This window comes from Nerophis lumbriciformis, linkage group LG30 (assembly GCF_033978685.3).
Source record: "Nerophis lumbriciformis linkage group LG30, RoL_Nlum_v2.1, whole genome shotgun sequence".
Lineage (NCBI taxonomy): Eukaryota > Metazoa > Chordata > Actinopteri > Syngnathiformes > Syngnathidae > Nerophis > Nerophis lumbriciformis.
The window spans coordinates 3,494,096-3,566,184 of record NC_084577.2 but is presented as its reverse complement, the minus strand read 5'-3'; the positions used below and the strand labels follow the sequence as shown (position 1 = coordinate 3,566,184).

The 72,089-nt window shown below is 42.3% G+C and overlaps 1 protein-coding gene across 1 annotated transcript; it reads right to left on the bottom strand.

Annotated features, from left to right (window-relative positions):
• Positions 1 to 50,941: 50,941 nt before the first annotated feature.
• On the bottom strand, positions 50,942 to 65,690 carry LOC140676720 (uncharacterized). Its single transcript, XM_072911951.1, has 4 exons — positions 65,595 to 65,690; positions 64,574 to 64,716; positions 64,321 to 64,423; positions 50,942 to 51,615 (listed from the first exon to the last, which is right to left on the bottom strand). Exons 1-4 carry the CDS (start codon positions 65,688 to 65,690, stop codon positions 50,968 to 50,970), a joined length of 990 nt encoding a protein of 329 aa, XP_072768052.1. The 3' UTR covers positions 50,942 to 50,967.
• Between the last annotated feature and the right edge of the window lie 6,399 nt (positions 65,691 to 72,089).

Below are 72,089 nucleotides of genomic sequence, written 5' to 3'. Positions count from 1 at the left end.
TTGTTGTCATTACCCTGCTAAAATGTCTAGTTTGACCACACGGACCACCATCAAAATAATTATATATAATAATATATTATATATCGCATAGGCCTACTTTGATGGAAACCGAAGGCCAACGTAAAATTACCGCCACATTTCGTTCAGCATAACTCCATGTTGCATCCAACCTGACGCACTGCCTTCTCTTCCATGTACGCACATCACCATCTTTCAGTGGAGAGTGCAATTCTATGAGTCAACCCACGTTACGCATAAACCAAGTTACGCATAAATCATATTGCCTACTACCATATAGTAGTAGGCTATATGTTTTTCCAAAGTAGAAAATCATTACATGTAATGCATTATATTGTGCCAAGCAAATACCACCCCATATGTGTACCAGAAATCGCAATTAATCGTGTTAATGTTGAAACGCAATTCCTCAGCGTATCAGCATATTGAGAAGGAAATAGGCACTGACACTACCCATATACACATAGGTTTTATTTGTCGAAAATATATGTCGCCCTTTCAGTTGGATGACACATCGACATACAGGCTAACGGAAATATATTTCCCCCGTTATCCTATATGTCGATGTGTCATTGACCGGTGCTAGCATGCCAAGTAAGCATTACATTAGTGTGATGGTGCTTCACACAAACATACTAGCTTTGTTAGACAAGATCATAGACTGCATTAGACAATATAGTTTACATATAAAATGTCCATTTTCATCAGAGGTGGGTCGAGTAGCCAGAAATTGTACTCAAGTAAGAGTACTGTTACTTTAGAGATGTATTACTCAAGTAAAAGTAAGGAGTAGTCACCCAAATATTTACTTGAGTAAAAGTAAAAAGTATGTTGTGAAAAAACTACTCAAGTACTGAGTAACTGATGAGTAACATACATACACATATCATATATATATATATATATATATACATATATATATATATATATATATATATATATACACACACACATATACATATATATATATATATATATATATATATATATATATATATATATATATATATATACACACACACATATATTTATATACACATATATATATATATATATATATATATATATATATATATATATATATATATATATATATATATATATACACACACACACACATATATATATATATATATATATATACACACACACACATATATATATATACCTATATATATATACACACATATATATACATACATTGATATATACAGTATATAATTTAAATTTATTTATTTTGCCGTTTTTGTTTACATGTTAAAGGTGTTTTAATGAATATGCATGCATGTTTAACACATAAATATTCCTTTCTTTCATGAAGACAAGAATATAAGTTGGTGTATTACCTGATTCTGATGACTTGCATTGATTGTAATCAGACAGTAGTGATGATAAAGTCCACGTTTTCAAATGGAGGACAAAAAAAGTTCCTCCTTTCTGTCTAATACCACATGAAAGTGGTTGGTTTTTGGCATCTTATTTGTCCAGCTTCCATATGCGTTTTTATACACTTTACAAGAAATACATTGGGGGCAAACTCCATAGCTTGCTAGCTTGTTTGCGCTGGCTTTTGGAGACTCTTATTTTGAAAGCGCAGGCGCGATGGAGAGGTACTTTTATTGTGAAGACAGGAACTGTCCAGTCAGTCTTTAGGCTTTTGACAGGATGTACGGTTGAAATAAAAAAAAGGGTCTTTTTTCCTTCACACTTTTGATTGATTGATTGGAACTTTTATTAGTAGATTATATTATATTATATTCTGTACAATTGACCACTAAAAGGTAACACCCCAATAAGTTTTTCAACTTGTTTAAGTCAGGTCATGTGACCCCTGGCTCTATTTGATTGGTCCAACGTCACCAGTGACTGCATCTGATTGGTGGAACGGAGTGAACGTCACCAGTGACTGTATTTGTTGAAACGCAGGCACTATGAAGGTCTGTCTGACAGACCAAAACAAACAAAGCGTGCATTAACAGATCGATAAAAATTAGTAGCGAGTAGCGAGCTGAATGTAGATAAAAGTAGCGGAGTAAAAGTAGCGTTTCTTCTCTATAAATATACTCAAGTAAAAGTAAAAGTATGTTGCATTAAAACTACTCTTAGAAGTACGATTTATCCCAAAAGTTACTCAAGTAGATGTAACGGAGTAAATGTAGCGCGTTACTACCTACCTCTGATTTTCATTCATTACAAGTAATAAGAAAACGTAAATGCTTGACCTCCCTATCAAGGAGAAAATTAGCAAGTTTGTCGTCCGATGAAAAAATCTTCTCCGCCTTCAATCATCTTCATCTTTCAAAGGCATCCCCCGATACAAATCCTTGTTTGGTTCCTGGCTTTGTCATGAATAAGTTGAGAATCGTAACAATGCCGTTTAGATTTACTAAGGTCTGACATGTTTAGTAACTTTACCAGTGGCAGGAGCTAGAGGAAAGTGGCGGTGTGTAACTGGCAACCTGATTGTAACACTCACGGACTTTCAAATCGATCAAACGGTGGAGGGCGGGGCATCAAAATGAAAACAATAAAAAAAAAATTTGGGCTGTAAATAAAATTTTGAAATGAGCATATCCCAGCTGAACTACCGTTTTTAGCTATAAAGGTATTCGAAAAGAACATGATTTATTCATGCCTTTTGACATATCAGGGCCATTTAATGATGACTTGACATGAAATTATTACATATGGCACCTTTAAAAAATTATATATATATATATATATATATATATATATATATATATATATATATATATATATATATATATATATATATATATATATATATATATATAATTATATAATTATTAGTTTGAAATGTATAGCTTTTTCTCATGACAATTAGATTTTTTGCTGTTTTTTTTACATTTTTACTGTTGTTGTTGTTTTTTTAGATAGAAATGGTATTATTTGAAAAGACACAAATTTCGGTATCTGCTCGGTATCGCCGATACCAGCCTAAATTTTAAATCAGTGGTATTGCACAGCACTAATCTACAGTATCCTGCCCTTTTATTATATTCACTTTATTGTCGTGGGAGGGGAATTATTTATTGTGGTTATTTGAGCATTGCATTTTGGAATAGCATGAGGCGCCTGGTTCTTGTTTTGAAAAATTCAAAAACAATAAAACATACAAGATAGTTTGCATGGCAGGAGAGACGCATTGTGAAATGTCAGCCAGGAACCCAAACATGAAGACAACACAGCTGGAAAGCAAAAGGTGAGAGAAGAATGGATGGAAAAATGACAAGAGAGAAGGGCAGAGCACAAGTGGACAGGAAAGATTAGCACCAGCTGAGGAAAGACTGGGGGCGGATGAATGACAGATGACAAAATAAAGTTTTAAGAAGAAAAACGAGAAGTTGAGAGAGGCTTCATATCGCAAAGCGGTGGCCGTGTGGGGGGTTCAGCGACACGAGTCCATTGTTTATAATGGCAACCGCCAATGTTCATTATCATGCTGATGAATATTTATTTTCATTTACTCTCAGATTGTGTCCTTCTTGACTGTTTGAGCTGGCCAACCTCCAACTGGACCATATGGTCGTCCTTGAACTGGTTCTGAAGAAGCAGACAGAATCCAGAACATTGACAGACTCTTAAAAACAGCACCAGAAATATTTCACATATCAATAAGTCATATGACCCTGTGGCTATGCGAGCCAATGTGAGGCAAGAATCAACTCAAGTTGTGCTGGCTTTATTGATGCAACTGGAAGAAGGCGATCACGAAACACTGTTGAGATTGTTTTGCTCTGTGTGAGCATACGTTTTAGTTCCAAACCTCCCTACCACTAGTTGGTCCAGCGTATGTCATAGCTATGTTGACACTGCAGGTCAATTATTTTATGTGTTTTTTATCTATTTTTTTTATGCCATTGTGAACAGTACAATTCCGATTTTTTTAAATCCAACCCAATGCGATATGTAGCCGATGTGACTGCAATCTGAACGATCGGGTCCCATTCATCCGACCCATATGCCATCAAAAAGCAACAAACCTCATAATTATTAATAAATATACATTTCAGGGTTTGTGCGTTCCAGTTGTAACGGGGAGTCGGAATTTCCGAGTTCCTCGTTGAAAATTTCAACCGCAACTCCCATCGAGGTTAGATTTTCTACTCTGTGAATTGGCGAGTCCTCACTAACCCTGATTTGGCTTCAAAGATGGCTGCTCTGAATGTGAACAATAATAGAAGCTTTTGTCATATCAGTTATAAGCAATTCTGACAATTTGTTGTCGCACTAAATCAGCCATCAACGATGCATGAGTGGACGTTTATACATTACCATAAATAAAAGTTTTTTGTAAGAATAGAATATCGTTAAAGGGGAACATTATCACAATTTCAGAAGGGTTAAAACCATTAAAAATCAGTTCCCAGTGGCTTATTTTATTTTTCGACGTTTTTTTCAAAATTTTACCCATCACGCAATATCCCTAAAAAAAGCTTCAAAGTGCCTGATTTTAACCATCGTTATATACACCCGTCCATTTTCCTGTGACGTCACATAGTGATGCCAACACAAACAAACATGGCGCACAGAACAGCAAGCTATAGCGACATTAGCTCGGATTCAGACTCGGATTTCAGCGGTTTAAGCGATTCAACAGATTACGCATGTATTGAAACGGATGGTTGTAGTGTGGAGGCAGGTAGCGAAAACAAAATTAAAGAAGAAACTGAAGCTATTGAGCCAAATCGGTTTGAACCGTATGCAAGCAAAACCGACGAAAACGACACGACAGCCAGCGACACGGGAGAAAGCGAGGACGAATTCGGCGATCGCCTTCTAACCAACGATTGGTATGTGTTTGTTTGGCATTAAAGGAAACTAACAACTATGAACTAGGTTTACAGCATATGAAATACATTTGGCAACAACATGCACTTTGAGAGTGCAGACAGCCCAATTTTCATCAATTAATATATTCTGTAGACATACCCTCATCCGCTGATCTGTCCAGTTTTGGAGTTGATGTCAGCAGGCCAGGGAAGCTAGGGTCGATATTCTTCTCTTGATCATCTTCAGTGGCATAAAGGACGGTGTGAGCCAAGACATCCAGGGGGTTTAACTCGCTCGTCTGCGGGAACAAACTGCCGCCATTGCTTGCTGTGCTACCGAGCACCTTTGTCCCTGAATTGCTCGCGGCAGATTTCTTTGACTTTATTGTTGGAAATGCATCTGCTTTGAGTGTCGCAGGATATCCACACATTCTTGCCATCTCTGTCGTAGCATAGCTTTCATCGGTAAAGTGTGCGGAACAATCGTCCAATTTCTTGCGACTTTCGCATCTTTGGGCCACTGGTGCAACTGTGTTGTTACACCCTCCGACAACACACCGACAAGGCATGATGTATCCAAGTTACGGAAAACAGTCGAAAAAACGGAAAATAACAGAGCTGATTTGACTCGGTGTTTGAGAAAATGGCGGATTGCTTCCCGATGTGACGCTCCGAGAGCGAATAATAGAAAGGCGTTTAATTCGCCAAAATTCACCCATTTAGAGTTCGGAAATCGGTTAAAAAAATATATGGTCTTTTTTCTGCAACATCAAGGTATATATTGACGCTTACATAGGTCTGGTGATAATGTTCCCCTTTAATAATAGTACGATTGTGTAACTGCATAACTTAGTGCCGGGATCGGCGACCAAAAACGTTGAAAGAGCCATATTGGACCAAAAATACAAAAAACAAATCTGTCTGGAGCCGAAAAAAATGAATAGCCTATATAGAAATCAGACTATATTAGTACCTGGAAAGGTATTGACTGTAAGTGTGTCCTTTATGCTTTCCCAGGTTTTTGTTGGACTTAGCTCCAATATATTTCAAACAGCAACAGACAGAACCGGAAACTACTCATGACACCAGTAAATCAAAGATTTGTAACTTTAACATCTGTTCAAATAAAGTAGATATTCTCAATGCAGCTTGAACTTTGGGACTTATTCTATTTCCAAATGTCATCATTTTCTTGCACACAAGGAACCTGAGTTGATCTATTTATTGATCGGGTACTCCCTACTATAACATGTAAAGAAATTATGTGAGAGAAAATCTTTATTACCCCTTGCAAATACAAAAAAAGTCAACGTTCAGTTGATATACATTTGAAATGTATTTAACAGCAGGATACACTACGTCCAAGTCTGACAACAGATCAAAAAAACCCACATTTGATAGAGGGGATAAAATTGTAATGGTTCGTTTATGAGCCAATCAAGTTTCCCTTTGAGTCTTAAAGTTATCTAAAGAGCTGGTAATTTCACAGATGAAGAGTGCAGTGAAAGCAAAGAGTGTTTTAAGATCATAAAGTATGATCAGACGGAGACGAGCAAGGCCAAGCTAAGTTTAGGGAGCATAAGAAAATGGTGAAACGCTCATATTGATGTTAAATTGAGTTCAGCTATGCCTTGAAAAATAAACCAGATAAAGAAGAGACCTTATTTTGAATTCCTCTTTCCTTTGGGTCAACGCTCAGTCCGTCTGACGCTGTCTAACTTTTACCAAAGTCGCTCACGGCAAAACTACAAGGACGTGAGAGAGAGGAGGGATTTCAATTTTTAATACTCACAAAAAGTTCGACAAGTTTCAGGATAAGCTCAAAATTTGACCTTGTCTAATATTTGGAATGTGACGTCCAACTGTTCAATGTTTTCTCTACTGTGGTTTTTCCATAATTCAGTTATCGACAAAATTGTATCCATAGGTTTGCCGTGGTTTTCATTCCGCAGAACAGACCAGTCAATCTTCCGTCTCTTTTTTGCTATGCCCCCATCTCCTGCGTGGAGAGGTTATTAGGTGACCACGGATGAGACGCTAGCTGTTCAAAGTCGGAACCCGAGGTGGACCACTCATCTGTGCATCAGTTGGGGACGTCTCTGCGCTGCTGACCTGTCTCCACTCAAGATGATCCTCTGCTGGCCCCACTATGGACTGGACTCTCACATTGTTATCTAGATCCACTCGACGTCCATTTCACCGGTCGCCCAGGGGGTCTGGGGGTCCCCACATCTGCGGTCCCCTCCAAGGTTTCTCATTGTATCCCATTGGGTTGAGTTTTTTCTTGCCCTGATGTGGGATCTGAGCCGAGGATGTGTTGTGGCTTGTGCAGCCCTTTGAGACACTTGTGATAAAGGGCTATATAAATAAACTTTGATTGATTGATTGAGAATAGAGTACCCAAACAAAGAATCCGGGGAGTTGATGATTCAGTTTTTTTATTGCATACAACTGCAAAATAGCCAGCCATGGGGCAAAAGAAAGTTATCGGTCGTATGCTGCGGGGTTGTGGAGTCACGACAGTGTGACTGTTACGTGCGGGGGGTCGTAGCTTGCTGCGAGGTTCGTTCACCCGGGATGCAAACGGACCACTCCGGACAGGACGTGCAGGTAGGAACATGCTTTATTCTTTGAACAATCAAAGAAGCACCAAAAACAGAAAACAAGTCGAAGGAAACACGTGCCAATCGCACTCGAAGCTAACACTTAGTATAGGCTAGGACAGTGGTTCTCAAATGGGGGTACGCGTACCCCTGGGGGTACTTGAAGGTATGCCAAGGGGTACGTGAGATTTTTTTTAAATATTCTAAAAATAGCAAAAATTCAATATATTATATAAATATATATATAATATATTTATTGAATAATACTTCAACAAAATATGAATGTAAGTTCATAAACTGAACATTAAATTAAGTAGGCTATTCCATTCATTATGCACCAATGCAATATTCAGTGTTGACAGCTAGATTTTTTGTGGACATGTTCCATAAATATTGATGTTAAAGATTTCTTTTTTTGTGAAGAAATGTTTAGAATTAAGTTCATGAATCCAGATGGATCTCTATTACAATCCCCAAAAAGGGCACTTTAAGTTGATGATTACTTCTATGTGTAGAAATCTTTATTTATAATTAAATCACTTGTTTATTTTTCCACAAGTTTTTAGTTATTTTTAAATCTTTTTTTCCAAATAGTTCAAGAAAGACCACTGCAAATGAGCAATATTTTGCACTGTTATACAAATTAATAAATCAGAAACTGATGACATAGTACTGTATTTTACTTCTTTATGTCTTTTTTTCAACCAAAAATGCTTTGCTCTGATTAAGGGGTACTTGAATTAAAAAAAAATTCACATGGGGTACATCACTGAAAAAAGGTTGAGAACCACTGGGCTAGGAGACAAGCCAAACTTACGTAACCGGTTGCGTGTAGCAAACAAAGAAGCCGGGCCGACTGACCGGCAAAGACAGTCTTAAACAATGCCTCTGATTAGTGCTCGGGGAACAGGTGAGTGTCCCGAACACCAATCAGAGGCAGGAGAAAATAATAAGTAGCCAAGGTAACGAAAGAAACTCAAGGGTGCACAACAACAGGAACTAAGGGAGTCCAAAACTAACAGAAAATAATAAAAACATGATCCGGGCCACGGATCATGACAGTGACGTGTTGTGTCGTATAGCATTGTATTGTGCATACGTGCGATTTTAGTCATTTGACGAAAAAAGGAATGTGAGCAAAAAAATTGTTGTCTGTGCTTTATAGGACATACAGGGGTCCCTCAACTTGAGAGTGCCCCAACTTAAGAGTGTTTTGAGATAAAAGCCGTCTTTCTGCCAATTGTTATGCTTTAAATTGCAAGCAAAAATTTGATATTCAAGCATCCCCGCCATTGGTTGGCGGTATAGCTCGGTTGGTAGAGTGGCTGTGCCAGCAACTTGAGGGTTGCAGGTTCGATACCCACTTCCGCCATCCTAGTCACTGCCGTTGTGTCCTTGGGCAAGACACTTTACCCACCTTCTCCCAGTGCCACCCACACTGGTTTTAATGTAACGTAGATATTGGGTTTCACTATGTGAAGCGCTTTGAGTCACTAGAGAAAAAGCGCTATATAAATATAATTCACTTCACTTCACTACCGAATGCCACAGAGAACCCTGTAAGATCCGCCCAAAACATCTGGTCTTACTCGCTAGCATTAGCTTATAGCTAAAGATAAACACAACTTTGTTTTCAAACCGTGGGAAGGAAGAAAGTCGGTGTGAAGGACAGTGCTGAGAAGAAGCAAATGATATTCATTGAATTAAAAAAGAAAATCCACAATAACATAACCAAGCATGTCACCAAGTTGGCGAAGCTATTCGAGCATGTCCCTGCTCGTCTGTGCCATTCCGAAGCAGAATGAGTCTAATGTCAGCCAAGAACGTTAAAATGATATCGAAACGGCGGACATTTATCCATAAAAATATGGAGGAGCTGCTGATGTTATGTTTGACAGCGAAGCAGCTTGAAGGAGATACCTTTGATTGTAAATGTTGTTCATTATTATTATATAACTTCATAAAACTACTGTAGTTGTTAGTAATAACAAAAAGCCACTGCCTGACCAGGGCTCAGAAAATCTGTAGAGACTCATCCCACCCCCACCAAGGACTGTTTTCACTGCTGGACTCTAGAAAGAGGTTCCGCAGCCTCCGTAGCAGAACCTCCAGGTTCTGTAACATAAGACTCTTGAACGCATCATAATAAGCCCCTCAATTCCCCCCCAAAAACGGGTTAACTCGCTGGAATATAAAGACAATATAACATACATCCATAAACGTGGATGCATATGCAAAAGTGCAATGTATTTATCTGTACAGTAAATGTATTTATATCTGCACATTATTGCTCTTTTATCCTGCACTACAACGAGCTAATGCAACAAAATGTTGTTCTTATCTGTACTGAAAAGTTCAAATTTGAATGACAATAAAAGTAAGTCTAAGTCTAATACATAATATTGTAACGTTTTTGTATACCGTATTTTCCGCACTATAAGGCGCACCGGATTATTAGCCGCACCTTCAATGAATTACATATTTCATAACTTTGTCCACCAATAAGCCGCCCCGGATTATAAGCCGCGCCTACGCTGCGCTAAAGGGAATGTCAAAAAAACAGTCAGATAGTTCAGTCAAACTTTAATAATATATTGAAAACCAGCGTTCTAACAACTCTGTCCCAAAATATACGCAAATGTGCAATCACAAACATAGTAAAATTCAAAATGGTGTAGAGCAATAGCAACATAATGTTGCTCGAACGTTAATGTCACAACACACAAAATAAACATAGCGCTCACCTTCTGAAGTTATTCTTCATTCGTAAATCCTTCGAATTCTTCGTCTTCGGTGTCCGAATTGAAAAGTTGCGCAAGCGTGGTATCCAAAATGGCCGGTTCCGTCTCGTCGAAGTCATCGGAGTCAGTGTCGCTGTTGTTCTGTGAATCCTGCCTTCCGGAAAGCTCGGACCACAGTTGTGACCGAAATATCTGCCCAGGCATTTACGATCCACTGGCAAATGTTGGCGTATGTCGTCCGGCGCTGTCTGCCCGTCTTAGTGAAGGTGTGTTCGCCTTCGGAGCTGTGTGAAAAAAGCCACCCGGCCTCTTCGCGTAAACTTCCCTTAACCACTCGCTCATCTTTTCTTCATCCATCCATCCCTTCGAGTTAGCTTTTATGATGACGCCGGCTGGAAAGGTCTCTTTTGGCAAGGTCTTCCTTTTGAATATCACCATGGGTGGAAGTTAGCATGGCAAGCTAGAACCACAGTGAAGGATGACTTCTCATTCCCTGTGGTGCGAATATTCACCGTACGTGCTCCCGTTCCACAGTGCGGTTCACAGGAATATCAGTTGCTGTGAAATACGGTAGTAATCCGTGTGCGGATGGAGAGATTGCGTCTTTTTATGAACCGGATCCTTTTCGCTTAGTAGGAGCCATTTTGTGGTCTTTACAGATGTAAACAGGAAATGAAACGTACGGTGATATCCGCGCGTTTTTTCTTCTTCTTCCGGGGGCGGGCGGTAGCTTACAGTAGAAGAAGAAGCGCTTCCTGTTCTATGGGGGCGGGTGCTTACCTTGGCGGTTGCTTGCGTAGAAGAAGAAGCGCTTCCTGTTCTACCGGGAAAAAAGATGGCGGCTGTTTACCGAAGTTGCGAGATCGAAACTTTATGAAAATGAATCGTAATAAAGCGCACCGGGTTATAAGGCGCACTGTTAGCTTTTGAGAAAATGTGTGGTTTTTAGGTGCGCCTTATAGTGCGGAAAATACGGTAATATTTTTTATGTAAAAGGCTGATAATCTTTTTAAAAGGCATGTTAGATGTTAAAATTGTGTTGATTTGGGAGGGCCAAGCACCAATTAAATTGATTTCAATTAATTTCAATGGGAGACATTGATTTGAGATACACATGCTTTGAGTTAAGAGCTAGACATAAAACCAGTAAAGCTCGTAAGTTGAGGTTCTACTGTAATGGTGAAGGTGGGAAACGCTTGAATTCAGGAGAAAAAGTATCAATAACTGACACACAGAAAATTGATTACTGACGGGATAGGCTCCAACTCTCCCGGGACCGCGGGAGGGAAAAGCAGAAAAAAAAATGGATGAATGGATGATTAATAGTATTGCTGTTCTAGTTTGTATGCATTTTCCTGCAAATGTAGAAATGATCACAAGATGTATCAGATTTGTTGTTGTGTAATTACTGTGGAAGGTCAATGCTCGGGGTCACGTGTGCCAACAAGTCAATCAATGTTTATCGCAGGCTGAGAGATCGATACATTTGAGTGAGAGCAGCATTAGTCAGAGCCTTGTGGGTTCCTGGCAACAGTGAGCCGTACGCTATGAGGGTTCTATGTGTCAGCCATCAATTCAATTGATTAGACGGTTGGCTGGCGTGATGTGTGGCAATAGCACTTTACCATTAACCTTAATTGAGTCCCTACTTGATTTAGTAGTGTTGCAGCTATATTATAATCAAGTAAATGAATATTTTTAAATTCTGATGAGGGAGTGAAATTTGAGGGAGGGCTTTGCATAGTCATACGGAAAGAGTGCGAGGGGGAAGGGAGGAAAGGTAACCTGATGCCCTGTCTTGTCTGGCCGTGATTCATCATAGATTTATAACAATAAAATACCGTATTTTCCGGACCATTATCTATTTTTGATCTTTTTTCATATATTAGCATACTTGCCAACCTTGAGACCTCCGAATTCGGGAGATGGGGGGGGGGGGGGGGGGGGTGTATATTGTAGTGTCCCAGAAGAGTTAGTGCTGCAAGGGGTTGTGGGTATTTGTTCTGTTGTGTTTATGTTGTGTTATGGTGCGGATGTTCTCCCGAAATGTGTTTGTCATTCTTTTTTAGTGTGGGTTCACAGCGTGGCGCATATTTGTAACAGTGTTAAAGTTGTTGATACGGCCACCCTCAGTGTGACCTGTATGGCTGTTGATCAAGTATGCTTGCATTAACTTATGTGTGTGTAAAAGCCGCATATATTATGTGACTGGGCCGGCACGCTGTTTGTATGGAGGAAAAGCGGACGTGACGAGAGGTTGTAGAGGACGTTAAAGGCAGTGCCTTTAAGGCACGCCCCCAATATTGTTGTCCGGGTGGAAATCGGGAGAAATTCGGGAGAATGGTTGTCCCGGGAGATTTTCGGGAGTGGGCACTGAAATTCGTGAGTCCCCCAGGAAAATCGGGAGGGTTGGCAAGTATGTATAATAGGCGCACCGGATTATAGGGCGGATTAAAGGAGTCATATTATTTATTTTTTTTCTGAATTGAAAACACTTCCTTGGGGTCTACATAACATATAATGGTGGTTCTTTGGTCAAAATGTTGCATGGATTATGTTTTACAGACCATCTTCAAGACGCTTCCGGACACAACCACACCGGAAATGTGTCCCCGTGAAAAAAAGTCTGACCGGAACTCTAATAACTAAAGTTCCTTGGGTGAATAATGTAAAGTCATGGCGAGTTTTCTGACAGATATAAGTAAGAACTTTACACTTTTATATTAGAAATGACACTAAAACGATTACTACTAAAACATTTTGATAGATTTTTTGAGCGCTGTGTGCAGTGTTGGGACTAACGCCGTTAGTTTCGGCGGTAACTAGTAATCTAGTAATTTATTTTTTATATTCAGTAACTCAGTTATCGTTACTACATAATGCGTTACTGCGTTATTTTACGTTATTTTTTATGTAGCATCGGCTAGAAACAGAAGATCTGAGTGTGTTTTATTGGAGCGCTGCAGTGTCGTCCTTCTGAATCTCTTGTGTCACAAGCCGGAGGAGCGCTCTGTGTGTGTCTGGGTGTGGGTGTGGGTGTGGGGAGGGGAGGAGAGGGGAGGCGAGGGGGAAGTGCGCAATACAACGTAAACCAACCAAAAAGTAACCACAGAACACTATACGGTATAGTGTTCTGTGGTTTCTTTTTGGTTGGCCAAGCGGACGTGACGACAGGCTGTCCTCACTCAGGTCCGCACGGACCTGGAGGGGGCGTGCCTTAATTCCGGCTGGAAATCGGGAGAAATTCGGGAGAATGGTTGTCCCGGGGAGACGCACTGAAATTCGGGAAGGTTGGCAAGTATGAGATATTCTCACTTCTTTTCTTTTGTCGAGCACAAAGAAAAGAACATTTTAGTTAAATGTAAGTTGTGTTTTGGATCAAAGATCCCATCTACTGCCCAAAACAACAATTCAAATCTGCCTGGTTAGGCTTTGTGTATGTCACGTGCGCCTTCCTTAGGTGAAGCCAGGTTTACAGCTATGTTGTTATTATGCTGTTTGTTACTTATGTATGTTATTTTGCAGCTATTTAAAATAGTTTTGTCAATTTGTTCTGGCCTGAAATAAATTGGCCCTTTGAAACATATCTTTGTCTTTGTGTGTTGTATGTAGACCACATTGCTTAGTAGAGTTCAGTGATGCAAATGCATGTCAAGTTGATCAACAGGTTGTATTATTCTCCAGTGCAGTAACAGTACTGAAATGAAGGCAAAAAGGGCATTAATGGGAGCTTTTCAAAAAAAGAAGAAGAAAAATAGTAACTAAATAGTTACTTTTCACAGTAACGCATTACTTTTTGGTGTAAGTAACTGAGTTAGTAACTGAGTTACTTTTGAAATAAAGTAACTAGTAACTGTAACTAGTTGCTGGTTTTCAGTAACTAACCCAACACTAGGCGTGTGTAATGTTCTATATTTTAAATGGAATTTTTTTTTAAATGTTGGTGTTGTTTACTTGAGACTTACCTCTTATGTTTGACTGCCATCTACTGGTCACACTTATCATTACACCATTGCCAAATAAAATAGTGTAGCGTTGGTGCTGCAGGGGATTCTGGGTATTTGTTCAGTTGTGTTTATGTTGTGTTGCAGTGCAAATATTCTCCCGGAATGTGTTTGTCAGTGTTGTTTAGTGTGGTTTCACAATATGGCACATGTTTATGACAGTGTTGGTGTTTTTTATATAGCCACCCTTAGTGTGACATGTATGGCTGTTGACTAAGAATTCCCTTCTATCCACTTGTACATGGGTTGTACTAAATCTACATGATCATTGAAATCGGCTATGATCATACAGAGAGACAGCTTGTCTTCACTGTTTCAACTTAAGATGATGTTTTCCTCGTCCAACTCTATAAGAGCAATGAAGTGGGTAAGCTCAACTAAATGTATTCCTTACATTAGGTCAGTGGTTCTTAACCCGGGTTCGGTGAGTCGGCCTCAGGGGTTCGGTGGAGCCTCCGCCGCGGAGGTCAAGACACACCCGACTCATCGTATAAATATATTATAATATATTATATTATGGATACCCCCAAACAATGTTACCTCTACCCTGACATCAGATGTGCACATGCACTGTGGCTACACCAGCAGCACACCTGTCCCAAACCTGACTAAATAACAAGTTAAATGTTTTATTATTATAATCAAATGACAGCAGTCATTTACATGAGATGATTTTCTAATATAAGTGTTTTGGCCCACTTAGAATGACAATAACAAAAAATATTGTTTTTCTTGGGCTGTGCTCTAGTATTGTATGTCTGGGTGGAGATCCTGCGTTGGAAATAATTTGTACCCCTTTCAGATATCGCATTTAGTTCCCACTAAAACATTCACATGTTGCACAATGAGATGTAAACATGGGATCATGTGTACATTCCTGTAACTTTCTGTTTGTAAACTATATCTTTATTAGTATTTCGTTAATATAATAACATAATTTCATGATTAATATTTATAAATTAAGATTACATTAAGAAAAAAACATTTTATTTTTCACTAAAGAAGGGTTCGGTGAATGCGCATATGAAACTGGTGGGGTTCGGTACCTTCAACAAGGTTAAGAACCACTGCATTAGGTGCACCGGGTTATGAGGGAAAAACGGAATTTGAAGTACGGAAAATACGGTATAGGTTTTGACAGATGTACACTAGAGATCTCTTTCCTCTAAGTAATCATTTACAACATCTCTGTTTACATGCAAGATTGTATTAACATTATGACCAGCTAATTGTCATATGCACATTTTAGATACTTCATGTGTAGAGGTGGGTCGTACTCCATTACATTTATTTAAGTAACTTTTCGGATAAATTGTACTTGCCAAAGTTGTTTGAATGCAACACACTTGTTACTTTTACTTGTGTATTTTTGTGAAGAAGTAACACTACTTTTACTCAGTTATATTGAGTTTCATTACAATGGTTACGTTATAAATAATTGTGAGAAACAACAACAAGCACAAAGTGCAGCTATAGAAGCTGATATAAGTAAATAATTTAAAAGTATATGATAAACTAAAAACCTGCTTGTTTAATAGTGGTAGAATGTTTTGAAAGAAGATACGTTAATTACGTGACATGACACCAGGTGGAGAAAACCAGTGGACAGAAACCTCTTATCGTATTTTGACACTAAAACTTTTTCATGTGCACAATTAAATTAACACCACGTAAAAAATATTGTGTATGTTAGTCAGTAGACAAAAATAATAATAGTAGATCACATGACTTCAAGACAGCATTGATCTTATTCATTTAAATCATCCACAACATCGTTGTTCTTACTATTTTGTGAAGAATAAAACTTCCAAATTACAACAATTTAGACAACGTTATTGACATGTGAACCAGCCATTAAAAATAATACACTACGTACTGTAGTTTGTATTAACTTTTTTTTTTTTTTTTTTTGCCTTTTGGTTTGGGATCCTTTGGGACTGTGTGACAAGAGGTGGCACTTTTGTGACTCCTGCGGTGATTTTTTTGTGAACTTCTGGCTCTGCTTCCCGGGAGCCTTTTGGCCATGGAGAACAGCTGCTGGATCTCTGCCACACCAGAGTCCGTTTGGAGAGACTGGAGGAGATCCGGATGAAGAGACAGGGCTGCGGAGCTAGCGCTGAGCGCCAGGACGGACAAGCTTCACAGTGTCTTGGCTGAAGGAGCAGGTATCGAACACCTCGGTCTCCTTAGACGTATCTTCGCTCATCCATGCAGACTGGACACTGGCCCAGAGTTGGTGGGCGGCCGAGGGTGGAGTCGGCTCTCTTGGTTGCTTTGTTGGGTCTGCTCCTGTCTCTGGCCATGCTTTTTTTGTCATTGTTGTTGTCTTACTTTTGTACCTGTATGTAGAAATGGCTGGTTGCATCAACTCTGCTATGTTAATGTCTTTAATGTCCTTTGTGTTCTTTGATGTTTAATGCTTCACTCTTACACACATGTTTATGTGTGCAATGGCTATGAGTTTTGTTTCCCCCTTGGCCTGAGTCTGGCAGTGCCCTGTACTTTGCAGTGTTTTTTTGGCCGGAGCAGCACCAGCAAAAGGGACTTAAACCGGATTGACAAACTGATCCGGAAAGCCTAGCCAAACTATTGGCACGCAGTTGGAAGCATTTGTGTCAGTGAGGGACAGGAGGACACTGGACAAACTGCTCGCCATCATGGACAATCCTGCCCACCCACTGCACCAAACAATTGAGGGACAGCGGAGTTCATACTCCAACAGGCTCCTTCAGCTTCGTTCCCACAGTGTTCAATTCAAGAACTCCTTCATTCCGCACTCCATCCAGCTGTATAATCACTCGCCATACAGCAATAGATGATATCTGTCTATTACCTGACCGCTTCTATGTTAGCTACCTCTCTTTGTTTATAATATATTGTTTCTGCTGCATCTACTCTTTGTTTTATGCTGCCCTTTTTTTTTTTGCCTCAGCTGTTACATATACTGTAATATTGTACATGGTAATTGGGATTTGTTATATATTGTATATATTATATAAAAATATAATATACCGTATTTTCCGCACTATAAGGCGCACCTAAAAACCACACATTTTCTCAAAATCTGACAGTGCGCCTTATAACCCGGTGCGCTTTATTACGATTCATTTTCATAAAGTTTCGATCTCGCAACTTCGGTAAACAGCCGCCATCTTTTTTCCCGGTAGAACAGGAAGCGCTTCTTCTTCTACGCAAGCAACCGCCAAGGAAAGCACCCGCCCTCATAGAACAGGAAGCGCTTCTTCTTCTACTGTAAGCAACCACCCGCCCCCGGAAGAAGAAGAAAAAACGCGCGGATATCACCGTACGTTTCATTTCCTGTTTACATCTGTAAAGACCACAAAATGGCTCCTACTAAGCGACAAGGATCCGGTTCATAAAAAGACGCAATCTCTCCATCCGCACACGGATTACTACCGTATTTCACAGCAACTGATATTCCTGTGAACCGCACTGTGGAACGGGAGCACGTACGGTGAATATTCGCACCACAGGGAATGAGAAGTCATCCTTCACTGTGGTTCTAGCTTGCCATGCTAACTTCCACCCATGGTGATATTCAAAAGGAAGACCTTGCCAAAAGAGACCTTTCCAGCCGGCGTCATCATAAAAGCTAACTCGAAGGGATGGATGGATGAAGAAAAGATGAGCGAGTGGTTAAGGGAAGTTTACGCGAAGAGGCCGGGTGGCTTTTTTCACACAGCTCCGAAGGCGAACACACCTTCACTAAGACGGGCAGACAGCGCCGGACGACATACGCCAACATTTGCCAGTGGATCGTAAATGCCTGGGCAGATATTTCGGTCACAACTGTGGTCCGAGCTTTCCGGAAGGCAGGATTCACAGAACTACTGGACAACAACAGCGACACTGACTCCGATTACTTCGACGAGACGGAACCGGCCATTTTGGATCCCACGCTTGCGCAACTTTTCAATTCGGACACCGAAGACGAAGAATTCGAAGGATTTACGAATGAAGAATAACTTCAGAAGGTGAGCGCTATGTTTATTTTGTGTGTTGTGACATTAACGTTCGAGCAACATTATGTTGCTATTGCTCTACACCATTTTGAATTTTACTATGTTTGTGATTGCACATTTGCGTACATTTTGGGACAGAGTTGTTAGAACGCTGGTTTTCAATATATTATTAAAGTTTGACTGAACTATCTGACTGTTTTTTTGACATTCCCTTTAGCGCAGCGTAGGCGCGGCTTATAATCCGGGGCGGCTTATTGGTGGACAAAGTTATGAAATATGTAATTCATTGAAGGTGCGGCTAATAATACGGTGCGCCTTATAGTGCGGAAAATACGGTAATACATCAGTATATATTATATACTGTATACAAACCCTGTTTCCATATGAGTTGGGAAATTGTGTTAGATGTAAATATAAACTGAATACAATGATTTGCAAATCATTTTCAACCCATATTCAGTTGAATATGCTACAAAGACAACATATTTGATGTTCAAACTGATAAACTTTTTTTTTTTTTGCAAATAATCATTAACTTTAGAGTTTGATGCCAGCAACACGTGACAAAGAAGTTGGGAAAGGTGGCAATAAAAACTGATAAAGTTGAGGAATGCTCATCAAACACTTATTTGGAACATCCCACAGGTGTGCAGGCTAATTGGGAACAGGTGGGTGCCATGATTGGGTATAAAAACTGCTTCCCAAAAAATGCTCAGTCTTTCACAAGAAAGGATGGGGGGCAAGGTACACCCCTTTGTCCACAACTGTGTGAGCAAATAGTCAAACAGTTTAAGAACAACGTTTCTCAAAGTGCAATTGCAAGAAATTTAGGGATTTCAACATCTACGGTCCATAATATCATCAAAAGGTTTAGAGAATCTGGAGAAATTACTCCACGTAAGCGGCATGGCCGGAAACCAACATTGAATGACCGTGACCTTCGATTCCTCAGACGGCACTGTATCAAAAACCGACATCAATCTCTAAAGGATATCACCACATGGGCTCAGGAACACTTCAGAAAACCACTGTCACTAAATACAGTTTGTCGCTACATCTGTAAGTGCAAGTTAAAGCTCTACTATGCAAAGCGAAAGCCATTTATCAACAACATCCAGAAACGCCGCCAGCTTCTCTGGGCCCAAAATCATCTAAGGTGGACTCATGCAAAGTGGAAAAGTGTTCTGTGGTCTGACGAGTCCACATTTCAAATTGTTTTTGGAAATATTCGACATCGTGTCATCCGGACCAAAGGGGAAGCGAACCATCCAGACTGTTATCGACGCAAAGTTCAAAAGCCAGCATCTGTGATGGTATGGGGGTGTATTAGTGCCCAAGGCATGGGTAACTTACACATCTGTGAAGGCACCATTAATGCTGAAAGGTACATACAGGTTTTGGAACAACATATGCTGCCATCTAAGCGCCATCTTTTTCATGGACGCCCCTGCTTATTTCAGCAAGACAATGCCAAGCCACATTCAGCACGTGTTACAACAGCGTGGCTTTGTAAAAAAAGAGTGCGGGTACTTTCCTGGCCAGCCTGCAGTCCAGACCTGTCTCCCATCGAAAATGTGTGGTGCATTATGAAGCGTAAAATACGACAGCGGAGACCCCGAACTGTTGAACGACTGAAGCTCTACATAAAACAAGAATGGGAAAGAATTCCACTTTCAAAGCTTCAACAATTAGTTTCCTCAGTTCCCAATCGTTTATTGAGTGTTGATAAAAGAAAAGGTGATGTAACACAGTGGTGAACATGCCCTTTCCCAACTACTTTGGCACATTTTGCAGCCATGAAATTCTAAGTTAATTATTATTTGCAAAAAAAAAAAAATACAATTTATGAATTTGAACATCAAATATCTTGTCTTTGTAGTCCATTCAATTGAATATGGATTGAAAAGGATTTGCAAATCATTGTATTCCGTTTATATTTACATTTAACACAATTTCCGAACTCATATGGAAACGGGGTTTGTATAATATATCAGTATATATTATATACTGTATGTATAATGTGTAAATGTTACATATATGTTATATTTTATATTGCTACTATGCAGGGCCGGCCCGTGGCATAGGCCGTATAGGCAAATGCTACGGGCGCTGTCCATCAGGGGGCGCCACGCCAGTGCCACAAATGTTGGAGAGAAAAAAAAAAAAAAAAAAGTTGATACTATTATTTCTAAATACAAAAAATAATCCCACGTTAATTAAAATGCAAAGTAAAGCCTATTTAATAGAAATATTATTTGTTACAACATTACGCCCCCCCCCCCCCCTCCCCCCGCACGGTGCGCCCCCTCTCTTCCGGTATCATGACTCTTTTTGGACGTCACCACATCAAAAAATCAACACAAGATGTCAAAACGGCCAAAACTGTCAGGTGCCCAGGGAAGAAACAAGAGAAAAGAAGAGGAGGAGAAACGAGAAAAGACAGAGGTAGCAGGTAGGTAACGTTAGCCTACATGAAATTATTTGTCTGTTACAGAATGTGATAGTAGCTGGCTTTTTAGCATTAAGCTAATGTTACATGATTCGGCAATTGCTAATCAATAAATAGCTAGTTCTGTTTTAACGTCGGGTTAATATTGTGGAGGGGGCTAAATTGTTATGGAAAATAATAATGCAACGTTAGGTAATTACAGTACTCCCACCTTACATTCCTCAGGGACATTTGTATTAGATCTTTTAAGCAGGTGTTTTTTGTTTACATTGTTATTGCCTTCTGGTTAGCTAATGTTTGCCCTGCAGGTAATAGTCACTTTTCCACCCCTTTATATATTAGGTATAGTTGTAAGTAAGGTCAAAGACAAAGCTATTCAGTTTCTTGTGAGTATATACACTTCACTGCCGATGTGGGGGGGTGCCACCTAAAATCTTGCCTAGGGCGCCAGATTGGTTAGGGCCGGGCCTGCTACTATGGTACATTGTTAGTCTACCTAATACCTGCATTATCCTTTCCATCTTTTGAAACTGAGCTGCTGTGTGGAACAATTTTTCTTGTGGCTCAATTAAGTTTGTCTAAGTCTAAGTCTAAGTCTTAGTTTCCATTTTAAGTATGATCAAAAGCAAGAAAAAAGATGACCTCCACGCTTTTTTCTTTGCCTTGATGGTAACACATCGAAAAACCTTAACACTATTTATTTACTACACTATGTTAAGGCTGCCAGCAGGCGTGCCCTTAGATAGTAGGATCCATGCAGCCCCAAGTGTCCCTTCCATCAGTGTCTGTTTTCATAAGGATAGCTAAATGGGTGTGTTCATGCACATGAATTGTGTGTGTGTGTTGGTGTGTACTTCCACATGTCTCGGAACACAGCAGGGGGGGCATTTTGTGGCTCACACAAGCAACTGCTGCAAGCCAACTGTGTGTCCGCCTCACAGTGGGTCATAACCATCATCACACCCTGAACACGACATGTTGTGTGGTGAACCGGCACTTGCTCTTTTCTCACAGGATATTGTACTGTCCGTGTGTGTGTGTGTGTGTGTGTGTGTGTGTGTGTGCGTGTGTGATTGATGTTGAAAAAACAGACAAAAAACCCTCCACAACTGCAAAGTGCGCCATTGCACAATTTCCGGGCAACATGCGAGTGTTTGTTACCTATTTGTGTCTGGTTTGAGGGGCAGACAGAGGAGGATGAGAATTATTGTCTACTTCCCCACCACCTCCACACGTGCCACATAAATCCAACACCTCCATGTCATTTTTCTTCTCTTTTATTTTTCCCACCGGTGGCATTCCATCTATTTGTCCGACATGGCTTTTCTGCCCACGTATTATTTTACCCTAAAACACCCACACACTTTCTAATGTCTCAGCAGTGTGTGTGTGTGTGTGTGTGTGTGTGTGTGTGTGTGTGGTGTTTCTTATTCTTTCCCTGGAGTTTCCTTCCACCACACCAATAAATTATAAAACACTTTAGACACTTTGGGGAAATAATTAATGCTTTCCTAGTTCGTCTAATCTCAGAGGGCCTTGCTGATTGTGTGTGAAAAAAATAAGTGAACAGTCTCATAACAATGACATTTAACAAGTATTTGTATTTTAGGACCTTGTAAGTGCACACTGTTGTGTTGTTGGCAGGGTGGTCAAAATTACCACGTTAGTGCAGGTTAATCCATCATCAATGTTAATCGGTTTATAAGATTTAGTGCCATTAACCCAAAAGCAGCAGAGAATGACTCTAAATTCCTGAAACAACTCTGGCATTTCAGGATGTTTGTCCAATGTCTGGAAGACTTAATTTTGTATTCATGGTGCACATGATAGACTTAATAACGTCTATGTATCTACTGTATGTATGTTCACTTTCATGTGCATTTTGTTTAAATCAGAAGCAGTGATGTGCGGTGATCTCCAAGCCAGGCAATCATTGATTTTGTGTTTACTTAAATATCATACTCTCTGAAATGAATACAGGTTGCTCATTAAGATAACAAGAACAAATAATATTTCATTATCCTATTGTTGTTATCAAATATGTAGTCTTATCCCAATAAATTGATTTGATAAAATGTTAAAATCATTTGGGATCTCACCTTTTTCTGTGATTTATTGTCTGAAAGTCAAATTTGGAGAAAGGTTGAGCTTGATTATACAAACCTCCATTTTTGCAGCTAGATTCATTCATAAATTCATTATTTTTTAATTTAACAGAGCATTAAAAAGTGTATTCTGACTTGTTGCTAAAAAAAACAACTGCTGGCTTCCTCTCACAAAAGAAGCAATAGCTTCTTTATATATATATATATATATATATATAGCTTCTTTATATATATATATATATATATATATATATATATATATATATATATATATATATATAAGTTAGGTTAGGAAAAAACACAGAGGCTATATCATCCCTACAAGCCTGTTTCGCAGGTTTCTCTGCTTAAAAAGTGTATTCTGACTTGTTGCTAAAAAATCAACTGCTGGCTTGCTCTCATAAAAGAAGCAATAGCTTATATATATATATATATATATATATATATATATATATATATATATATATATATATATATATATATATATATACGTTAGGTCAGGAAAAAACACAGGGGCTATATCATCCCTACAAGCCTGTTTTGCAGGTTTCTCTGCTCTTCAGAGGCTGGTAGGGATCAATATATATATATATATATATATATATATATATATATATATATATATATATATATATATATATATATATATATATATATGTGTTACTTCAAGTACATGCATATATATATATATATATATATATATATATATATATATATATATATATATATTTTATTTATATATATACATATATATATATATATATATATATTTTATTTATATATATACATATATATATATATATATATATATATATATATGTATACGCATATATGTATATATATATATATACATATATATATATATATATATATATATATATATATGTATATATATATATATATATATATATATATATATATATATATATGTATATATATATATATATATGTATATATATATATATATATATATATATATATATATGTATATATATATATATATATATATATATATATATGTATATATATATATATATATATACAGTATATATATATATATATAATTATATCTTGCCTTGGTTCATGGCTAAGACCGGGGATCTTCGATTTCAGAAGATTGCAGGGGACCACTGCCGTTGGAGAATACGGTACAATAAGCCATACTAACCACTAAGCTAGAGTTTGAATGTAAACGAAAGTGGAAATAAAGTAACGATATCAAGTAGAGTATCAGTATGTTGCTGATACTACTGGGAATAGATTTTTTGTCGATTTTTTTTTATTGTTTACCCACTCAGTATATAAGTCTTAAAACTAATGTAAAATATTTAAATAAAGTTAGAACAAGTGTTTATTACATTTTAATAGATGTGTACATCAAACCAGGGTACAACGGAAAGTAGCCAGATATGAACATAAATTAGCACATAGATGAATAATAGTTTTGAGAAAATAATACAACCGTAATTGACTCAATATATTACCGTCTACGTTAGCAGCTTTTGTAAACCATTTTGGAATGGTTATATAATTTACATACTAAATAATACATTGTGACGAAGGCCATCCACTTCCACACAGCTGTCATAAGCAGTAAGCTCTCAGAAGGCTTGCGTTCATACATGAGGCTCAGAATTACACACTTAGACACGTAAACCCACTTGCGCACCGGAATGTACAGATATTATCTCAAAATACGACACGGAGCTCTATTTTACTCTAATGTTCCTAACCTTGGAAAAAAAACCTGCTTTGTTGGTTCCAGACAAATACACACGAAACCAAAGACAAAACGAAGGACACACAACTCCAGAGACCTTCAACTGCAGACTTGTCCATGTATTGTCTGTGCATCTTTGTCAAATTTGCTAAAATAACTTCAAAGGCTCGGAAGGAGGGGCCGCTGCGAGGAGTATGGGTAATTAGGACTGCGGAGAGAAGAGAGCGGGAGATGAGTGAAAGCGAGAAGGACCCTTTTAGCCACAATGGGATGAATGGAAGACGAGAGGAGGGAAAGCTGGAAGCACTTCATGATAACACTTGAACACACAAACACACATAATATATATTGGTGGTGTTACAGCTTGCCACAAGACAGGAAATGTTGGCCCTGGAATCTCCACTCCTGGCTGTAAACATGACACCGGATGTATGGACAAAACCCCAAACACAGATAATCGAGTCCTCAACTGCGCAGACATCTCATCCCACACACATCTGTGTGTCTCCTAATGGGGACCGTGCAAACAGTTGTGTGGTTTCTCCTTGTGGACATTCACTGGAGGTAATGCGTTGCTATTCATAGGCCTTAAACAACACTAAACATGTCGCGCGTCCCTTATCGCCACCTGTGCAAATAGAGTGAGATAACTACACGCTCCTTCTAACACAACGAACCGCAGTGTGTTCAGCCATGGAGAAGTCTGTTAGTTTATCACTACTGTTCAACATTCATTTTGCAATGAAATAAACCAAAATAGAGAGTAAAGCTGCGGAATGAAAGTGGCAGACAAGTCAATTAGTATGTGTGTCATGTCTGCTTATGAGTGTGTAAGTGTGTGTGTGTGTGTGTGTGTGTGAGGTGTACAATGAAGGGTGAGAGTGCCCTCTGTTGACCGAGATAGGTTGAACAGATTCTGGTTACACTCATATAAAAGACCTATCTGCAAGCTAATACACACACACACACACACACACACACAGATGTACTTGAAAAAACCCAGTTTCATCCAGATTCGTGCATAATGACAAGTGCGTCGAAAAGATGGTGTGTATTATGGAAGTATTTGGTTGTGCATTTTTTGCGCGCATTAGAGGGTCCTCCAGTCAGTCTGAGGATCCCTGCTGAGTTGCAGCTGTCTGAGTGACATGTGCTGGATGAGCCCTAAAGCTTCTAAAAGTCACACACACACGCATACACACACACAGTATAAGTGTTGTGAAATTGATTGGTGTATTAAATCAGACTTGGATAAGTGGAGGCGGTAGGATGGATGGAGTGAAATGTGTTTAACTAACATGGTACATGAAGTTCTGTCATGAGAATGTGAACAGACATCTTAAGCAAGGGAAGTAACGATTCATCGATTGAAGAAAGCTTTGATTTATATTCTGTTGCTTCGATTAATAGTTTAATGAGCTTTACTAGATTTAAAGGGATAAAATATGGACCGGGAGTGCCTCGAACATATTTCCGCATGGCAGCCGGAATAGACAACCCATGAGAGCGATGGTGTGTGGGGGCTTTGTTATTTATTTCATTTTTATTAATGCACAAATGTTAAAATGCTGAATGCCAAGCAGGGAGGTAACAGGTCCCATTGTTGTAGTCTTTGGTATGACTCGATTTAAACTCACAACCTACCGATCGCAGGGTGAACACTCTAATCACTAGGCCACTGAGTAGGTAACAACTTAAGCTGTACATCAAGCAAGAATGGGAAGGAATTCCGCCTGAAAAGCTTCAAAAATTGGTTTCCTCATACCCCCAAACGTGTTGTTAAAAGGAAAGGCCATGTAACACAGTATAATTTTTTATTTTTTTTTACTCTTGGTGTCTGCTAGCCGCTCAGGCAAATCATATTGTCTAAAAATGCATTTTCCCATTGATAATGTGACATCATCGCGCTTTGTGAGAGGAAGCCAGTAGTTGGGGTTTTTTTAGCAACAAGTCAGAATACACTTTTTAATGCTCTGTTAAATTAAAAAATAATGATTTTATGAATGAATCTTGCTGCAAAAATGGAAGTTTGTATAATCAAGCTCAACCTTTCTCCAAACTTGACTTTCAGAAAATAAATCACAGAAAAAGGTGAGATCCCAAATGATTTTAACATTTTATCAAATCAATTTAATGGGATAAGACTACCTATTTGATAACAACAATAGGATAATGAAGGTGTCTGTGGTTTATCCACTATATCAATCAATCAATCAATCTTTATTTATACAGCCCTAAATCACAAGTGTCTCAAAGGGCTGCACAAGCCACAACGACATCCTCGGTACAAAGCCCACATACGGGCAAGGAAAAACTCACCCCAGTGGGACGTCGATGTGAATGACTATGAGAAACCTTGGAGAGGACCGCATATGTGGGTAACCCCCCCCCCTCTAGGGGAGACCGAAAGCAATGGATGTCGAGTGGGTCTGACATAATATTGTGAGAGTCCAGTCCATAGTGGATCCAACATAATAGTAAGAGTCCAGTCCATAGTGGGGCCAGCAGGACACCATCCCGAGCGGAGACGGGTCAGCAGCGCAGAGATGTTCCCTGCCGATGCACAGGCGAGCGGTCCACCCCGGGTCCCGACTCTGGACAGCCAGCACTTCATCCATGGCCACCGGACCTGTGCACCCCCGCCCCTCAAGGAAAAGGGGAGCAGAGGAGAAAAGAAAAGAAACGGCAGATCAACTGGTCTAACAGGGGGGCTATTTAAAGGCTAGAGTATACAAATGAGTTTTAAGATGGGACTTAAATGCTTCTACTGAGGTAGCATCTCTAATTGTTACCGGGAGGGCATTCCATAGTACTGGAGCCCGAATAGAAAACGCTCTATAGCCCGCAGACTTTTTTTGGGCTCTGGGAATCACTAATAAGCCGGAGTTCTTTGAACGCAGATTTCTTGCCGGGACATATGGTACAATGCAATCGATAAGATAGGACGGAGCTAGACCGTGCAGTATTTTATACGTAAGTAGTAAAACCTTAAAGTCACATCTTAAGTGCACAGGAAGCCAGTGCAGGTGAGCCAGTATAGGCGTAATATGATCAAACTTTCTTGTTCTTGTCAAAAGTCTAGCAGCCGCATTTTGTACCAACTGTAATTTTTTAATGCTAGACATAGGGAGCCCCGAAAATAATACGTTACAATAGTCGAGACGAGACGTAACGAACGCATGAATAATGATCTCAGCGTCGCTAGTGGATAAAATAGAACGAATTTTAGCGATATTACGGAGATGAAAGAAGGCCGTTTTAGTAACACTCTTAATGTGTGACTCAAACGAGAGAGTTGGGTCGAAGATAATACCCAGATTCTTTACTGATTCGCCTTGTGTAATTGTTTGGTTGTCAAATGTTAAGGTGGTATTATTAAATAAATGTCGGTGTTTAGCAGGACCGATAATCAGCATTTCCGTTTTCTTGGCGTTGAGTTGCAAGAAGTTAGCGGACATCCATTGTTTAATTTCATTAAGACACGCCTCCAGCTGACTACAATCCGGCGTGTTGGTCAGCTTTAGGGGCATGTAGAGTTGGGTGTCATCAGCATAGCAATGAAAGCTAACACCGTATTTGCGTATGATGTCGCCTAGCGGCAGCATGTAAATACTACAGAGTGCAGGGCCAAGAACCGAACCCTGAGGAACTCCGCACGTTACCTTAACATAGTCCGAGGTCACATTATTATGGGAGACATACAGACTATACAGTTCTCAATACCGGGGGAGAGCGGAATACACGTTTGGTCAGGAAAAAACACAGAGGCTATTTCATCTCTACAAAACCGTTTTCGCAGGTTTCCCTGCTCTTCTGGGGATTGCATATATTTCAATAAAATCCCCTGAGGAGCAGGGAAACCTGCAAAATAGGTCACTGGATTTTATTGAAGTACACAAAATCCCCTGAAGAGCAGGGAAACCTGCGAAACAGGCTTGTAGGGATGAATAGCCTCTGTGTTTTTTCCTGATCTAACATATATATATGGCCACATTTTTTTAAGTTCAAAAAGTTTGGGGACCCCTGTACTACATACTATAAGAAGCTTAGAGCTATACTTTTATGGTGTCCTTGTTCTGATGATTAACTTGTATGATGACTGTATTATGCTGATAGTACCGTATTTTCCGCACTATAAGGCGCACCTAAAAACCACAAATTTTCTCAAAAGCTGACAGTGCGCCTTATAACCCGGTGCGCTTTATATATGGATAAATATTAAGATTCATTTTCATAAAGTTTAGGTCTCGCAACTACGGTAAACAGCCGCCATCTTTTTTCCCCGTAGAAGAAGCGCGCGGTGCATGCTGGGATATGTGACGTTTCATTTCCATTTGTGTGTTTATGTAAAGACCCCAAAATGGCTCCTATTAAGTGTGTTGTCTGTCTAATTATAAATAATGCAGACGAGGCGTGTTAACTGAGTTCTCAACGTTTACTCACAGCGTGCTAACTGCCAGCATACAACGCTTCTCAGGGCTACCGCGCATGCTCGTAACTATCGTTGCATGCTGGGTAGTGTAGTTGTTATATTTGCTAGCTCATAACAGCACATTGAGAGACACGTTTACGCGCTTAATTCAATACTCGCCGTCATTCCGGGTGGATTGACAAAAGACCTCCAGCCGCTAGATATTGGTGTCAACAGGGCATTCGAAGCTAGACTGCTAACTGCGTGGGAACAATGGATGACAGAAGGCGAACACACCTTCACTAAGACGAGAAGGCAGCGCCAGACGACGCCAACATCTGCCAGTGGATCGTAAATTTGCCCAACTTTTCACTTCGGACACTGAAGACGAAGGATTTACGAATGAAGAATAACTTCAGAAAGTGAGCGCTATGTTTATTTTGTGTGTTGTGACATTAACGTTCGAGCAACATTATGTTGCTATTGCTCTGCACTATTTTGAATTTTACTATGTTTGTGATTGCACATTTGCGTACATTTTGGGAGTGAACAGAGTTGTTAGAACGCTGGTTTTTAATATATTATTAAAGTTTGACTGACCTATCTGACTGTTTTTTTGACATTCCTTTAGCGCAGTTAGATGCGGCTTACAACACCGGGCGGCTTATAGGTGGACAAAGTTTTGAAATATGCCGTTCATTGAAGGTGCGGCTAATAATCCGGTGCGCCTTATAGTGCGGAAAATACGGTATATATTTGTACCATGAATTGATTTACGTGGACCCCGACTTAAACAAGTTGAAAAACGTGCCCAGGTGTTGCCATTTAGTGGTCAATTTTACGGAATATGTACTGTACTGTGTAAACTGTTCTGTTTCATATAATGTATTCTCTTCCTTTGCAATCTACTAATAAAAATTTCAATCAATCGATCAAAGGGAATCATTTTCTAACCTGATAGGTGAAATTGGGTACTTCACCACGGCAAAGTAATTGGGAATCACTAACCTAATCCGAAATCAGATTCTCAATTCGTAGCTTTGGTTTTTTTTTCATGGTTTTCCCTGCTCTTTCATGTAGACCAGGGGTCTCAAACTCAATTTACCTGGGGGCCACTGGATGCAGAAACTGGGTGAGGCTGAGCCGCAAGAAAAGATTTCTTAAAAAAATCTGACATGCACTTTTGAATGAATTCACCTTCTTTGAATGGCTATCCCGCCCTAGCAACATACTTGCCAACCCTCCCGATTTTTCCGGGAGACTCCCGAATTTCAGTGCCCCTCCCGACAATCTCCGGGGGCAACCATTCTCCCGAATTTGTCCCGATTTTAACCCGGACAACAATATTAAAGGCGTGCCGTGATAGCATTGCCTTTAACGTCCTCTACAACCTGTTGTCGCGTCCGCTTTTTCACCATACAAACAGCGTGCCGGCCCAGTCACATGTTGTATGAGCATACTTGCCAACCCTCCCGAATTTTCCGGGAGACTCCCGAAATTCAGCGCCTCTCCCGAAATCCTCCCGGGACAAATATTCTCCCGAAAATCTCCCGATTTTCAGCTGGAGCTGGAAGCCACGCCCCCTCCAGCTCCATGCGGACCTGAGTGAGGACAGCCTTTTTTCATGACGGGAGGACAACAGGGTGACAAGAACTAAATCACCCAGACTAGAGATAAATTGTAGTATTATGTTTATTTTACCTAAAAATAAATATATTTATTAATTTAAAAAAATAAAATAAATACATTTTTACTATATTTTGCTAAAAACATCTAAATTAATTGTATTTTTATTTGTATTTTTTTGTGACTCCTATTACATCCAGCCATAGAATTATACATTAAAATAAACATGTTTGAAATAATTGATTTTAAATTATCATAATAATTAATTTAAAATGACCATATTTAATTATTAAAATAATTGCTTGTTTATCAACAACTTTAGCATTTTATTCATTACATTTTGAAACTCTCAGAAGCCAAGTTATGTTATATTCCTTAATATTTATTTATGCAAGTTTGAAGTATCAATTATTTATCTAAACACAGTTTTCAGGATGTAGATTATATATATATATATATATATATATATATATATATATATATATATATATATATATATATATATATATATATATACATACAGGTAAAAGCCAGTAAATTAGAATATTTTGAAAAACTTGATTTATTTCAGTAATTGCATTCAAAAGGTGTAACTTGTACATTATATTTATTCATTGCACACAGACTGATGCATTCAAATGTTTATTTCATTTAATTTTGATGATTTGAAGTGGCAACAAATGAAAATCCAAAATTCCGTGTGTCACAAAATTAGAATATTACTTAAGGCTAATACAAAAAAGGGATTTTTAGAAATGTTGGCAAACTGAAAAGTATGAAAATGAAAAATATGAGCATGTACAATACTCAATACTTGGTTGGAGCTCCTTTTGCCTCAATTACTGCGTTAATGCGGCGTGGCATGGAGTCGAAGAGTTTCTGGCACTGCTCAGGTGTTATGAGAGCCCAGGTTGCTCTGATAGTGGCCTTCAACTCTTCTGCGTTTTTGGGTCTGGCATTCTGCATCTTCCTTTTCACAATACCCCACAGATTTTCTATGGGGCTAAGGTCAGGGGAGTTGGCGGGCCAATTTAGAACAGAAATACCATGGTCCGTAAACCAGGCACGGGTAGATTTTGTGCTGTGTGCAGGCGCCAAGTCCTGTTGGAACTTGAAATCTCCATCTCCATAGAGCAGGTCAGCAGCAGGAAGCATGAAGTGCTCTAAAACTTGCTGGTAGACGGCTGCGTTGACCCTGGATCTCAGGAAACAGAGTGGACCGACACCAGCAGATGACATGGCACCCCAAACCATCACTGATGGTGGAAACTTTACACTAGACTTCAGGCAACGTGGATCTTGTGCATCTCCTGTCTTCCTCCAGACTCTGGGACCTCGATTTCCAAAGGAAATTTGCATGGTTGGGTGATGGTTTGGGGTGCCATGTCATCTGCTGGTGTCGGTCCACTCTGTTTCCTGAGATCCAGGGTCAACGCAGCCGTCTACCAGCAAGTTTTAGAGCACTTCATGCTTCCTGCTGCTGACCTGCTCTATGGAGATGGAGATTTCAAGTTCCAACAGGACTTGGCGCCTGCACACAGCGCAAAATCTACCCGTGCCTGGTTTACGGACCATGGTATTTCTGTTCTAAATTGGCCCGCCAACTCCCCTGACCTTAGCCCCATAGAAAATCTGTGGGGTATTGTGAAAAGGAAGATGCAGAATGCCAGACCCAAAAACGCAGAAGAGTTGAAGGCCACTATCAGAGCAACCTGGGCTCTCATAACACCTGAGCAGTGCCAGAAACTCATCGACTCCATGCCACGCCGCATTAACGCAGTAATTGAGGCAAAAGGAGCTCCAACCAAGTATTGAGTATTGTACATGCTCATATTTTTCATTTTCATACTTTTCAGTTGGCCAACATTTCTAAAAATCCCTTTTTTGTATTAGCCTTAAGTAATATTCTAATTTTGTGACACACGGAATTTTGGATTTTCATTTGTTGCCACTTCAAATCATCAAAATTAAATGAAATAAACATTTGAATGCATCAGTCTGTGTGCAATGAATAAATATAATGTACAAGTTACACCTTTTGAATGCAATTACTGAAATAAATCAAGTTTTTCAAAATATTCTAATTTACTGGCTTTTACCTGTATATACATATATATATATATATATATATATATATATATATATATATATGAAATACTTGACTTGGTGAATTCTAGCTGTCAATATACTCCTCCCCTCTTAACCACGCCCCCAACCACGCCATGCCCCACCCCCGACCACGCCCCCACCCCCCACCTCCCGAAATCGGAGGTCTCAAGGTTGGCAAGTATGTGTATGAGGCTTCTGCAGGCACACGTAAGTGACTGCAAGACATACTTGGTCAACAGGCGTACAGGTCACACACAGGGTGGCCGTATAAACAACTTTATCACTATTACAAATATGCACCACACTGTGAACCCACACCAAACAAGAATGACAAACACATTTCGGGAGAACATCCGCACCATAACACAACATAAACACAACGGAACAAATACCCAGAACACCTTGGAACACTAACTCTTCCGGGCTAGAATATACACACCAGCTGCCACCAAACCCCGCCCACCTCAACCGACGCACGGAGCCAAATTCAACATGTGACTGGGCTGGCACGCTGTTTGTACAGGTTGTAGAGGACGCTAAAGGCAGTGCCATCACGCCACGCCCTTAATATCGTTATTTGGGTGAAAATCGGCAGACATTTGAGAGAATGGTTGCCCTGAAATTCGGGAGTCTCCCGGAAAAATCGGGAGGGTTGGCAAGAATGACGCTGTCAAGCGCCATTCATATAAAACTCGCGGGCCGCACTAACATTACATTTTCATATTCAATCAATCAATCAATCAATCTTTATTTATATAGCCCTAAATCACAAGTGTCTCAAAGGGCTGCACAAGCCACAACGACATCCTCGGTACAAAGCCCACATACGGGCAAGGAAAAACTCACCCCAGTGGGACGTCGATGTGAATGACTATGAGAAACCTTGGAGAGGACCGCATATGTGGGTAACCCCCCCCCTCTAGGGGAGACCGAAAGCAATGGATGTCGAGTGGGTCTGACATAATATTGTGAGAGTCCAGTCCATAGTGGATCCAACATAATAGTAAGAGTCCAGTCCATAGTGGGGCCAGCAGGACACCATCCCGAGCGGAGACGGGTCAGCAGCGTAGAGATGTTCCCAGCCGATGCACAGGCGAGCGGTCCACCCCGGGTCCCGACTCTGGACAGCCAGCACTTCATCCATGGCCACCGGACCTGTGCCCCCCCCCCCCTCAAGGAAAAGGGGAGCAGAGGAGAAAAGAAAAGAAACGGCAGATCAACTGGTCTAACAGGGGGGCTATTTAAAGGCTAGAGTATACAAATGAGTTTTAAGATGGGACTTAAATGCTTCTACTGAGGTAGCATCTCTAATTGTTACCGGGAGGGCATTCCATAGTACTGGAGCCCGAATAGAAAACGCTCTATAGCCCGCAGACTTTTTTTGGGCTCTGGGAATCACTAATAAGCCGGAGTTCTTTGAACGCAGATTTCTTGCCGGGACATATGGTACAATGCAATCGACAAGATAGGACGGATATTAAGGTGCGGGCCGCAAAATAACGTCTCGCGGGCCGCGTTTCTGAGATCCTTGATGTAGACCAAGTAGATCACCTGTGCAAAAGAAAACACGCACGCAGACAGGTGGCATCATGTGGGTGAGTCGGTGAGTCTGGCTCTGAGGAAGCTGCTCTCTTATTTGTAAAAAAAAAAAAAAAACACACACACACAGCTGTTATGTACGCCTGAAACCTGTAAGCCCTCAATGTGACGTTTCCCACCTTGCTAATTGGGGTGATCACTCCGGTGTACAACCAGACATAAGTAATTGCAGCTATTCAAACCCCCGAGCCTATTTTTTCCTGTTGTTGCGGTGATGCACGTGTATGTGTGTTCCCCTCCCCAATCCAGAACATTCTGCAGACATTAGTTCCTGGCTGACAGCGGAAGTGATAAGCGGTCTGAGCGTGTCAGAGCCATGCCTGGGGTTGAAGTTTGTCTTCTGCGAAATATCCAAATGTCACTTTGTCAGCCCCTCCCCTGCCTCTCCTCCCAGCCATGACTTTATAACTGTCACTCTGTCTCACTCGCATCAAATATCAAAGCTACCCCCATTTTTTTTTTTTTTAAACCTCCTTCATTATGTTTTTCTTTGTCTCTTTCTGGCTCTTCTCTTCCCCGTTCCACTCTCTCTCTGTCTTTCTCTTTGTCTCTTTGATGTCAAAGCACCGCTGACACTGAGCGATGCAAAACACCCTCCATGAATGCTGATGGAGTTTGAGATTGTGTGCGTGTGTGTGTGTGCGAGTGTGTGTGTGAGATGACATTAGTGAAATTACACTTATGTGTTACTTTAACCCTTCATTAAGAACTAATACAGAAGTGACAGCATGGCTCAGGTGGTGAAGTGGTGCATGGTCGCCCAGCCTGAGGGTTCTGTGTTCAATCCTTTTAAAAATGTTGAAGTATCTACACTATATTGCCAAAAGTATTTGGCCACACATCCAAATGATCAGAATCAGGTGTCCTAGACACGTGGCCGGGCCACAGGTATATAAAATCAAGCACTTAGGCATGGAGACTGTTTCTACAAATATTTGTGAAAGAATGGGCCGCTCTGTCATAGGATGCCACCCGTGCAACAAATCCAGTCCATCCATCCATCCATTGGAGCCTATCTCAGCTACAATCGGGCGGAAGGCGGGGTACACCCTGGACAAGACGCCACCTCATCACAGGGCCAACACAGACAGACAACATTCACACTCACAATCACACACTAGGGCCAATTTAGTGTTGCCAATCAACCTATCCCCAGGTGCATGTCTTTGGAGGTGGGAGGAAGCTGGAGTACCCGGAGGGAACCCACGTAGTCACGGGGAGAACATGCAAACTCCCGAGGCCGGAATTGAACTCACGACTACTCAGGACCTCCGTATTGTGAGGCAGACGCACTAACCCCTCTTCCACCGTGCTGCCCCCAAATCAAGTCCTCGCTCTTAAATATTCCAAAGTCAACTGTCGGCTTTATTATAAGAAAATGGAAGAGTTTGGGAACAACAGCAACTCAGCCACAAAGTGGTAGGAGTGTGAAATTTGGTGGAGGAGGAATTATGGTGTGTGCTTGTTTTTCAGGAGTTCAGCCCATTAGTTCCAGTTAAAGAAACTTTAACTCCAGGATACCAAAACATTTTCGACAATTCCATGCTCCCAACTTTGTGGGAACAGTTTGGAGCGGGCCCCTTCCTCTTCCAACATGACTGTGCACCAGTGCACAAAGCAGGGTCCATAAAGACATGGATGACAGAGTCTGGTGTGGATGAACTTGACTGGCATGCACAGAGTCCTGACCGGAACTCCGATAGAACACCTTTGGGATGAATTAGAACAGAGACTGAGAGCCAGGTATTTTCGACCAACATCAGTGAGTGACCTCACCAATGCGCTTTTGGAAGAATGGCCAAAAATCCATAAAAACACACTATTCAACATTGTGGACTGCCTTCCCAGAAGAGTTGAAGCTGTAATAGCTGCAAAAGGTGGACCGACATCATATAAACCCTATGGGTTAGGAATGGTATGGCACTTCAAGTTCATATGTGAGTCAAGGCAGGTGGCCAAATACTTTTGGCAATATAGTGTATGTGCAAGAAATTGAACCCAGCTGTTGATCCTGGTACCCAATTTGGTACTTTTATAGGCACCGATTTACGTCCATATCGATTCACGTCAAATCAAACGGTGCCAATAATTCGATACCATTGGTTGTCATGTCCAGTTCCAGTTCTTTTTTGTGAACTTCTAGATCTGCCTCCCGGGAGTCTTTTGGCCATGGAGACCAGCTGCTGGGTCTCTGCCACACCAGAGTCCGTTTGGAGGGACTGGAGGAGATGCGGATGAAGAGACAGGGCTGCGAAGCTAGCACTGAGGGCCGGCACGGACAAGCTTCACAGTGTCTTGGCTGAATGAGTAGGTATCGGACACCTCGGTCTCCTTGGACGTATCTTCTCTCATCCATGCAGACTGGACACTGGCCGAGAGTTGGTGGGCGACCGAGGGTAGAGTCTCTTGGTTGCTTTGTTGGGTCTGCTCCTGTCTCTGGCCATGCTCCCCCCACCACAGCAGACGATAGCGTGGAACACCGCAGAGGCCACCACAGTGTATATGTTTTTGTTTAGTTTTTTTGTTGATTAATTTTGTGGCTGTGTGTATTAGTGGCTGGTTGCATCAGCTTTGCTCTTTTAATGTCTTTAATGTCCTTTGTGTTCTTTGATGTTTCCCTCTTACACACATGTTTATGTGTGCTATGGCTATGAGGTTTTTTTTGCCTTGGCCTCAGTCTGGACTCCCTCTCCAGGGGCCCAGGCTTAGACTGAATATTTAGAAAGAGATATGTCGTCTATCTTTCACAATCTCTATGTTAACCACAAATACAAATGTTTTCCTTTTTTATATGCATTCTAAGTCGTAAATTAATAAATGAAAAGTCTGCGAACAATTAAGTCAATGGGGGCTCTTTATTTTGCCCACAAGCCTTCTAATTAACCATCCAAAACCTGCCTACAATATCCTATGAATATATTGTGACCTGAATATTACCAAACATTACCAATGTTATATAAGTACTAAGTTGCTAACGCGGACAAACTATTTTTTAGCGGTGTATTAGAGATGTCCGATAATATCGATAAATGCATTAAAATGTAATATCGGAAATTATCGGTATTGTTTTTTTTATTATTATTATTGTTGTTTTTTTTTGTTTTTTGTTTTTTTAAATCAACATAAAAAACACAAGATACACTTACAATTAGTGCACCAACCCAAAAAACCTTCCTAACCCCATTTACACTCATTCACACTCATTCACACAAAAGGGTTGTTTCTTTCTGTTATTAATATTCTGGTTTCTACATTATATATCAATATATATCAATACAGTCTGCAAGGGATACAGTCCGTAAGCACACATGATTGTGCGTGCTGCTGGTCCACTAATAGAACTAACCTTTAACAGTTAATTTGACTAATTTTCATTAATTACTAGTTTCAATGTAACTGTTTTTATATTGATTTACTTTCTTTTTTATTCAAGAAAATGTTTTTAATTTATTTATCTTATTTTATTGTATACATTTTTTTTTAGAGTACCTTATCTTCACCATACCTGGTTGTCCAAATTAGGCGTAATAATGTGTTAATTCCACGACTGTATATATCGGTTGATATCGGTATCGGTAATTAAAGAGTTGGACAATATCGGAATATCGGATATCGGCAAAAAGCCATTATCGGACATCCCTACAGTGCATTGATAACAAAGAGCTAACTAGCCCTCTGTGAACCAGCCGATGTCCTGCTGCTGCCGCTGCTGCATCACGACTTGGCTCGTCAAAGTTATTCTAGATTATTAATCATGCCTCTCATCTGAATAATAGGAGTAATAAGACATAAATATAAAAGTTGTTCATTTGTGACCTTCAATTAATACCCGGAGCTGGAGACAAAGACACATAACTGAAGACAGTGTCTGCAGGCAACAACTTTTCCTTTTAGCTCTTCGTGTGGATTATGATTAATCAAATGAAAGCTGTGACCGTCTCACCACTACGCCCACAAAGGGAACACAGGACCTCTAGGGGAAAGGACGCCACCTGGCAGACTTCATGTTTTTTCTGGGAATATGCGATAAAAATCAGAAATGTATGTTTTATCAATGATAACGGAACGAGAGATCCAGGAGTGATCTTCTGTGGGGTAACCCTTCCCGTCAATCAGAAACTGCACCCCCCTGCCTCACCTCCTGGCATCCAGGATGGAGCTGGCTGTGAAGGCAGAATGACCCCCCAACTGCTGAAGACTTGGGGGAGACACTGGTGGAGGAGTAAGGTCTCTTGACTCACTTGGTGGACAGGATAAGACTTGAAAGACTTGAGTACCTTGTGTCGAACCATGACGCGCCACCTCGTATGGGCCAGTAAATCTTGGTGCCAGCTTTATTTATTCTACTGTAATGTCTCCAGATGATAACCAAATCTTCTGGCCGGGTCTATAGTGTGTATAGTTGCTTGCAACAGGGTCGTTCGATGTGTTCAGTGCAGTCGTGTTGGTGTAGTGGTGCTTGTAGGTGGTGCATGCATTAAAGGGGAACATTATCACAATTTCAGAAGGGTTAAAACCATTAAAAATCAGTTCCGAGGGAACAAACTGCCGCCATTGCTTGCCGTGCTATCGAGGTCCTTTGTCCCTGAATTGCTCACACACTCCGGCAGATTCAATGGGGGTCTGGCGGCAGATTTCTTTGACTTTATCGTTGGAAATGCATCTGCTTTGAGTGTCGCAGGATATCCACACATTCTTGTCATCTCTGTTGTAGCATAGCTTTCGTCGGTAAAGTGTGCAGAACAAACGTCCAATTTCTTGCCACTTTCGCATCTTTGGGCCACTGGTGCAACTTGAATCCGTCCCTGTTCGTGTTGTTACACCCTCCGACAACACACCGACGAGGCATGATGTCTCCAAGGTACGGAAAACAGTCGAAAAAACGGAAAATAACAGAGCTGATTAGACTCGGTGTTTGTAATGTGTTTGAGAAAATGGCGGATTGCTTCCCGATGTGACGTCACAACGTGACGTCATCGCTCCGAGAGCGAATAATAGAAAGGCGTTTAATTCGCCAAAATTCACCCATTCAGAGTTCGGAAATCGGTTAAAAAAATATATGGTCTTTTTTCTGCAACATCAAGGTATATATTGACGCTTACAAAGGTCTGGTGATAATGTTCCCCTTTAAGTTTGTTACTTTCTGTTCGCAACTGCTGCCGCGAGATAGCCCTCTGTCTCTGAGGGTGAAAAGTCTTCTCAGCCGGTACATAGCCTCTCCACCACAAAGACCCGTACATTCCTCCTCGTAGCCACACATGGTAACTGGTGCCTTGCGTGCCAGGACGGGAGTGGAAGAAGTGTCAAAAGATGGAGCTAACTGTTTTAATGACATTCAGACTTTACTTAAATCAATAACGGAGCAGCATCCTCTCATCACTAGTGCAACAGCGCCGGAAATGTGTCCTTTGAAATGTTTTAGCGCTTTCATGGCGAGTTTACTGACAGATATAAGTAAGAACTTTAAACTACTTTATATTAGAAATGGCAACAGCGGTGGATGAATGTCCCATAACAAGAAGATAGAGAAAAATAAGATGTTTATCGACTATGGACTACAGAGGTGGACGCGCGCACATTTTCAGGACTTATGCAGATCAAAAATACAGATCAGCAGGTACCAGAAGGCAAGAAAAGTTTCTTTTGCATAATATTGCGAAACAAAACGCCAGATAATATGTCTTACCTTATACACACACAATAATAATCCATCAAGCGGTGCGGCTTCCTAGCTTAGCAAAGGTGTACTAAAATATTTTGATAGATTTTTGAGCGCCGTGTGTAATGTTCTATATTCTCAATGGAACATATAAAATGTTGTTGTTGTTTACTTGAGTCATATTGCAGTCTCAACGTATCTCTTATGTGTGACTGCCATCATATTGCAGTGTACACATATCTCTTATGTGTGACTGCCATCTACTGGTCACACTTATCATTTCACTATGTACCAAATAAAATAGCTTCGAGGTCGGTAAGCCCAACCAAAATGATTCCGTACATTAGGCGCACTGTCGAGTTTTGAGAAATTGAAAGGATTTTAAGTGCGTCTTATAGTCCGAAAAATACGATACATATATATATATATATATATATATATATATATATATAGTCGAGGTTTCTGTGGTTTATCCGTTATACAGTGCTCAATACCGGGGTAGAGTGGAATATATGTTAGGTCAGGAAAAAACACAGAGGCTATATCATCCCTACAAGCCTGTTTCGCAGGTTTCCCTGCTCGTCAGGGGATTTATTTTTTTTTAATAAAAAAATAAAAATCTGCTCATCAGGGGATTTTTTTTTATTTAAAAAAAATCCCCTGACGAGCAGGGAAAATTGCGAAACAGGCTTGTAGGGATGATATAGCCTCTGTGTTTTTTTTCCTGACCTAACGTATATATATATATATATATATATATAATTGCATTGGATACTAGTTCTATAATTAACTACTTTTCTGCATAAAATAGATAGTCAGCCCGGGTCAATTTCTGTATTACTTAAAAGTAAACTGGTTTTGTCAAACACAAATAAGGCAACAAGAGAAGTACATTTGTAAAGTAAATCTGTAAAGCAGATATATTGTTGTTGTACGTTTGTACATCAACAATATGATTTACCTGATTGGTTGGAAAGGACAGATTATAAAAAAATTATAATAATACATGTTTACTTTTTTTAATTGATTAAGAGTTGTTACAAAAAGGAATAGTGATTAATCTATATATATATTATTTTTTTTTTGACACCCCTGATCTACGTTTAGTAGTAGATAAGCTTTGCATGTACTATCAGGTTTGCACGTGTTTTTGGAACACTCACACCTTTAGTAGATCAGGCCCATAGTATTCCTCATGCCTCCTTTGCTTGAAATCCTCCTCTTTGCCACGTGTGAGTAACTTCTTCTGCAGCCGCTGCGATTAAATGTCTGAATGTGCTGATTATTTCATGACAACGCCTAATAAAACAAATTAGGTGATGCCTTTTGGGAGCCGAGTGCTCCTCAAATTAAAGTCTTATGCATGAGTCTGTTCAGAGTCAAATTCCCAGCTCCTTCCAAATGTCAGCGTGGACTTGGACTTGAAAATGCCTCATAGATGAGTTTTCATAGCTGTGATTTGTCTTGTTTGACATGCATGCTGTGTTGCTGTGTAACCAACGTCCTCAGGAGTCAAAGTTTCTTCTTTGTCCTCTACCTCGTTTTCGTATGTGTACCATTAATCCTTCTTTTTCTTCCTTTGCTCAAATGTTGTACTTTATTTGCCTCTGCGGAGCTCTTGCAAAATGTTGGACGGTGGTGTTGTTCAGCCGGAGAAGTAAAATCTGATTTCTTTTCCATTATCCATACCTGTTTCCTCCATTTCCACACAAAAGGAGCGTAGGCCGGTAGGCTTAGCACCACAACCGGTGCCAATCGTTGTAGCTCTTCCAGGTGGGTGATTTATGCCTGGCACTGTGCCCCGCAGCACCGCAGAGCCACTGTCGTCTTCCTTCTGCCAGCCTCGGCCCCTGATGGGAAATAAATCCTTCCCAGACACAACCGCCAGCAGCAGAGACCCAACTTTTAGTCCATTATTGTTTTCTTTACTTGGAAACATGGAGTCCTCTGTGTTTCCCATTACATTACTTGGATTGATTTCAATCTCCAGTCTTTGTCCAACTTTGTTCTCAATAGTGTTAGCACTTCCTTCACTTCCGTCACTTTCTGAAAATAATAGTTGTCAACACCAGTGGAAAAAAAGACATAACCCAGGAGTACCTCGGCTCATTAGTTGATTTGGCTTTGACCTAAAATACCGGTGTTTCAAATGTTTGTTTCCCATTGAAATGAACAGAAACAACATTATTCAATCAATCAATCAATCAATCTTTATTTATATAGCCCTAAATCACAAGTGTCTCAAAGGGCTGCACAAGCCACAACGACATCCTCGGTACAAAGCCCACATACGGGCAAGGAAAAACTCACCCCAGTGGGACGTCGATGTGAATGACTATGAGAAACCTTGGAGAGGACCGCATATGTGGGTAACCCCCCCCCTCTAGGGGAGACCGAAAGCAATGGATGTCGAGTGGGTCTGACATAATATTGTGAGAGTCCAGTCTATAGTGGATCCAACATAATAGTAGTAAGAGTCCAGTCCATAGTGGGGCCAGCAGGACACCATCCCGAGCGGAGACGGGTCAGCAGCGCAGAGATGTTCCCAGCCGATGCACAGGCGAGCGGTCCACCCCGGGTCCCGACTCTGGACAGCCAGCACTTCATCCATGGCCACCGGACCTGTGCCCCCCCCCCTCAAGGAAAAGGGGAGCAGAGGAGAAAAGAAAAGAAACGGCAGATCAACTGGTCTAACAGGGGGGCTATTTAAAGGCTAGAGTATACAAATGAGTTTTAAGATGGGACTTAAATGCTTCTACTGAGGTAGCATCTCTAATTGTTACCGGGAGGGCATTCCATAGTACTGGAGCCCGAATAGAAAACGCTCTATAGCCCGCAGACTTTTTTTGGGCTCTGGGAATCACTAATAAGCCGGAGTTCTTTGAACGCAGATTTCTTGCCGGGACATATGGTCGATCTGATCCCACAGAAAACACCAACAGTTTTACATATAACATGCTTTTAAATAAGTACAACTAATTTCTGCATGAGAAATATTGTATATTGCTCCAACTAGTGGTACGCCAAAGAATCACTTGATTAAAGTCCAGTGTTTTATTTTCCTATATTCAAACACAGGATTACTGTTCAAACTTTTTGAAATGTTACAGCAGCCAAAAACATTGAATATACTTGTTAAATAAAATACCTGCCTTGTTTTCAATGAATACCTGGGCCTACTATGCTAATGTATTTTATTGTTAGTCTTTATGGTGGTACTTGGAGAGCCAAGTTTTTTCTGAGGTGATACTTGGTGCAAAAAGTTTGAGAACCACTGCAATAGACTGCACTACAAACATCTACAGTAGTATTATGAAGTAGTGTAGTAATAATGTACAGAATGACTTTAACCTAGCGTTATCGACTTTTATTTATTTACTACGGGGGGGACAAGAGGGAGGTAAGACAGAGAGACAACAACAGAACAGCATCAGCAAATACAAACCCCGTGTCCATAGGAGTTGGGATATTGTGTTAGATGTAAATATAAACGGAATACAATGATTTGCAAATCCTTTCCAACCCATATTCAATTGATTGCACTACAAAGACAAGATATTTGATGTTCAAACTCATAAACTTTGTTTTTTTTTTGCAAATTATAATTAACTTAGAATTTCATGGCTGCAACACGTGCCACAGTAGTTGGGAAAGGGCATGTTCACCACTGTGTTACATGGCCTTTCCTTTTAACAACACTCAATAAACGTTTGGGAACTGAGGAGACACATTTTTAAGCTTCTCAGGTGGAATTCTGTCCCATTCTTGCTTGATGTACAGCTTAAGTTGTTCAACAGTCCGGGGGTCTCCGTTGTGGTATTTTAGGCTTCATAATGCGGCACACATTTTCAATGGGAGACAGGTCTGGACTACAGGCAGGCCAGTCTAGTACCCGCACTCTTTTACTATGAAGCCACGTTGATGTAACACGTGGCTTGGCATTGTCTTGCTGAAATAAGCAGGGGCGTCCATGGTAACGTTGCTTGGATGGCAACATATGTTGCTCCAAAACCTGTATGTACCTTTCAGCATTAATGGCACCTTCACAGATGTGTAAGTTACCCATGTCTTGGGCACTAATACACCCCCATACCATCACAGATGTTGGCTTTTCAACTTTGCGCCTATAACAATCCGGATGGTTCTTTTCCTCTTTGGTCCGGAGGACACGACGTCCACAGTTTCCAAAAACAATTTGAAATGTGGACTTGTCAGACCACAGAACACTTTTCCACTTTGTATCAGTCCATCTTAGATGAGCTCAGGCCCAGCGAAACCGACGGCGTTTCTGGGTGTTGCTGATAAACGGTTTTCGCCTTGCATAGGAGAGTTTTAACTTGCACTTACAGATGTAGCGACCAACTGTAGTTACTGACAGTGGGTTTCTGAAGTGTTCCTGAGTGAAGTGAAGTGAAGTGAAGTGAAGTGAATTACATTTATATAGCGCTTTTTCTCAAGTGACTCAAAGCGCTTTACATAGTGAAACCCAATATCTAAGTTACATTTTTAAACCAGTGTGGGTGGCACTGGGAGCAGGTGGGTAAAGTGTCTTGCCCAAGGACACAACGGCAGTGACTAGGATGGCGGAAGCGGGGATCGAACCTGCAACCCTCAAGTTGATGGCACGGCCGCTCTACCAACCGAGCTATACCGCCCCATGTGGTGATATCCTTTACACACTGATGTTGCTTGTTGATGCAGTACAGCCTGAGGGATCGAAGGTCACGGGCTTAGCTGCTTACGTGTAGTGATTTCTCCAGATTCTCTGAAACCCTTTGATGATATTACGGACCGTATATGGTGAAATCCCTAAATTCCTTGCAATAGCTGGTTGAGAAAGGTTTTTCTTAAACTGTTCAACAATTTGCTCACGCATTTGTTGACAAAGTGGTGACCCTCGCCCCATCCTTGTTTGTGAATGACTGAGCATTTCATGGAATCTACTTTTATACCCAATCACGGCACCCACCTGTTCCCAATTTGCCTGTTCACCTGTGGGATGTTCCAAATACGTGTTTGATGAGCATTCCTCAACTTTATCAGTATTTATTGCCACCTTTCCCAACTTCTTTGTCACATGTTGCTGGCATCAAATTCTAAAGTTAATGATTATTTGCAAAAGAAAAATGTGTTATGAGTTTGAACATCAAATATGTTGCCTTTGTAGCATATTCAACTGAATATGGGTTGAAAATTATTTGCAAATCATTGTATTCCGTTTATATTTACATCTAACACAATTCCCCAACTCATATGGAAACGGGGTTTGTACAATATGTACAAATATGCTACGAAAAGTGATAGCAAAGAAGCAGTTGTCCCCTGCTGGGCGCGTCTGTCTATCTATCTATGATATTAATTTAACATTAGACAACAGAAGTAAGGGAACTTGTCACACTTAAGAACAAATAGGCCATACTAAGAGTGCTCTGCACTTGTTCTTACCTACGAACAAATCCCATCTAAGAAACGAACAAATCCCAGCTAAGAAAACATTGGTGAATACAAAAATCTCCTTAAAAACTTCGTAAGTTGGCCTAAGAACAACATTTGTTCTTAAGAACGGTTGCTGAATGGGGCCCATTGTCCCCTGCACCTTAAAAGTATTTTTCTAAGTGTGTGTATGTCAGTGCTGTCAAACGATGAATTTATTTAATTATTGATTAATTATTATTCAATTGCTAGTTGAATCACTGCAATTAATCACAGTAATGTCCGTGGGTGCATCATTTAAAATAACTTTAAAAAGACCACAATATCTCGCTATATTGACAGAATGACATGCACAAACATGTTTTTGAATGTTTTACTCAAATACACATAATTGATTTGCTCAAAACTTGCTAACCGTTTTATCTAAAGTCCAGACAAGAGTGTATTTTGAAAAGAAATGTGCCACCAATCAGAATCTCCACACTCATCTTTGCCATACTTGCCAACCTTGAGACCTCCGATTTCAGGAGGTGGGGGGTGGAGGGTGGGGGGCGTGGTTTAGAGGGGAGGAGTATATTGACAGCTAGAATTCACCAAGTCAAGTATTTCATACATACATACATACATATATATATATATATATATATATATATATATATATATATATATATGTCTTAATAAGGTTATCCAAAAAATAGTGCTCGATACCGTAGTAGGGCGCAATATATGTATGTGTGGGGAAAAAAATCACAAGACTATTTCATCTCTACAGGCCTGTTTCATGAGGGGGGTACCCTCAATCGTCAGAAAATCTCCTGACGATTGAGGGTACCCCCCTCATGAAACAGGCCTGTAGAGATGAAATAGTCTTGTGATTTTTTTCCCCCCACATACATATATATATATATATATATATATACATATCCTGAAAATATGCAAACAAAACTGTGTTTAGATAATTGATACTTCAAACTTGCATAAATAAATCTTAAGGAATATAACATAACTTGGCTTCTGAGAGCTTCAAAATGTAATGAATAAAATGCTAAAGTTGTTGATAAACAAGCAATTATTTTAATAATTAAATATGGTCATTTTTGTTACGAACTGGTCAAGGGGGTGACCCCGGGATGCAGAGACGAGAGGCAAGTTTGAATAACAAAAAGGGAAAACATTTAATGAGTCCAAAAAGTGTAACAAAAAGCGATGGGGGCAGAAGTGCACACCATGAATACTTAAATGAAAACAGGTTTCTCAGTGGTCGGCAGGGGGAGAAGCCAGGGCACACTAAGACACAGGATAAAGTCCTTGTTGCCTCAAGGAGGCTAGGAAACAAACACAACACGTTAGGATTTACAGGATTAAGGAAAAACAACATACCGGGACTGACGAGGCGAAGTAGGCACATGCACGTGGAAGGTGCAGGAAAAATAACCAGCAAGGCCCAGCTGTGGGTGACGAGCTTAAATACTCTGAAGAAATGGTTTGCAGGTGTGCCTAGTGTCCGCCCCTCGCTGGAGACTAATGAGCTGAGGAAACATCACAATAAAAGAGAAAGCAGGGAAATAAAAACACAACAATTTTAAATGAATTATTATGATAATTTAAAATTAATTATTTCAAATATGTTTATTTTAATTCTATGGCTGGATGTAATAAGGAGTCAGAAAAAATACAAATAAAAATACAATTAATTTTGATGTTTTTAGCAAAATATAGTAAAAATGTATTTTGTTTTTTTGTTTTTTTTTAATTAATAAATATATTTATTTTTAGGTAAGATAAACATAATAATACATTTTGTCTCTAGTCTGGATGATTTAGTTCTTGTCACCCTGTTGTCCTCCCGTCGTGAAAAAAGGCTGTCCTCACTCAGGTCCGCATGAAGCTGGAGGGGGCGTGGCCTCCAGCTCCGGCTGAAAATCGGGAGATTTTCAGGAGAATATTTGTCCCGGCAGGTTTTCGAGAGAGGCGCTGAATTTCGGGAGTCTCCCGGAAAATTCGGGAGGGTTGGCAAGTATGATCTTTGCACTGGCGTATGCATGAACTTGATCACTGACCATTTAACAACCCACTCACCATCTGCGGTTAAGGTGAAAGAGAATGTGCGCTCAAAATAAATTGCATGATTAAACTGCGCTTTTTTACAAGAACAATGGGATAAAGTGTTGTGATTAATCGTATGTGTAAACACGTTAACGTTGACAGCTCTAATGCAAGTGATTTAATACAATAATTTTCAATTAACATGTCTTGAAAAAGTGGGATAATCTTATATTCAGTGTTGTCTTATATAAAAGTAGTTAACAAAAATCAGTATTGTCATTTCCAGAAATATATTTAAATATTTATATGTTATAACAAAAAGTTAAATCTATTCTTACAGTTAAAACATAAAAAAAAAACATAAAAATATTTGTAGAATATTTTTTCATCGTAGCGTGTTGGACTTACGATGCATTTCAGCAAAATTGTCGTTGACCCCTAGTCCTGCAAGATATCACGAGAAAGACAAGGGTCCACTTCGAGAGGAAGAGGAGGGATTATAGGAAAGTGAAGACGACGGATGAAGTCTAATGGCTTCAATCTGGTCTAATCCTTCCTTTTTCACCAGACTTGTCGGCTGAACACACACAGTCTGTCTCAAATTGTTCCCATACAAAGCTGTCTCACTCACACACATAGATGCATGCAGGCACATGCAAACTTGTGCCATGTTTTTTTTTTATTATTATTATTTTAACTGTGATGTATGACCACTATTCCAATTGTGTACATAATTTACACAAAAGATTTAAAAAACATGTGCCCTGGTCTCAAAACTAGTTAATAAAAGTGATGATATTAGTGCACACACACACCAGGAGTGTGCAGGGAACACATAGCAAAATGTGTAAAAGGACTGCATAGACGTGCATTCCTAGCTGATGCAATATGCATTAGGAAATAAATAATAGAGATGGTGAGTGACGTTTCACATTCAGCCTTCTAGAGGGACCAGCAAGACATGAGGACATTTTCAAAGGAGGGTCAACGCGTTTAAAAGTTGAGGAATGATAAAATAACTTAAAAGTTTAACGAGCTGGACGAAAAGGTGAAAGGAGTAAAAAAACTAATACATTTAAAGGCCTACTGAAATGCGATTTTCTTATTTAAGCGGGGATAGCAGGTCCATTCTATGTGTCATACTTGATATTTTCGCGATATTGCCATATTTTTGCTGAAAGGATTTAGTAGAGAACATCGACGATAAAATTCGCAACTTTTGGTCGCTGATAAAAAAGCCTTGCCTGTACCGGAAGTAGCAGACGGTATGCGCGTGACGTCACAGGTTGTGGAGCTCCTCACATCCGCACATTGTTTACAATCATGGCCACCAGCAGCGAGAGCGATTCGGACCGAGAAAGCGACAATTTCCCCATTAATTTGAGCGAAGATGAAAGATTTGTGGATGAGGAAAGTGAGAGTGAAGGACTAGAGGGCAGTGGGAGCGATTCAGATAGGGAAGATGCTGTGAGAGGCGGGTGGGACCTGATATTCAGCTGGGAATGACTAAAACAGTAAATAAACACAAGACATATATATACTCTATTAGCCACAACACGACCAGGCTTATATTTAATATGCCACAAATGAATCCCGCATAACAAACACCTCCCCCCTCCCGTCCATATAACCCGCCAATACAACTCAAACACCTGCACAACACACTCAATCCCACAGCCCAAAGTACCGTTCACCTCCCCAAAGTTCATACAGCACATATATTTCCCCAAAGTCGCCAAAGTTACGTACGTGACATGCACATAGCGGCACGCACGTATGGGCAAGCGATCAAATGTTTGGAAGCCGCAGCTGCATGCGTACTCACGGTACCGTGTCTGCGTATTCAACTCAAAGTCCTCCTGGTAAGAGTCTCTGTTGTCTCAGTTCTCCACAGGCCAATGGTAAAGCTTGACTGTCATCTTTCGGGAATGTAAACAATGAAACACCGGCTGTGTTACCCGGCACAACAGTCAGGGGGTGCATTCTACGGCGGGGGTGCGTTATCCGGCACAACACCTGCCGCAATCCACCGCTTCCCACCTACAGCTTTCTTCTTTGCTGTCTCCATTGTTCATTGAACAAATTGCAAAAGATTTACCAACACAGATGTCCAGAATACTGTGGAATTTTGCGATGAAAACAGATGACTTAATAGCTGGTCACCATGTTGTCCCAAAATGTCCTCTACAATCCGTGACGTCATCATACCGAGACGTTTTCAGCAGGATATTTTGCGCGAAATTTAAAATTGCACTTTAGTAAGCTAACCCGGCCGTATTGGCATGTGTTGCAATGTTAAGATTTTATCATTGATATATAAACTATCAGACTGCGTGGTCGGTAGTAGTGGGTTTCAGTAAGCCTTTAAAGAAAAAAAATGGGCCATTGGATGTTGGATGGGGGGGGGGTTATTAAGGATCCCCAATAGTCTACACCGCAGTGGAGAGACTATTCTTCCTGGGGTCCAGGCAAAAAACATCACACAATCACAAAAAAAAAGATAATAATACAAAAATAGCGACAACGAAAAAAACAAGAAAACAATAACTTGGAGTTTACATAATAATGTCCATACCAAAAATAAAAAAGAGCAATATAAAAATAGATATCAATTTTTTTGCAAAAATATGGTGGACTTTAGAGCGACCTCTACAGCAGGGGTTCTTAATAGAGATGTCCGATAATGGCTTTTTTGCCGATATCCCATATTCCGATATTGTCCAACTCTTAATTACCGATTCCGATATCAACAAATACCGATATATACAGTCGTGGAATTGACACATTATTATGCCTAATTTTGTTGTGATGCCCCGCTGGATGCATTAAACAATGTAACTTTACCATGAATTGATTAACGTGGACCCCGACTTAAACAAGTTGAAAAACTTATTCGAGTGTTACCATTTAGTGGTCAATTGTACGGAATATGTACTGTACTGTGCAATCTACTAATACAAGTTTCAATCAGTCAATCAAAAACAAGATTTTCCAAAATAAGAGAACAACTTCAACTCCAGTTATGAAAAAAAGCGCCAACATGGCACTGTCATATTTATTATTGAAGTCACAAAGTGCATTATTTTTTTTTAGCATTCCTCAAAACAACTTGGAATTTGGGACATGTTCTCCCTGAGATAATCCTGACACCCATTACAACTATGGGAAATACTATACTTTGACTTTCACAAATTGCATAATGTTTTAATTTTTCTTCACCATGCCTCAAAACAACAGCTACAAAAACAATGAAGGCACACAGCTTCAGTCCATATGTACTGATCCGTACAGCGGCCTTTTAAAAAGTCATTCATTTTACTTCTTGAAACCGATACCGATAATTTCCGATATTACATTTTATAAATAAATGATAAATGGATTGTACTTGTATAGCGCTTTTCTACCTTCAAGGTACTCAAAGCGCTTTGACACTACTTCCACATTTACCCATTCACACACACATTCACACACTGATGGAGGGAGCTGCCATGCAAGGCGCTAACCAGCACCCATCAGGAGCAAGGGTGAAGTGTCTTGCTCAGGACACAACGGACATGACGAGGTTGGTACTAGGTGGGGATTGAACAAGCGACCCTCGGGTCGCGCACGGCCACTCTTCCACTGCGCCACGCCGTCCCTCTTCCCATTAGGTCACGTAACAGGGATCGTCACTCCGTTGGTGCCGCTGCATCTGTTACTGTGGCAGCTGCCGCTGGCGATTTTGGCCGTTTTGGGGATTTTGATTTCAATTCGACGGATTTTGACGTCTTGGGAGGGGTGCCGGGTTCAGAAGCTGTCTTTTCAGTATCATTTTTAGAAGTCGACGACCCTGAGTTCCTTAGCCGACGGCGTCTTGGTTGACGACGTAGTTTAGGGCCTTCGCCGGTTGTCTCGGCAGAGTCCACTTCTTCGGACGTCAGTGGAGTCGCAACCTGGACATCAGCAGACTGTTCTAACGCGGGACGCGGACGGAACGGTCGTCGATATGGCCGCCAGAATCGACGCCGCGGTGGTCTTTGCGCTTGATCATCTTCTGTTCTTGTTTCTCCTGCTTCCCCGTCTTGCGGTTCTGGGCGTGGACGACGAGGTCCACGACGTTGCTGCTGAGGTCTTCGGTTCTCCTCCAACCCGGCTTCCTCATCACCATCACCGGGGGTCTGACCGTCCGCTACTTTGCCCTGGTCACTGGGTCGGGGGAAGAACTGCCGGCGGAAGCGGCGTTTATTGGGAGCGTAGCGGCTCCCTTTGACCGGAACACCACCGGGACCGGTTACATTGGCTGCTTCAGAACCCTTAGCTGCTTCAATGACGTCGAACTTAAAGTATTTATCTCTAGTTCTTAACCTTTTTTTTTACTTCGGGGCACAACTTTTCCACTACAGAGCGACCTGGGGCCCGGTCAAATATCCATCCATCCATCCATCTTCTTCCGCTTATCCGAGGTCAGGTCGCGGGGACAGCAGCCTAAGCAGGGAAGCCCAGACTTCCCTCTCCCCAGCCACTTTGTCCAGCTCCATCCCGAGGCGTTCCCAGCCGGGAGAGATAGTCTTCCCAACATGTCCTGGGTCTTCCCCGTGGCCTCCTACCGGTCGGACGTGCCCCTAACACCTCCCTAGGGAGGCGTTCGGGTGGCATCCTGACCAGATGCCCGAACCACCTCATCTGGCTCCTCTCGATGTGGAGGAGCAGCGGTTTTACTTTGAGCTCCCCCCGGATGACAGAGCTTCTCACCCTATCTCTAAGGGAGAGCCCCGCCACCCTGCGGAGGAAACTCATTTCGGCCGCTTGTACCCGTGATCTTGTCCTTTCGGTCATGACCCAAAGCTCATGACCATAGGTGAGGATGGGAACGTAAATCGACCGGTAAATCGTTCTTCACCACAACGGATCGATACAGCGTCCGCAATACTGAAGACGCCGCACCGATCCGCCTGTCGATCTCACGATCCACTCTTCCCTCACTCGTGAACAAGACTCCGAGGTACTTGAACTCCTCCACTTGGGGTAAGATCTCCTCCCCAACCCGGAGATGGCACTCCACCCTTTTCCGGGCGAGAACAATGGATTCGGACTTGGAGGTGCTATTCCCATCCCAGTCGCTTCACACTCGGCTGCGAACCGATCCAGTGAGAGCTGCAGATCTTGGCCAGATGAAGCCATCAGGACCACATCATCTGCAAATAGCAGAGACCTAATCCTGCAGCCACCAAACCAGATACCCTCAACGCCCTAACTGCGCCTAGAAATTCTGTCCATAAAGGTTATGAACAGAATCGGTGACAAAGGGCAGCTTTGGCGGAGTCCAACCCTCACTGGAAACGTGTTTGACTTACTGCCGGCAATGCGGATCAAGCTCTGACACTGATTATACAGGGAGCGGACCGCCACAATAGGACAGTCTGTTACCCCATACTCTCTGAGCACTCCCCACAGGACTTCCCGGGGTACACGGTCGAATGCCTTCTCCAAGTCCACAAAGCACATGTATACTGGTTGGGCAAACTCCCATGCACCCTCAAGGACCCTGCCGAGAGTATAGAGCAGGTCCACAGTTCCACGACCAGGACGAAAACCACACTGTTCCTCCTGAATCCGAGGTTCGACCATCCGGCGTAGCCTCCTCTCCAGTACACCTGAATAGACCTTACCGGATAGGCTGAGGAGTGTGATCCCACGATAGTTGGAATACACCCGCCGGTTCCCCTTCTTAAAGAGAGGAACCACCACTCCGGTCTGCCAATCCAGAGGTACCGCCCCCAGAGTATTCAGTAATTATCTCTAATCTACTTACTGTTTACAATATTGTCTAATCATATGATAACATTTTTTAATAAAAAATATTATCAAGGTTTAGATCAGGCTAATTAGAAAAATAAAGTTCTAACCAAAATAATGCATAAGAAGGCACTCATAAATAACTGATGAAAAATGCACGTACATATAATTATGTTGTGCTAAAAGAAATAAACTAAATTAATAATGAAGATGTTAAAATTAGAGTGAAAATGAATATACAGCTTCACCACTTAAGTCATCATTTGTGCGCTTAAGAAACTTTGATTTTGACTCCAGACTTCTTCTGTTTGCAGGAGAGTGTCATTACTGTCATACGTGGTGCAAAAGTGTATTGCAAGTGAGTATATATGGAACACAGCAGAGAAACAGATTTGTTTTTGGCGTCCCTCTATGATTAAGAAACGTTGCTCGACAGTAGACATTTGATTTTGGTCTACGTGTTTTGTCAAAAGTTACAGGAGCGCTCTGCTGTAAGAACTTTCTGCAAAAAAAAGCTAGTCAAAGGTCAACTCTATGACAACATTCTAGTGTTTTTTAAGAATTTGCTGCGTAAATGTGATTCTCCCGCAAGTTTTTGAACTGAACTCGCAAGCCACCTGTTGAAAAGCCTAATGAAATAGAGAGGACCAAAAATGGATTCTTGAGAAACACCACTGGTATAACTAAAGAAGTTGAACTAATGACTACTGGATTGAATACATAGTCTCCCTACTAACTCACCAATTCCCCCCTCCACCTCAAAGAAATGCTCACCCCCAAATCCTCCACACGACACCTCCGCTCCGGACAGGCTAATCTCCGAGGACAAAGCTTCAAACTATTAGAGACCGGGCTTTCTGCTTTGCCGCATCCAATCTGTGGAACGCTCTCCCTGACCACATGAGGGTACCACAGACTGTAGATGCTTTTAAAAAAGGCTGAAAAATCCTTATTTTTAAAAAAGCCTTTTGTTAGGTATATGTGTGCTACTTCTAGCTATTAGGCAGTTCTAGTTTTTACTTTATTTTACTATTTATTTTACTGTAGCACTTTGAGATTGTTTGTTCAATGTAAAGTGCTTTTACAAATAAAATAAATTATGAAAGTTGTCTGTCTATCTGTGTTGGCCCTGTGATGAGGTGGCGACTTGTCCAGGGTGTACCCCACCTTCCGCCCGATTGTAGCTGAGATAGGCTCCAGCGCCCCCCGCGACCCCGAAGTGATTAAGCGGTAGAATATGGATGGATGGATGGATTATTATTATTACTGACTACATCTGAAATAAACAGGCGACAGCAACACCTTGGTTATGAAAATCACATTACGAAAAAAAAGTGTAACTGCCAAAAAGAAGAGGACTTTTAAACACCTATGTTATGGAAATCATAGGTTTGGAACCAAGGGTTCTATGTTTGCTAGCAAGATGGAAATATTAATGCAAGATTCTGCCAATGTGTTTACAGTGATCCGAATTCATCTATACAACAGGAGCACTTTTGTGTTTTTAGGAGTTTGCTGCAAAAAATGTTTGTCTCCTAAGTTTTCAACTTAACCCTTGTGTGGTGTTGGGGTCAGTGGGGCCAGTTTTCATTTTTTATTAAAAGAAAAATGATACAATTAATTATTTTTTCAAACTGACACTCACTGACTTTGGCTCATTTTCTGTGAAGAACATATATCAGAATACATATTTAATGACCACACACCATACACCACCCCTACACATTTCTATTGCATATAAGATGTCCGGTCCCACTGAACCCGGGGCTAATAGAAGTGTGGAAATTGATGTTCTGTGTACCACACACACACACACACACACACACACACACACGCACACACACACACAGCAGGCCTAGACAGGAGGAGGACAGCGTGTAGGTACACAGAACATCAGAAAGTCAAATGTGCGAGAAAATGAGAGCAGACAGTGTTGACAAACAATGTTGCAACCTTGTGTGGGAACCGCAGGTGCAGAAACACAAAAGAAGAATCCCTGTGGGTTGCAGAAACTGGCAGAGAATGTTTCCGTACAACGTTCATAGTGTTGTTACTCAGCCAGCGTTTGTGGGTCTGATGGACCCGTTGCATTTTGTGGCTTTTAATGCCTCACAATCAAACATCCATCCATCCATCCATCTTCTTCCGCTTAGACACTGTGGTGGGCTCTCCTATTTCTGGGGCTGAGGTTGCTGAGGTAGTTAAAAAGCTCCTCGGTGGCAAGGCCCCGGGGGTGGATGAGATCCGCCCGGAGTTCCTTAAGGCTCTGGATGCTGTAGGGCTGTCTTGGTTGACAAGACTCTGCAGCATCGCGTGGACATCGGGGGCAGTACCTCTGGATTGGCAGACCGGGGTGGTGGTTCCTCTCTTTAAAAAGGGGACCCGGAGGGTGTGTTCCAACTATCGTGGGATCACACTCCTCAGCCTTCCCAGTAAGGTCTATTCAGGTGTACTGGAGAGGAGGCTACGCCGGATAGTCGAACCTCGGATTCAGGAGGAACAGTGTGGTTTTCGTCCTGGTCGTGGAACTGTGGACCAGCTCTATACTCTCGGCAGGGTCCTTGAGGGTGCATGGGAGTTTGCCCAACCAGTCTACATGTGCTTTGTGGACTTGGAGAAGGCATTCGACCGTGTCCCTCGGGAAGTCCTGTGGGGAGTGCTCAGAGAGTATGGGGTTTCGGACTGTCTGATTGTGGCGGTCCGCTCCCTGTATGATCAGTGTCAGAGCTTGGTTCGCATTGCCGGCAGTAAGTCGGACACGTTTCCGGTGAGGGTTGGACTCCGCCAAGGCAGCCCTTTGTCACCGATTCTGTTCATAACTTTTATGGACAGAATTTCTAGGCGCAGTCAAGGCGTTGAGGGGATCCGGTTTGGTGGCTGCAGGATTAGGTCTCTGCTTTTTGCAGATGATTTGGTCCTGATGGCTTCATCTGGCCAGGATCTTCAGCTCTCACTGGATCGGTTCGCAGCTGAGTGTGAAGCGACTGGGATGAGAATCAGCACCTCCAAGTCCGAGTCCATGGTTCTCGCCCGGAAAAGGGTGGAGTGCCATCTCCGGGTTGGGGAGGAGATCTTGCCCCAAGTGGAGGAGTTCAAGTACCTCGGAGTCTTGTTCACGAGTGAGGGAAGAGTGGATCGTGAGATCGACAGGCGGATCGGTGCGGCGTCTTCAGTAATGCGGACGCTGTATCGATCCGTTGTGGTGAAGAAGGAGCTGAGCCGGAAGGCAAAGCTCTCAATTTACCGGTCGATCTACGTTCCCATCCTCACCTATGGTCATGAGCTTTGGGTTATGACCGAAAGAACAAGATCACGGGTACAAGCGGCCGAAATGAGTTTCCTCCGCCGGGTGGCGGGGCTCTCTCTTAGAGATAGGGTGAGAAGCTCTGTCATCCGGGGGGAGCTCAAAGTAAAGCCGCTGCTCCTCCGCATCGAGAGGAGCCAGATGAGGTGGTTCGGTCATCTGGTCAGGATGCCACCTGAGCGCCTCCCTAAGGAGGTGTTTAGGGCATGTCCGACCGGTAGGAGGCCACGGGGAAGACCCAGGACACGTTGGGAAGACTATGTCTCCCGGCTGGCCTGGGAACGCCTCGGGATCCTCTGGAAGGAGCTGGACGAAGTGGCTGGGGAGAGGGAAGTCTGGGCTTCCCTGCTTAGGCTGCTGCCCCCGCGACCCGACCACAATCAAACAATTCTATGTTAAAATACTGAACAGATGTTTACCTTATCCCAATAAACATCTGTTCAGTATTTTAACATAAAAGTGTTTGATTGTGAGGCATTAAAAGCCACAAAATGCAACGGGTCCATCAGACCCACAAACGCTGGCTGAGTAACAACAATATGAACATTACACAAGGGTTAACACCGGGTCCGGTATTGTGTCGTTCCCGGGCCGGATTCGGCCCCTGGGCCACTAGTTGAAAAGACCTTCTATAGCTAATAGTGAGTTAAAAAATAAGTAAAAGGGCTGTTGTTGACAACACTACTGTAGATCTACACCGTGTGCGTGTGTGTGTGTGTGTGCGCGTGTGTATGATAAACAGTTCCTCCGTGTCTTTGGCAATCGACCAGTGCGTTGCAGTTCCAGTGATGGATACCGCCGCAATAATCGCTCTTCCAAAGCCTCCTGTTTCTCTCACATACACTTTGCCTTCCTCTAACTCATTCATTTATCTTTCTCTATCTTTTTCCGCCCCCACACTCTTTCTTTCTCTGCGCTCACTCCTCCCTCCCAACACCGCAGCACACAAGCAGAAACAAATCAAAGTGTTAATAAAATTAGCTCGGGAGATATAACGGCACCTGACAGCCACCGCAGTGGTGCGGATCAACCACTTGACTCCACGGTGATATAATCGTCTTCGTACGCACGCATCCAGCTAGGAAAGTTGCAGAGTTGTTCTTTGGAGCTCAGAGACCATGCAGCAGGGGTCTCTGAAAGGGTACACACTGAAAAAAATCTGCATTGGTCGACATTCTAGAGTGTGTGTGACCTTTCAGTCCTTCTGTGTTTGCTCGGTTAAACTCAAAATGTAATATTCGGATATTGCACCCTTGACTATAGGCCGATACGATATCAGCACAAATACATACTGGGCTTTTTTTTTTTTACTTTTTAGGTAGTGTGGGATGTTGGAAAAGGCTTCAACTGATAAGTTGTGATCAGGTAGGGTCTGCATGCTGGATAAAAGTGCTTGAGCGGAGTCTCCGATGGACTGTATACTATTTAGTTTTCTTTTGTGTCTCAGTTGCAATATGTATTTCTTTTTTTTTTCCTTTTTTTTGTCCTCTCCAGCTGACCCTCGCCCCATCCTTGTTTGTGAATGGGTAGAATGTTCCATGAAGTGCCATCCTAAATGACTGAGCATTACCAAAGACTATAAAAATGGGACCAATTACCTCCCTGCTTGGCACTCAGCATCAGGGTTGGAATTGGGGGTTAAATCACCAAAAATGATTCCCGGGCGTGGCACCGCTGCTGCCCACTGCTCCCCTCACCTCCCAGGGGGTGAACAAGGGGATGGGTCAAATGCAGAGGACAAATTTCACCACACCTAGTGTGTGTGTGACAATTATTGGGACTTTAACTTTAACTTATTTCATGGAAGCTGCTTTTATACCCAATCATGGCACCCACCTGTTCCCAATTAGCCTGTACACCTGTGGGATTTTCCAAATAAGTGTTTGATGAGCATTCCTCAACTTTCTCAGTCTGTTTTGCCACTTGTGCCAGCTTTTTTGAAACACGTTGCAGGCATCACATTCCAAATGAGCTAATATTTGCAAAATCATGGAATTCTGTTTTTATTTACGGTTTACACAACGGGCCAACTTCACTGGTTTTGGGGTTTGTAATTCTTCATCTTTAAATTCAGACACAGCTGGACTGACTCTCGGTGAAGTTACAATTTCCCATGCTAACAAAGCAAGAAGATGGCACTTAAAGGGGAACATTATCACCAGACCTATGGAAGCGTCAATATATACCTTGATGTTGCAGAAAAAAGACCATATATTTTTTTTACCGATTTCCGAACTCTAAATGGGTGAATTTTGGCGAATTAAACGCCTTTCTATTATTCGCTCTTGGAGCGATAACGACATCGGGAAGCAATCCGCCATTTTCTCACTTTCGTCGGTGTGTTGTCGGAGGGTGTAACAACACGAACAGGGACGGATTCAAGTTGCACCAGTGGCCCAAAGATGCGAAAGTGGCAAGAAATTGGACGAAATTTGTTCAAAATACGAGGCTGTGGGGAAAGCCGACGAAATGGTCAGTCGTTTGTTCCGCACACTTTACCGACGAAAGCTATGCTACGACAGAGATGGCAAGAATGTGTGGATATCCTGCGACACTCAAAGCAGATGCTGACATCAACTCCAAAACTGGACAGATCAGCTTTCAGGAAAAGAGAGCGGATGAGGGTATGTCTACAGAATATATTAATTGATGAAAACTTTATTCATTACTCGCGGTTTTACGTAAATGATTATACATAAATTGTGTTTACCAATAATTTAGCTTAAAAACATTTATTTTTTTCAATCATTCGAGTACATTCGGGTAGTCTTGTGTAATGCAGTATTTTGTGTCTATTTAGGTATGGTTAACCTGAGTGCGAAATGGCTGTCTGCGCTCTCAAAGTGCATGTTGTTGCCAAATGTATTTCATATGCTGTAAACCTAGTTCATAGTTGTTAGTTTCCTTTAATGCCAAACAAACACATACCAATCGTTGGTTAGAAGGCGATCGCCGAATTTGTCCTCGCTTTCTCCCGTGTCGCTGGCTGTCGTGTCGTTTTCGTCGGTTTCGCTTGCATACGGTTCAAACCGATATGGCTCAATAGCTTCAGTTTCTTCTTCAATTTCGTTTTCGCTACCTGCCTCCACACTACGACCATCCGTTTCAATCAATCAATCAATCAATCTTTATTTATATAGCCCTAAATCACAAGTGTCTCAAAGGGCTGCACAAGCCACAACGACATCCTCGGTACAAAGCCCACATACGGGCAAGGAAAAACTCACCCCAGTGGGACGTCGATGTGAATGACTATGAGAAACCTTGGAGAGGACCGCATATGTGGGTAACCCCCCCCCTCTAGGGGAGACCGAAAGCAATGGATGTCGAGTGGGTCTGACATAATATTGTGAGAGTCCTGTCCATAGTGGATCCAACATAATAGTAAGAGTCCAGTCCATAGTGGGGCCAGCAGGACACCATCCCGAGCGGAGACGGGTCAGCAGCGCAGAGATGTTCCCAGCCGATGCACAGGCGAGCGGTCCACCCCGGGTCCCGACTCTGGACAGCCAGCACTTCATCCATGGCCACCGGACCTGTGCCCCCCCCCTCAAGGAAAAGGGGAGCAGAGGAGAAAAGAAAAGAAACGGCAGATCAACTGGTCTAAAGGGGGGTCTATTTAAAGGCTAGAGTATACAAATGAGTTTTAAGATGGGACTTAAATGCTTCTACTGAGGTAGCATCTCTAATTGTTACCGGGAGGGCATTCCATAGTACTGGAGCCCGAATAGAAAACGCTCTATAGCCCGCAGACTTTTTTTGGGCTCTGGGAATCACTAATAAGCCGGAGTTCTTTGAACGCAGATTTCTTGCCGGGACATATGGTACAATGCAATCGACAAGATAGGACGGAGCTAGACCGTGTAGTATTTTATACGTAAGTAGTAAAACCTTAAAGTCACTTCTTAAGTGCACAGGAAGCCAGTGCAGGTGAGCCAGTATAGGCGTAATATGATCAAACTTTCTTGTTCTTGTCAAAAGTCTAGCAGCCGCATTTTGTACCAACTGTAATTTTTTAATGCTAGACATAGGGAGACCCGAAAATAATACGTTACAGTAGTCGAGACGAGACGTAACGAACGCATGAATAATGATCTCAGCGTCGCTAGTGGATAAAATAGAACGAATTTTAGCGATATTACGGAGATGAAAGAAGGCCGTTTTAGTAACACTCTTAATGTGTGATTCAAACGAGAGAGTTGGGTCGAAGATAATACCCAGATTCTTTACTGATTCGCCTTGTGTAATTGTTTGGTTGTCAAATGTTAAAGTGGTATTATTAAATACATGCGTAATCTGTTGAATCGCTTAAGCCGCTGAAATCCGAGTCTGAATCCGAGCTAATGTCGCTATACCTTGCTCTTCTATGCGCCATGTTTGTTTGTGTTGGCATCACTGTGTGACGTCACAGGAAAATGGACGGTTGTATATAACGATGGTTAAAATCAGGCACTTTGAAGCTTTTTTTAGGGATATTGCGTGATGGGTAAAATTTTGAAAAAAACTTCGAAAAATAAAATAAGCCACTGGGAACTGATTTTTAATGGTTTTAACCCTTCTGAAATTGTGATAATGTTCCCCTTTAAAAGTACAGTAACCCCGGACTCCCACTGAATGCGGAACATCACTCGCACATCAGGGTGCTCTTTCCTGTTTTATTCAAATGTATGTTTCCGTGGTGTGTTCTAACTATCGTGGGATCACACTCCTCAGCCTTCCCGGTAAGGTCTATTCAGGTGTACTGGAGAGGAGGCTACGCCGGATAGTCGAACCTCGGATTCAGGAGGAACAGTGTGGTTTTCGTCCTGGTCGTGGAACTGTGGACCAGCTCTATACTCTCGGCAGGGTCCTGGAGGGTGCATGGGAGTTTGCCCAACCAGTCTACATGTGCTTTGTGGACTTGGAGAAGGCATTCGACCGTGTCCCTCGGGAAGTCCTGTGGGGAGTGCTCAGAGAGTATGGGGTTTCGGACTGTCTGATTGTGGCGGTCCGCTCCCTGTATGATCAGTGTCAGAGCTTGGTTCGCATTGCCGGCAGTAAGTCGGACACGTTTCCGGTGAGGGTTGGACTCCGCCAAGGCTGCCCTTTGTCACCGATTCTGTTCATAACTTTTATGGACAGAATTTCTAGGCGCAGTCAAGGCGTTGAGGGGATCCGGTTTGGTGGCTGCAGGATTAGGTCTCTGCTTTTTGCAGATGATTTGGTCCTGATGGCTTCATCTGGCCAGGATCTTCAGCTCTCACTGGATCGGTTCGCAGCTGAGTGTGAAGCGACTGGGATGAGAATCAGCACCTCCAAGTCCGAGTCCATGGTTCTCGCCCGGAAAAGGGTGGAGTGCCATCTCCGGGTTGGGGAGGAGATCTTGCCCCAAGTGGAGGAGTTCAAGTACCTCGGAGTCTTGTTCACGAGTGAGGGAAGAGTGGATCGTGAGATCGACAGGCGGATCGGTGCGGCGTCTTCAGTAATGCGGACGCTGTATCGATCCGTTGTGGTGAAGAAGGAGCTGAGCCGGAAGGCAAAGCTCTCAATTTACCGGTCGATCTACGTTCCCATCCTCACCTATGGTCATGAGCTTTGGGTTATGACCGAAAGGACAAGATCACGGGTACAAGCGGCCGAAATGAGTTTCCTCCGCCGGGTGGCGGGGCTCTCCCTTAGAGATAGGGTGAGAAGCTCTGTCATCCGGGGGGAGCTCAAAGTAAAGCCGCTGCTCCTCCGCATCGAGAGGAGCCAGATGAGGTGGTTCGGGCATCTGGTCAGGATGCCACCCGAGCGCCTCCCTAAGGAGGTGTTTAGGGCATGTCCGACCGGTAGGAGGCCACGAGGAAGACCCAGAACACGTTGGGAAGACTATGTCTCCCGGCTGGCCTGGGAACGCCTCGGGATCCCCCGGGAGGAGCTGGACGAAGTGGCTGGGGAGAGGGAAGTCTGGGCTTCCCTGCTTAGGCTGCTGCCCCCGCGACCCGACCTCGGATAAGCGGAAGAAGATGGATGGATGGATGGATGTATGTTTCCGTGTCCACGTCACCCACATGCGGTTGACGTTCCGAATTCCAGCGCTAAATATACGCAGAGCTTCTTTTTTCGGCCCGACTCAGCAACAAATCTGTTCAATTTGGTCAAAATGTGATTGTTTTTGACAGGAAGTTACACGGTTCACTTCCAAAATAAAATACTCCCTCTTTCAAGGCAGGGCGTATTTCACACTGGGAAACGTCCTAATGGGCGGCGACGAACATGAAGTCAACTTGTCGAAGGTTTTCAGACGTAATTTAATCTTGTTGACACAAATGGATGAGGACATGCTGGTTCTGGAGGTTCAAAATTAAAGAATAATATACAGGCATATCACGGGCAGCCATATAGGGGTATGGGGGCCTGTGTCAAAGGACCAGGAAAGCGGGGGAGTGGTTGTGTGACACGCTCGCCAGGGATGATGTCACTGTTGTATTGTTGCTTGCTACAAAAAAATAAATGTGTTTTTCAAGGCAAGACTGTCGTCTGTTTTGCCATTCCGCACCTGTTATTAATGGCAGGACCAAGTTTATTTGTGTCTGCTTCTGTCGAAGGACAGAATAAACTTTTTGTGGCTATTGCAATACCCTTATCATGTGATTACGCGCGGCTTTTGCGAGATCTCGTAAAAGTCTGCGCTATTTCGCTGCACGACAGAGACGCAACAGAACGGAGTTTGCAATTCCAAAAGACGCGGAGGACCCCAGGCAGCCTGCAGGCAAGATGAGTTTTAAATCCAATACGCAAGGCAAAAATACAAAATGTACATGTTAGCATGAACTTAGCACAAAACATACACTATATTGCCAAAAGTATTTGCCCAATTGCCTTGACTCACATATGAACTTGAAGTGCCATCCCATTCCTAACCCATAGGTTTCAATATGATGTCGGTCCACATTTAGCAGCTATTACAGCTTCAACTCTTCCGGAAAGGCTGTCCACAAGGTTGCCGAGTGTGTTCATTGGAATTTTCGATCATTCTTCCAAAAGCGCATTGGTGACATCACACACTAATGTTGGTCGAGAAGGCCTGGCTCTCAGTTTCCATTCTAATTCATCCCAAAGGTGTTCTATAGGGTTCAGGTCAGGACTCTGTGCAGGCCAGTCAAGTTCATCCACACTTGCTTTGTGCACTGGTGCACAGACATGTTGGAAAATTGGATTTGTTTCACAGGGGGAATCCTATGACAGTTCCACGCTGGAAATCACTGAGCTCCTGAGAGCGGCCCATTCTTTCACAAATGTTTGTTGAAACAGTCTCCATGCCTAAGTGCTTGATTTTATACGCCTGTGGCCAAGTGATTAAGACACCTGGTTGATCATTTGGATGGGTGGCCAAATACTTTTGGCAATATACTGTATGTCATGACCTGTTGGGACAGGTCAATTATCATATTAACTCAAGTGTGAAAGGTATACATCCCTCGATGGGTTTGATCTGTTCGTGTGAAACATTTTTCAGTTATGAACTCAACCTACCAAACCCTGGTGCACGCCAAATGGGTGGACATAGACCGCTTGCAAGTGAACTGTAGAGCAGTGTGGTTCACATTACCTGAAATATTAACATTACGGCCTGTTTTGTGAAATGACCTTGTGGAAGTCTTCCTCCCGTGGGTTCACCTGATGCTGACAAACCCCCACGATGTATTTTTATTTGGCAGCGCACACACGCTTGGAAAAACACACCCAACTTTTCAGTTTCTCTTGTCTTCCTTTCTCTCACAATGTCCAGTGCGCGTCTGGTCAGCAACTCCAACTCCCACAACTGTGTCTCGGCCCGGCTGCTGCTAATAAGCATGGCAGGTGATTGGATGATCAGACCCAGCTGGGTAATCCAATCACCTGCCAGCTGTGTTTTGAGGCCGGTCGTTACACACCCCGTTCTGCGGCAGTCCCGCAGACCACGCTCCCCTCCACATACCTTCACCTCCAGAATCAGGCCGTGAAGCCGTTCCGCCCCCCCCGTGTGGGAGCGAGAGAGGAAGTCAGCCACGGCCATCCGCACCAGCGGCCTGTGGATCACTCTGAAGTTGTAGGGTTGTAAAGCTAGATACCAACGGGTGATCCGCGCGTTGGCATCCTTCATGCGGTGGAGCCACTGGAGGGGGTTGTGGTCCGAGCAGAGGCCTAATGAGTGCCCAAGGAGGTAGTACCAGAGGGCACCGACCCCCCACCGGATGGCGAGGCACTTCCTCTCCACCGTGCTGTACCTCTCCTCCTGGTCTGAGAGTTTTCGGCTGATGTACAGCACCGGGTGTTCGACGCCCCCCACCTGCTGGGACAAAACAGCTTCCAGCCCTCTGCCCGACTCGTCAGCCTGCAAACAGAACGGGTGAGAAAAAACAAGCATGTGCAGGACCGGCTCCTCGCAGAGGGCCTTCTTAACCCTCTCAAATGCCTGCTAGCACTGCTCCGTCCACTGGACCAGTCCTGGAGCACCCTTTCAGGTGAGGTCAGTTAGTGGGCTGATCAGGTCCGCAAACCGGGGGATGAACCTCCGGTAGTAACCTGCCAGCCACAAAAACTGCCTCAAGTCTTTTTTCATCTTGGGAGTCGGGCAGGCCGCAATTGCTGCTGTTTTATCTACCTGCGGGCGCACCTGCCCTCCTCCCAAGTGGTACCCCAGATATTGTACCTCCCTCCGGCCAACTGCGCACTTTGCCGGGTTGGCGGTGAGCCCCGCCCGCCTCAGGGACTGGAGCACCGTCCTCACCCTCTGCTTCGAGACCGGTCCTTACACACCCCGTTCCGCGGCAGGCCCGCAGACCACGCCTCCCTCCACAGACCTGTTCACCCCAGACCAGATTTGAAAATACTTTCATTCTCGATACTTGTCAAAATGTTGTTTTTTTTGCCCCAGGGGAGGCCCACTTCACATTATCTTGCACCCTTAGTTTTGTGTAAACATGGCTTTAGTGTCCAAACATTCAGACGTCTCCATTTTAGCTTGAAAAATTTACAAATTTCAAATGTTACTGTTTGCATGTCCCATATATTTTAGGATGCAAGGGTTCATAATATGATCCTTCTTAATATTGCAGTTGGTTATGAACTTTCACGATATTTCTGACATCAGAGAAGAAGCGTCAGTTTAAAGGTGTAAGCAGTTTGATAACATCTTTGCCAATATATTCTCCAATAAACACATTGCTCCAACACAAAGACCCACAGTTCCTGCAGGACCCCCTGTGTGACCTGGAGGTGCACGCTGACAGGGTACAGATGGATAGAGTGGAAGAAGAAGGACAGGACAGGGGGTGTCATGGCAGAGGGTCTCCTCTGATCTCCCATAATCCCCCACTTTGTTTTGAAGCCACTCAAAATCTCTTGCTTGTACAAATACACACTTCTCTTGCTGTCGGGCTTCTCAAGACACGTCTCCCCCTCCTCGCTGTTTCTCCCTCATCCCATCCCAAACCCCATAGAGAGACTGTCACCAGCAGGGTTTTTCATTCTTGATTTTTTTTTTTTTTTTTTTTTTTTTGTTCGCCACTTCAGTTTTCCAAAGTAAAAAAGGCTCATTGAGTGGTGGGGGAAATCAGTGTGTGTCTGTAAGTTGTTTTCGCTCTTGCCGGTAGAACCTTAATGACCCGAGTTCCACTCTGCCCAGCTGTCTCCACACTGCATCAGCATTTCATCCGCACAAAGGCTACAGGACCACCCCAAAGGTGCTCTCTCTCAGACACACAAGCACCTCGCTCACCAGTTAATTATGAACCATCGGAGAGAACAAGAAAACAGTCATCCTTTCCTCCCTCCCTCCTTCCCACCAACTTGACTTCCATGCTCCCACCACAGTCTATCCCCAAAGCTGTGTAGCTCCAGAAGTTATGTAAGTGTATGGATTTTTTTGAAGTGAACTTTTATGGGAATAAATGTGCATCGCTGAGTCGACGCAATGCACCTCAAGAAGATGCAAAAACATGAACCTCAAACAACTTCGTTCAAAGACATCACATCGGGTGCAAAACAACGGGATTGCAGGTTGACAAATCACTGTGGTGATATCGACTTCCCTGTGACTAACCATCACGGTGTTCTTCTATCTAATGGTAAAACGCAGCGTGCGGGGAAAAAAGTGTGCACACAGCAAGTGTTTTGACGCGCATGAAAAGTCAAGAAGTCTGTGAGTTCTAAAATAAGTTGGTTGTAACATCATTACTATGGATTAGTGCCTCCAGGCTTTCGCTGCCCTTTTTATGTGATAGTTGAGGCCAAAAATGGCTGATTTTCAAAAAGTTAAAAAAAGTTGTTGTTTCAACACCAGGACACTTTATTGTTGTTTCCTCATGGCATTCAATCGATCACAAATGGACTGTTTGGTTTGTCTTAGGCCCCTTCTACACTAAGGTTATCCAGGCCAGTGTTGTTTTTCAACCACTGTGCCGCGGCACACTAGTGTGCCGTGAGATACAGTCTGGTGTGCCGTGAGAGATTATGTAATTTCACCTAATTGGGTTAAAAATATTTTTTGCAAACCAGTAATTATCATCCGCAAATGTACCGTTGTTGAGTGTCTGTGCTGTCTAGAGCTCGGCAGTGTAACTGTGTAATACTCTTCCATATCAGTAGGTGGCAGGAGGTAGTTAATTGCGTTGTAGATGTTTGCCGTGATCACAATATGCAGACGACAGTGGGAGGCAGTGTGCAGGTAAAAAGATATCTAACGCTTAAACCAAAAATAAACAAAAGGCGACTGCAGCTAAGAAAAGCCATTGCAGCTTAGGGATGGTTATGCAGAATGAAACTAAAACTGAACTGGCTGCAAAGTAAACAAAAACAGAATGCTGGACGACAGCAAAGACTTACAGCGTGTGGAGCAGACGGCGTCCACAAAGTACATCCGTACATGACATGACAATCAACAATGTCCCCACAAAGAAGAATAGCATCTGCACAACTTAAATAGTCTTTTTATGTGAAAACAAAGCAGGTGCGGGGAACAGCGCTCAAGGAAGACATGGAACTGCTACAGGAAAATACCAACAAAACAGGAAAAGCCACCAAAAATAGGAGCGCAAGACAAGAACTAAAACACTATGCGTAGGAAAACACCAAAAACTTCAAAATAAGTTCCGGCGTGATGTGACAGGTCGTGACAGTACACCTACTTTAAGACAAGAGCTAAACTGATGCACGGTTGGTTCTGGTTTTAATTCATATCCAACAATTGCGAGAACACGTTTTTATCGTCAATATAGCTGCTGAGTTTCATTTTTTAAAGATTTCTGCTGGTGGTGTGCCTTGGGATGTTTTCAATGAAAAAATGTGCCTTGGCTCAGAAAAGGTTGAAAAACACTGATCCAGGCTACATCCCACCTAACCTTATCCTTGTCCACACACACACAATGCCACCGTTTAAGACCCCCTCCCCCCTCCGTCCACTGGCGCAACGCGACCTAGTACGCATGCGCGGGGAAAAAAATGCGCGCATCATAGTTACCTCTGACCTGGAAGTGTATCCTTACCCTGTGTTTCAATGCAGCCTATTGCCACATTTCTTTTAACAGTAAACCTTGCTTGCCTCACCATCAGCAGCTCTTAGACTATTGTAGTGAATCACACCTGAGCCATCATACATGAATCATATCTTTAATGGACGTGTGAAAGTAAACAATGTGATAAATAATTTTACAACAATGAATCTAGGGATCTAGATATCTGGTCAAGACACTGTGCTTGTAGGCTGAACTTGGCGGTCGCACTTGACAGCCGCAACCACTTCATGGCTTCACAATAGTTATGAAGTACAAAATTAGACGCTGAGTAATAGCTCGGCATACATCGCGGACAATAACTGATAGTCTGCTTTGCCTGTTCAAATGCGTTTCGCTGTTTTCCGTAGTACTTCCTAGTCCACGGGAGCCCGCATGCTCGTTGTCTCCCCTTTGACAAATGGACAAAGTTTTTTGCTAAGTAGAATCACAGCTGACCTGGACAATCGAAAGTTCTCTTGCCGTTCCTGTGGCACAACACACTCGCTGACAAACATATCCCACCAGGCTGCCGTTCTTCCAGGCCTTATCCAAAATTGTCACTCAACATTGCTATGTCTGAGATGTGTTGTATCCGAAATAGCTGCAATCGCGCGTTTCCTTCTCTCAAGGTATTCATGTGTGATTTCCACAAGCGTCTGTTATGAAGCTGGCTGTGGCGCGGTCTTTCTGACGTCACTTCCTGTGTGGGGCGCGGTCTTTCTGACGTCACTCCCTCTTCGGACTCAGTTTATAAACGATCGATGAGTCCATTCAAAGCTAAGAGCCGGAGGTTCAAGAAATACAAGGCGCACTTACCCGTGTAAAGAAATTATCCAAGAAGAGAAACCTTCAACGGTGGTTTAGTGTGACTGAAACGGGGCTTAGGCTAAATAATTATTTGTTTAATGAGTTATCCGGCTTAATGTAGACAGGGCGTTAGACGTCTTGCCTCTCTTCCAAGTAGGCTTCATGCTCATAGACTCAGATTGGTTAGATCTAGCCTTGGACTTAGATTTGTCAGATCTAGTCTTAGACTTTGTTTGGTCAGATCTGGTCTAGCGCCTGTTGCCAAAATCCCAAATATTTATACTCCAACACCAGGAAGGTGTGCCTAGGCAAGGGTAGTTCCCCCCTATCGTAGCGAAAAAAGACAACAGGACAGGAAAGCTAAAGTTACATTCCCACGATACACTAGGTGTGGTGAAAATATCCTCTGCATTAGACCCATCCCTATGTTCAAACCCTGGGAGGTGAGGGGAGCAGTGAGCAACAGCGGTGGCCGCGCTCGGGAATCATTTGGTGATTCAACCCCCAATTCTAACCCTTGATGCTGAGTGCCAAGCAGGGAAGTAATGGGTCCCATTTTTATAGTCTTTGGTATGACTCAGTCGGGGTTCCAGTCTCAGAACAAACACCCTCCACTTTAACTTAATAACAATCTCGTAGAAAGGGTCAAGCATTTCAAATTCTTAGGGGTGAACATCAATCAATCAATCAATCAATCAATGTTTATTTATATAGCCCTAAATCACAAGTGTCTCAAAGGGCTGCACAAGCCACAACGACATCCTCGGTACAAAGCCCACATAAGGGCAAGGAAAAACTCACCCCAGTGGGACGACGATGTGAATGACTATGAGAAACCTTGGAGAGGACCGCATATGTGGGTAACCCCCCCCCCCCCCCCCCCCCCCCCTCCTCTAGGGGAGACCGAATGCAATGAATGTCGAGTGGGTCTGACATAATATTGTGAGAGTCTAGTCCATAGTGGATCCAACATAATAGTAAGAGTCCAGTCCATAGTGGGGCCAGCAGGACACCATCCCGAGCGGAGACGGGTCAGCAGCGCAGAGATGTTCCCAGCCGATGCACAGGCGAGCGGTCCACCCCGGGTCCCGACTCTGGACAGCCAGCACTTCATCCATGGCCACCGGGCCTGTGCCCCCCGCCCTCCACAAGGAAGAGGGGAGCAGAGGAGAAAAGAAAAGAAACGGCAGATCAACTGGTCTAAAGGGGGGTCTATTTAAAGGCTAGAGTATACAAATGAGTTTTAAGATGGGACTTAAATGCTTCTACTGAGGTAGCATCTCTAATTGTTACCGGGAGGGCATTCCATAGTACTGGAGTCCGAATAGAAAACACTCTATAGCCCGCAGACTTTTTTGGGGCTCTGGGAATCACTAATAAGCCGGAGTTCTTTGAACGCAGATTTCTTGCCGGGACATATGGTACAATACAATCGACAAGATAGGACGGAGCTAGACCGTGTAGTATTTTATACGTAAGTAGTAAAACCTTAAAGTCACATCTTAAGTGCACAGGAAGCCAGTGCAGGTGAGCCAGTATAGGCGTAATATGATCAAACTTTCTTGTTCTTGTCAAAAGTCTAGCAGCCGCATTTTGTACCAATTGTAATCTTTTAATGCTAGACATAGGGAGACCCGAAAATAATATGTTACAGTAGTCGAGACGAGACGTAACGAACGCATGAATAATGATCTCAGCGTCGCTAGTGGATAAAATAGAACGAATTTTAGCGATATTACGGAGATGAAAGAAGGCCGTTTTAGTAACACTCTTAATGTGTGATTCAAACGAGAGAGTTGGGTGGAAGATAATACCCAGATTCTTTACTGATTCGCCTTGTGTAATTGTTTGGTTGTCAAATGTTAAGGTGGTATTATTAAATAAATGTCGGTGTTTAGCAGGACCGATAATCAGCATTTCCGTTTTCTTGGCGTTGAGTTGCAAGAAGTTAGCGGACATCCATTGTTTAATTTCATTAAGACACGCCTCCAGTTGACTACAATCCGGCGTGTTGGTCAGCTTTAGGGGCATGTAGAGTTGGGTGTCATCAGCATAACAATGAAAACTAACACCGTATTTGCGTATGATGTCGCCTAGCGGCAGCATGTAAATACTAAAGAGTGCAGAGCCAAGAACCGAACCCTGAGGAACTCCGCACGTTACCTTAACATAGTCTGAGGTCACATTATTATGGGAGACGCACTGCATCCTGTCAGTAAGATAAGAGTTAAACCACGACAAAGCTTACAGAAGATCTATGCTGGGACATTAACACTGCTTCTACAGTCGGAAAGGACCAACAACGTCTTTTTTTTTTGAGGAAACTAAAATGCGCAAACATTCCGCAGAAATCAATGGTCAACTTTTACAACTGTGCCATCAGCAGTGTCCTCACTTACGGATTTTTAGTGTGGTTTGCTAGCTGTACTAAAGTGAACAAACAGGCCCTCCAGCGAGTGGTTAAAGCGGCGGGGAAAATTACAAGGACGATACTCCCAGAGATGAGTGCCATGTACACAACTCGCTGCCTACAGCGAGTACATAACATCCTGAAGGACCGATACCACCCAGCACATGGCCTCTTCAACCTGCTACCCTCTGGAAGGAGGTAGAGATCGATTCGCGCCAGGACCACCAGAATGTCTCACAGTCTGTATCCCCAGGCTGTGAGACTGCTAAATGAACAGCCTGCCCTTTTGCTGCCCCAGACCATCTTATTACCTCACTCTTCACCACCTCAATAATTGTGCTCTGGACATTGCATTGCTGCAACATCATCAATCAATCAATCAATGTTTATTTATATAGCCCTAAATCACAAGTGTCTCAAAGGGCTGCACAAGCCACAACGACATCCTCGGTACAGAGCCCACATAAGCATAACACCCATCAGACATCTGACTGTTCCCACCCCCACGTCCCTCTTATCGCGATCTTCCTGACAATGCTAAAATGTAAACTATTGTCAACCTGCACATCAATGCAGTTTCTATGCCGCTGGACAAAGCTCAAACAAAATATTGTTGTTCATGTATGACTTAAGTGTTATTATGACAATGACAATAAAGGAATTGATTGATTGATTTATTGATTGAGGGTGGACAATCTAACCACAAGGCCACTAAGCAAGTATTCAGTGATAAATTTATAATTAAAACGTTTTATTTTTTGATGGAAACAATTAACATTTCTTAACACAATCAAACACACACAAACGTACCTAAAATTGCTTACGTAAAATTTATACCCAGGTACGAGTAAGTGGTATTGATTCAAATCTGAAAGGTAGCCATTCCAAATCACCGCCACGCACTTGTTGCAAGTAGCTGAGTCTGCAGTCATTCAGCATTTAAATGAAGCACCGATAGCTACTTTTTTTATTGGGTCTGGTTACTACCGTTTACAC

Bases quoted from the DNA above. Each gene is read 5' to 3' on its own strand.
- LOC140676720 (XM_072911951.1), bottom strand. From the start codon at position 65,690: ATGGGAGATCAGAGGAGACCCTCTGCCATGACACCCCCTGTCCTGTCC. The intron at 64,424-64,573 runs GTGGGGGGTCGG...CTACAACTTCAG, and splicing joins AGGAAGTGCCTCGCCATCCG to AGTGATCCACAGGCCGCTGG. The intron at 51,616-64,320 runs GTATGTGGAGGG...AAATACTTTAAG, and splicing joins GCCTGATTCTGGAGGTGAAG to TTCGACGTCATTGAAGCAGC.